Source organism: Hemiscyllium ocellatum, chromosome 3 (genome assembly GCF_020745735.1).
Source record: "Hemiscyllium ocellatum isolate sHemOce1 chromosome 3, sHemOce1.pat.X.cur, whole genome shotgun sequence".
Classification (NCBI taxonomy): Eukaryota; Metazoa; Chordata; class Chondrichthyes; order Orectolobiformes; family Hemiscylliidae; genus Hemiscyllium; species Hemiscyllium ocellatum.
The window spans coordinates 43,512,422-43,584,510 of NC_083403.1; the positions used below are offsets into that span (position 1 = coordinate 43,512,422).

General features: G+C 40.8%; 1 long non-coding RNA gene across 1 annotated transcript; it reads right to left on the reverse strand.

Moving 5' to 3' along the window:
* Positions 1 to 7,567: 7,567 nt before the first annotated feature.
* LOC132837118 (uncharacterized) lies at positions 7,568 to 60,130 on the reverse strand. The gene is made up of 3 exons (XR_009647433.1): positions 60,050 to 60,130; positions 52,862 to 52,934; positions 7,568 to 8,518 (listed from the first exon to the last, which is right to left on the reverse strand). It is a non-coding gene; the product is annotated as an uncharacterized LOC132837118 (long non-coding RNA).
* Between the last annotated feature and the right edge of the window lie 11,959 nt (positions 60,131 to 72,089).

A 72,089-nucleotide genomic window follows, 5' to 3' on the forward strand; every position in this document is an offset into this window, starting at 1 on the left:
GATTTCAAGACCAGAGGGCATCATTTTAAGGTGAAAGGAGGAAGCTTTAAAAAAGACATGAGGGGCAACTTTTTTTGTATAAACTCAGAATGGTTCTTACATGGAAGTGGTGGATACAGGCACAGTTACATTGTGTAAAAGACATTTAGGTAAGTACCTGAATACAAAATGTTTGGAAGCACAGGCAGGTGGGACGAGTTTAGTTGGGAACATGATTGACATGGGACTGGCTGGATCAAAAGGTTTGTTTCCAAGCTGCATGACTTGAACTCTCCAGGTGAAGAAATTTCTCCTCCTCTCAATACTAAATATTTTTACCTTGTATCGTTAGACTGTGGCCACAGGTCTGGACTGCCCTACTATCGGCGACATGCCTCCTGCACCTATCCTTTCTAATTATGTTAGAATTTTATAGGTTTCAAGGAGATCCTAGATACCCTGGCAGTGGCAAAAACTTCTTCCTACGGCAAGTAGAAAAGGTGGGTGCCATAGCAATGCGATGCATAGGTAATCAGGCAAGTTTGGGAAGATACTGTGAGAAAACTTACTCAGCCTCACAGAGAGGAACCTTTCTTGAAACTCATCAAAATTGACACTTACTGACTTCTGATAAAATTCAGCCCAGTGCTTTTGGATGAAATTGTCTATGGGCAGCATGTCGGTGAAAATTAGGGGGATCTCAGGATGCTTCAGACGTGATTAGACAGAAAACAATGGAAGCTGAAGGGTGCAGTCGTTGGATGAAAGGGAGTGGGTCAAATAATGCAGGCAGGTTGAGAAGGACATAAAATGTCACTTGTGACTATAAAAAGAGACATACCAACACTAACAGGGTTTGATGGATTCGAACAATTTAAACACTGAATGCCAAGGAAGGTGGGCATGGCTTCAACAGGCAACATGATAACTTGGCTGCATGTCAAATCTACCTTTCGTGTAATCTATTCAGAGATTGATTTTTAATATAAAAAAAAGGAAAATGATCTGCCAGGGACAGAGTTTACACCAGTCATAAGGATGTTAGTGCTCTCTTGTGAGCAGCAATAAAAAGAAAAGATACGTGTGCACATTAACAGGATCCATACGATGCTTGCTGCTGGCAAATGGATGCAGCCATGCCTCAATCTGGACATGGAAGAATTTTCAATAGTCATCTGTCATCAATTAGGAACAGTACTCTAAAGAGAAACAACTTTAACCTTACAATGTAGTCGGAATATGATAAATAGCTGTCCAAGGCCTGATGCATGACTGTGCAGAATGATATAGCTTAAGCACTCTTGAAGGAATATGTCTCAAGTGAGACGTATTGGAAAATTTGTGTCATGTATGGCAATGCCGTCCCATGAAAGTTTGAACAGAATGTAATTGTATTAGTGAGTGATCGCTGACAGAACAAAAATGAAAGGAGAGAGGCAGGCAGCCAGTTTAGGAAAAAACGCCAAACTTTGTAAAGCTAATATTCTGCATTGAAACTGTCAGTGTCTACGCGCCTGAAGATATTATAGTTCACAATCATAGATTTCAGCTGAAATGCTTTAGTCATTACTAATTTAGTTTCCAAAATCTAAAATTAGGGACACCAAATCTTGTTATGATCAAGCCTGAAGACATGTCTGTCATGGAGTATTTCTGGGTCAGGGAGTGAGAAGGACAGAGGCAATTGATAATTTCCTCATTAGTGACCCAGGGTTGAAACATGCTTGTCTTCTGGGAATAAATTCAATTTATCTGAATGGTATAGATCAGCAGTGCTGTCAAAAGCATTTGATTTTGTAAACTTGTACCTCACCGAGCCCTGTGTTATTTACATTTCACTCTGTGACATCTTCAACGTTGTGTCAAGCGATCCTCAGTATTTTCTGGAATTGACAACACAGGATATCATGATCAAAACTGTAGTTTAGTCAATTTAGTTAGAAAGGTTTTAAAATTTGCATAGCAACATGGACTGAATTCCTTCTACCATCGACTCAGTCAAATAAGATAACACAGCAAATGAGTTATGACAGCAGGTCAAGAAAGGGAAAAAAAAACTTAGTTTCATTACTTTAAAAAAACTGCAAATGCATAAAGTGTTGATTTTTTTTTGAAAAGCTAAACCTCTAAAGAAATGGTCTAAATAACTTTTTTTCACTAGTTTACGTTATTTCTCCGGATGTTCTGCCAATTTCCTACCAAACTTATGGCAAAAGATCAGGAGAGTTCAGGGCCAGTATCAATCTTACCTCAGTTAACCTTTGTAAATATTTCCTGTTCTTTTCCAAAATGATTTGAAATTAAGTGGCTTAAAAGGTGCCAAGAGATAAAGAAAAAAATAATCCATCAGTTCTGCTAATTGAGTGTCACCCACACTGTGGGGAAAGTTGCTCCCAATAAGTTTAAAAAATGGAAAGAGTGCTACAATAACATATGAATCTCTGTAGCAACCTCCACTGATGAGCCATTAAAAGCCTTTGGAATTGGCAATGTTTAATCCTGTTTATGAAATTTTGGTGGCTGTTCTGCTGAGGTTTAATGTTGTCAAGTGGGCGAATTTTCACGGAAATGGCATCCCTGGTGAGCTTTGATGTCGTTGCTAAAAATAATTTTTATCCTGGCGGGTATTACGTTGTTAAAAACGGAAAATGTTTAAATTACAACTTTTCTATATTTAAGAGAGGAAGTGACATGTTAATGTGTGGGTGAGACATATGAATTTTGCCTTTCAATGAGCTTTGTCCTCTTTCAGCAAAAAAAAAGCTTAAAATAGTTAACTCGGGATGGCCTATGTCCAGTTAAATCACCCCTGATTCTGGGGGGTATTGGAAAGTGAGACAAGAGCAAATGCAACAGAGCGTCAGTGCTATTTGATGAATATCAAAAACACTGCCAGATTTACAAGGCTTCAGTTTACAAACGATAGATTCTGATTTAGATTCCCAATGAAGGAAACTGGCAAGGGCAGCTCCTAATGTTTACCATTCGGGAACTGTGGGTTGTATTTTTGAATTTTACAAACGCACATACTGCTCACCCTCCCCCACTCAGGGAGGTAAGTTTGTCACTAACTAAAGGATTCTAAAACCGCTGCTTCACAGCCATAATAGGCTGAGGTAATATCGAGGTGATTGTGGGAGCTTTTTCCCCTCAGGGAAAGGAGGTCTCCTGCTTGAAAGCCATCGGCTGATCTGATTGACTGGCAGCAGAATAGTCCCAGCAGAGCCGATAGTGGACACTGCTGGTATTACAAGCAGTTGCAATGAGATGCTATAGGCTACTGGGCTAATGGGGAATTCTGGGATTCTTGGTTGGTTACCTTTGAGTTGGGAGGTCTAGTTAGTGTTTTAAAGACCGGTGGGGAAATTGCAAAATGTCGGGGAGGTGATAATTTTGTGTTTTCTTACATGATCCATCAGCATCACTGGCAAGGCATCCTTAATTATCCTTGAGCACTTCTTCTATTTGCCTAAGAATATGGACCTCAAGGGCTGGACTAGCATTTATTACTCATTCCTAACTGCCCTTAAACTAAGTGGCTTGCTGGGCCATCTTAGAGGGCAGAGTCAAAAAGTGTGGTGCTGGAAAAGCACAGCCGGTCAGGCAGCATCAGAGGAGCAGGAAGGTCGACGTATTGAGCATAAGCTCTTCATCATTCCTTTTTGACTCTGATCCCCAGCATCTTCAGTCCTCACTTTTTCCATTTAAAAGGGCAGTTAAGAGTCATCTGCATTGTCCTAATCCTAGGAACATATATAGGTCAGACCAGGTAATGCTGGCAGATTTCCCACCCTAAAAGAAACAAGTGGGTTTCTCAAACAATTGACAATGATTACACAGTTGTAATTACACTAGCTTTTAATTCCAGATTGTTATTGAATTCAAATTTCACCATCTGACCCTGTGGGATTCAAGACCATATCCCCAGATCTGGTTAGTCTGACACTCCGGATTACAAATTCAGTAAAATTACCATGATGTCACTGCAATAACTCCATGAAAGCTGGTATCCTGTTAACAAGTGACCCTTTATTTACATGTGCATAGTACATAACACTGATCCAGCTGGCTCAGATCTGGCTCCTAGAGTGAGCAGAACTCCTGACACTCTTGTATTTATCTGTCAGGCAGAACTCCCTGATTGGACCAGGTTAGCAGCTCCAGATAGGGAGCTCATATTCCATAGATCCACCTGGCTGACCTTGTTACAATCATTACAGTCACCATCTCCTCATTCAGTATTTCAGAGGGCAGTTAAGAGTCAAACACATTGCTATGAATTTAGGTTTAGACAGAGACTATCCTAGATAAAAGGGTGTTAAATGAATTCAGGCCTGTTTCCCCTAGATAGAGATCGGGACAGCCACAGAGTCTGGTGGGTGCAGAGGTGGTGTTGTAGAAAAGGCTGTCCTTGCTGCCTCAGGACTGTGTTCAAGTTGTTAATAAAAACAATAAAACAAACAGAAACATCCTTCCATCCCAACCATTCACACCCCACAGCTTATCCATGCCAATCATACCACCTCTTGCCTGGCAATTACCCCCACATGATGTCTCAAACCTCCATGATAGTCCTTTACAAACCCTCTACCAACTTGCTTCCAACTCCTGTCAATCCATGCCGCCCAGCTAGCAATCTGTTCCCAGAGATATTCCATGCCGCATCACACAACAACCACCATGAACGGATGTCAGGACTAATGTGGAGATGAAATAAAATAAATTTCTTAAGCCTCAATTTAGAAATGCACCAATTAAAATTGATCATTCTTATGGATAAAGAAACATTTAATTATCTTGAAGTATTCACTCCTGTATAAAACAAATTTTTGCATTCATAGCCCAACTTCAAAGCTCCTGAAATGATCAAACTGTGAAATAACAGGAACTATGATAACAATTGATTATGAAATCCATTATGTGGCACAAATCCTATCATGATAGCCCTCGGGCTTAGGTCAACAGACAAAGTGAAATAATGATCCCTGTTTTTCTTATAGTTGAAGACAAAAATCATTAAAGGTCAGCAGAGATAAATGAGAGCCTGACAGTTTCCTTGCCAGTTGACAATTTGAATGCAATACACAGCTCCAATTAGTTTATCTGTTAAATATACACATTGAAATTGTTAAAAGTAGATTCCAAAGGGCACCTTACCTCTTCCAAAGGTTTCTTGACCCTACCCAAAAATGATGTTCTCCATCACCAAAGAACTCCAGCACTTTGAGCCCTCCTCCTGAAGTTATGCTGGTTCTCTCAGAAGTGAAAATTGGATCTGTTTAAAGGTGGATAGGCATTAATCTATGCAACTGTCTTCATGAACTATTGGTGTACAATGTGCAACCAGCCATTTTCCCCTGTGAATATGGTGGCTTTGCACCTTCAAGGGCAGGACTTTGTGTTTTTTAAATGAAATTTCAGGAACAGGTGTCAACATCAAAATCTTCTGATGGACTAGCAATCATTGTGCTCTAAAACATAAACAAGTCAGTGTATTTATCTTCACATCCCATTCAACATTATTTCAAAACGTACTACTTCTTGTAAATTGTGGTTTATATCCTTTAGAGTGATTTCCTAGACAATTAAAATGATCCTAACACCAGAGAAAATTCCAACTGGAGTTATTGTGAAACTCTTCTGCCACTATCTATTCAAAGTAATCAGTTGACTGGGAATTTTTCTTTTGAGCTAATAGGGTTTAGCCTGCTTGGAGATTAACCACTGCAGGAATCTCCAGATCTTTCTGCTCCTTTCAGAAGGCTTCTGTTCAGGGTCAACTCTCAGGGAGACTCCTTTTGAACCTGCTTTCCAATCTGTCCTGGCTTTGTATTTCACCATTCAAATGAAGCGTGAGGAACAATGATCCTCATTTAGTTTCAACTCCTTGATTCCCAGCAAGCAATATGAGCCAGAAACAAATAGTGCCAACATTCAAAATAAGTTAAAATGACAGGCGCCCAATGCTGTAAAACATTGGATACTCTTTCAGGGATTGAAAATTAACCTTTCTGGATTTCTCTTCGGTATTTTAGAACTGAAACGTTGCCCCAAAAATGTCACTTCCCATTGTTGCCACATTAATCTTTCCAGATGTGCAACTGTCACACGTAATTTCTTAATGTTGGACGAAGGAATAGCCAAGGTCTTGTTCCTAGGCTGGGGGAATTTAAAACTAGGTGGTATAGGTTTAAGGGTAGAGGGGAAAGATCTAAAGGGGACTTGAGAGGTAACATTTTCTTGCAGAGGATGGTCTGTGTATGGAACAAGCTGCCAGAGGAAGTGGTGTTGGCTAGTACAATTACAAGATTTAAAAAGGCATCTGGATGGTTATATGAATAGGAAGAATTTAAAGGGATATGGGCCAAATGCTGGCAAATGGGACGATGTCAGGTTGGGATGGCTGGTTGGCACAGAGAAGTTGGACTGAAGGGTCTGTTTCCGTGCTGTATAACTATGATTCGATGAATAAAATGTAGTTCTGTTTATGATCATTCACTATTCTCGAGTCAGATCTTGTTCTCATAATCTGCAGATTGCTACACATTGTGGCTCTGGTCTAATTCAAGACTACAAAGCCTGACTGTGATCTCTCTCTGGTATCCCATGACCATCTATACATGGTGCCAAGATACTAAATATTATTGTTTTCTTAGGAAAATAAACAAACTTGCAAAAGTACATTTTCTGATGTTATACTCCGACCTGGCCCACTGAACATGCATATCAGGAATTCAGATGCAGGATATTATGGATGAATAAAGTTTTTCCACAGAATCATGAATTTTTACAATTACCCCTGTAATTTTTTATTTCCTGCAATCAGAGTAATAGACAGATTTATAATTTTGATCTTTATTCTCTCAGTTGGAATCACTGCCTGTTGACTGCATAGATCACTGTTGCAGTTATCCATCCTCTCGTATCATTTATTAAAATGCTCACATTTTATTTGTGTTGGGAGGGCGACCAGTATCTCTTTCAAACTCAGAAAAGACCAAGCTGGCTACCTTACAAAATGGAATATGTTTGTGTTAAACAAGGTAACTTGAAATCAGTATTTGAAAATTGTTTTGAAAATGAGCTTGGAGACAATGTGAAAACTTCTGTGTCAATGAACAGAATGTGGAAAATGTTGGGTGGTGGGAATGGACAGGAAGTTTCTCAATGGGAACATGTAGCTTTCAAGGATGAATGCAAAATATTATTGGGATTGGAACTGGGCAGTGTTAAACTCTGTGCAAATTTAATGATTTTTCTCCACTGTCCACCATCCCTAATTGGCTGGCTAGACTGACGGACACAGTGTGTTGAGGACAGTGTGTTTCCTCTGTACTCTATGATGGATGGAGAAAAGTTTATAATCATTTTGGTTGCATCCTGACAGAAGGAGTGGAGTATTGCATCTATGTCACTTTTTTCTTCTGGGAAACTGGTTGCATTTCATAGGTTTTATTTTCTGATCTAGAAGATTTGTTTCTTTTCGATATTCATTCTTTGGAATGTGGGAATCTAATGATTATTGTTCATCAACAGTTAAAAATCACACAACACCAGGCTATAGTCCAACAGGTTTAATTGGAAGCACACTAGCTTTCGGAGCGACGCTCCTTCATCAGGTGATAGTGGAGGGCTCGATCATAACACAGAATTTACAACAAAAATTTGCAGTGTGATGTAACTGAAATTATACATTGAAAAATTGATTGTCTGTTAAGTCTGTATCTGTTAGAATACAGTGATAGTTTCACTTCTTTCATGTGTACATCACAAAACCTTTTATTAAAAGTTGCATTCTCGGGTTAGCTGTTAACAATGGTGATAGCTAGACAATATGTTGAAGGTGTTAGCCCCCTGTGTTCTCTGTCTATGACCTGATGTTTACATTGATTCTAATCTAAAATGTGAGATAACAGAGTTTTACATAAATTCATGTAGTTTTTGAGCTCAGAGTTCTACATGAATGTATGCAGTTTTTCAGCAAAGTGCAATGTAACTCTGCAAGTACAAATTCACCCCACAAAATATATGTGTGCATGTGGGTCTTTGTCTGTCTGTGTGTGTGTCTGTCTGTCTGGGGTGGAGGTTGAGAGTGTGTGAATGTGAGAGTGTGTGAGTGTGTGTAGTGAGTTCAGAGTGTCTTAAGTCTGTGAAGGGGTGCCTGTGTGAGTGTGGGAGTGTGTATGTCTATAAGGGTGTGTGTGGGTGTCTGTGTGCGCGTCTGTGTGTACCTGTGTCCGTGTGTATGTGAGAGTGTGTGTGTGTAGTGCAATGGTGATCATCCGTAATGTGACATGAACCCAAGGTCCCAGTTGAGGCCCTCCCTATGGGTACCGAACTTAGCTATCAGCCTCTGCTCGGCAACTTTCCTCTGCTGCCTGTCCCGAAGTCCACCTTGGAGGATGGTCACCCGAAGGTCAGAGGCTGAATGTCCTGGACCACTGAAGTGTTCCCTAACTGGGTTGTGCGGTGCCCATTCATCCATTGTCGTAGCCTTTGCTCGATTTCCTCAATGTACCATGCCTCCGGGCATCCTTGCCTGCAAAGTATAAGATAGACAACGTTGGCTGAGTCACATGAGTACCTGCCATGTACAAGGTGGGAGGTGTTCCCAGGCGTAATAGTGGTATCTATATCCACAATCTGGCACATCTTGCAACGTCCACCATGACAGGGTTGTATGGAGTTGTCCTGAGAGCCAGGCAGTTTGCTACGAACAATGATCTGTTTGAGGTTTGGCGGTTGTTTAAAGGCAAGTAATGGAGGTGTGGGGAAGGTCTTGGTGAGGTGGTCATCCTCATGGATAATGTGTTGCAGGTCACTCATGACCCCCACACACACACAGACAGAAAAAGACTCACATGCACACACATATTTTGTGGGGTGAATTTGTACTTGCAGAGTTACATTGCACTTTGCTGAAAAACTGCATACATTCATGTAGAACTCTGAGCTCAAAAACTGCATGAATTTATGTAAAACTCTGTTATCTCACTTTTTAGATTAGAATCAATCTAAATATCAGGTCATAGACAGAGAACACAGGGGGCTAACACCTTCAACATATTGTCTAGCTATCACCATTGTTAACAGCTAACCCGAGAATGCAACTTTTAATAAAAGGTTTTGTGATTTACACATGAAAGAACTGAAACTATCACTGTATTCTAACAGATAAAAGACTTAACAGACAATCAATTTTTCAATGTTTAATTTCAGTTACATCACACTGCAAATTTTTGCTATAAATTCTGTGTTATGATCGAGCCCTCCACTATCACCTGATGAAGGAGCGTCGCTCCGAAAGCTAGTGTGCTTCCAATTGAACCTGTTGGACTATAACCTGGTGTTGTGTGTTTTTTAACTTTCTAGACCCCAGTCCAACACCGGCATCTCCAAATCATTTCATCAACAGTGGTGGTGTTGAATGCAGTTGATTGGCATGTTAGCCTCTTAAAAAGGATAAAGAAATTTGGTTTGGAATTAGGGAAAGCAGAAGCATGTGTACAGAGGGACAGTAATGGGGGAGTAGGGCTGGTGGTGAGGGCAAGCTTAAGGCACATGGGTAGTAGGCCAAACAACCTTAGAGGGCATGGGTGGCTATGTCAAGGGTTGGTATTGGCAGTACCAGCAACCATAGGAGCATGGACGACCAGGATGGGCATCAGTAACATGTAATGCCAGTGTTCAGGGGACAGAGAGGACAGTTCGAGGGAAAGTTTGATGTATTGGGTCTCTATGTCGAGCAGAAGAGTGCAAGTGGACTAGGAAATGTGAGGTAATAGGGTACAGGCAGAACCAGTGGTGACAGTAACCACTGCGAGCCCCTTTCCCTGCATGTAGATAACAGCAAAGGATGGCAAAGTGCAAGTGGAAACTGATCAGGATAAAACTTAGGGTGGGCAGAATCAGTGTCAGTTTTAGCCCAAAAATGTGGGATGAATGTCTGCTGGATGCTGGGACAGCGAAGAGGCAAATACATAAAGTATACATTTACAATAAAAGTAAATTGCAATCTTTTCGTCATCTCTTTACAACGCACACAGAGTGAATCTGCTTAGGGTTCAAATGCTGGTCAAAGAAGTGATTTTCAACATCAAAATTGGTTGCAAATTGAACATTGACCTCTGAAGTCAGCAGCAATGACTTCAAAAGGAGGTGTGCGCTGGCCAAAGGCGACCCATTACTTGTGCAATTACCCGTACTAAATTGGAACACATATAGCGGGTGAAGCTGAATGAATGATGGAAATATGACCCTTGTTATCAGGGTGCAAAATGCCTCACTGTCTGGAGGATTATGTGCAGGCTATGCCACCCCTGACTGGTGATTTGCATTTGTCTGCAGTTTTATAAGCATTTGATTTACATTGTGGGAGTAAACTACAGTGTCTGTTCCTATTGTTGGTGTTCACTTTTGCTGTTTGCAAGTAAAAAACCCATCCTCGGGTCTATCCATCTTATGGTCTGGAAGTGATTTTCTACTATTGGGCAATATTAATCTGCAGGTGTCCAGGCAGCAATGGAGACAAAGGAATAGTAACTACATGTGGGCATTTAGACAGGATTGAGTTAAGGATAGTCAAACTGTGTGACATGGTGGTTAAGTAGTGACTAATGAGAGATTGGTGTTATATGTGAGGGACTGTCAGTCATGAGCAGCATGACTTTGTACAAGCTCTGCCATTATATTACCAGTAAGGGGTAATATTGGATTGCCAATGCTTGTCTAGCTGCACACAGAGAGACCTAAGGGTGCAGGGACATAATTCCTTGGAAGTGGCACCCCAGGTTGATGAGATGGTGAAGAAAGTGTTTGGCCAGTTTGCCTTCATCTGTCACAGCACTGAGTAAAGTGATACATTGCGATGAGGAAAGATATCATTTCAACTGGGACAATGCATCCATCCCAGGACAAGCCAAATAGACACATACATGAAAATTCCTTGAAATATGGCATTCCAACCGGAACTCTTGTCAACAAACATATTGACTAGGACCCGATTAACTACCTCTGAGAAAAAGAGCAAGAAATGACATCACCACAGGAAATGACACCACCAACCCAAAGAAACTCAAATAAATAAGTAGAAAGCAGGAATCATCAGCAGTGTTGATATGGAGGCTAACTCAAGATGTTACCTAGTATGATGATGAAACGTCTGAAAATGAGCCTTCCAGCTCAGCGAGCAAACCTACACCCAGAACCTCAACCTGAGCTACAAACCTTCTCAAAACTCGCTAACTGATTACAGGAGTTGGGAAATCATTTTACAGTTGTACAAGACATTAGTAAGTTTGGAGTACTAAATACAGTTTTGTTTTTAAATGAGAAATACAATGTTATTAAATGAGAAAGAATGCAAAAAAGATTGACAAGACTTGAAGGTTTGAGTTAAGGAGAGTTTGGGACTTTCTGCCCTGCAGCTTTGGAGGCTGAGGGGTGACATTGGAGGTTTATAGAATCAGGAGGGGCATTGAAAAGGTGAATGGCCAAGGTCTTTTTCTCAGGTTAGGGGAGTCTAAAATTAGAAGGCATAGGTTTAAGGTGAGAGGAGAAAGATTTAAAGGGGACCTGAGGGGTCACACAGAGGGTGGTGCATATAAGAAAGATTTAGAGGAATATAGGCCAAACTCAGGCAAATGGGACTAGTACACTTTAAGAAACCTGGTCAGTATGGATGAGTTGGGCTGAAGGATCTGTTTCCATGCTATATGATTTGATGACTCCAAAAATGGTGAATCAGATTTAAGAAATGCCATGGTGGGGTGGGGATAGGGAGTTAATGAGGAGAGTTTGCTTAAAAACGGAGAGAAACCTCATTCAGCTTCATGGCGAGAAACCCGTCAAAAAACTCATTGCAAAAAACACACCACCAAAATATACCATAATATTTAGCCCCTACTCACATTTCTGAAGAAGGGCTTATGCCCGAAACATCGAATCTCCTGCTCCTTGGATGCTGCCTGACCTGCTGCGCTTTTCCAGCAACACATTTTCAGCTCTGATCTCCAGCATCTGCAGACCTCACTTTCTCCTACTCACATTTACCAATGTTACTTATTTCTGAATTTATATTAACAGAATTCAAATTATTGTGATTACTGTAATGTAATTCTATGGTTGTGTTCTCTGAATCTAACTTATTATTCCAGTGACATTGTCACAATGATACCACATCCCTCCTTCAAGGCACAATCATTAATCTAGATTCACACATTAGGATTTGATGTGTTGCATTGCTGGAGGCGCTATTTTTCAAAGGAAGCACTGCAACTTCCCACTCCAATTGGTACAAAACCTCTCACGAAACTCTGAACAAAAAAAGAGCTCTACGCTGCACTGGGAAATATGTTACCTGTCCCAGGAGATTTCATAGCAAGTAAAAAATGAGGTCTGCAGATGCTGGAGATCACAGCTGCAAATGTGTTGCTGGTCAAAGATTTCATAGCAAAGCTATTGAGGACTTCTCTTGTATCAATCACAAAATCTCATAAGATGTTAGGTGTCCTATACAAAGTGAAAACAAGCCTCTTTTGTCAATATTTAAAACAAATTTCAAAGGTTTATCAATATTTATCCTACAAAATTCAAATATCCCATTGATCTATTCTTTTAGGGCTTTGATAAAAGAAGAATAAATTTTTAACACGGTTTATATCTTCTTTGCCCTCAGCACTTCCAAGAATCTTTTACCTGTTTCATCAAAATCTAAACACTCCTCAGAATGCCCATGTTATCTTTTTATTAGCTATTGGCATGAGTTGTAAAAAAACTTATGTTTATTATTTAAAAAGTCTCCCTTTCTATCATGCAAAGATTCCTGTCAATATTCCTGTTCGGATGAAAGGAAAGGCTGGGAGGTATATGGAATGCTAGATGACTAAAGAAATTGAGGGTTTGGTTAAGAAAAAGAAGGAAGTATGTGTCAGGTGTAGACAGGATAGAGCGAGTGAATCCTTAGAAGAGTATAAAAGGCAGTAGGAGTATACTTAAGAGGGAAATCAGGAGGGCAAAACAGGGACATGAAATAGCTTTGGCAAATAGAATTAAGGAGAATCCAAAGGGGTTTTATAAATACATTAAGGACAAAAGGGTAACGAGGGAGAGAATAGGGCCCTTCAAAGATCAGAGCTGAAAAAGGTGTTGCTGGAAAAGCGCAGCAGGTCAGGCAGCATCAAAGGAGAAGGGTAATGCCCGAAACATCGATTCTCCTGCTCCTTTGATGCTGCCTGACCTGCTGCGCTTTTCCAGCAACACATTTTTCAGCTCGATCTCCAGCATCTGCAGTCCTCACTTTTTCCTTTCAAAGTTCAGCAAGGCGGCCTTTGTGTGGAGCCGCAGGAGATGGGAGAGATACCAAATGAGTATTTTGCATCAGTATTTACTATGGAAAAGGACATGAAAGATATAGAAAGTAGCGAAGTAGATGGCGACACTTTGCAAAATGTCCATATTACAGAGGACAGAGTGCTGGATGTCTTGAAACGTGTAAAGGTGGATATATTCCCAGGACCTGATCAGGTGTACCCTAGAACTCTGTGGGAAGCTAGAGAAGTGATTGCTGGGCCTCTTGCTGAGATATTTGTATCATCGATTGTCACAGGTGAGGTGCCAGAAGACTGGAGGTTGGCTGATGTGGTGCCACTATTTTAAAAAGTAGGTAAGGACAAGCCAGGGAACTATATACCAGTGAGCCTGACCTCAGTGGTGGGCAAGTTGTTGGAGGGAATCCTGAGGGACAGGATGTACATGTATTTGCAAAGGCAAGGACAGATTAGGGATAGTAAACATAGCTTTGTGCGTGGGAAATCATGTCTCACAAAATTGATTGAGTTTTTTGAAGAAGTAACAAAAATGATTGATGCAGGCAGAGCAGTAGATGTGATCTATATGGACTTCAGTAAGGCGTTCGACAAGGTTCCCCATGGGAGACTAATTAACAAGGTTAGATCTCACAGAATAAAGGGAGAATGAGCCATTTGGATACAGAACTGGTTCAAAGGTGGTGGCGGAGGGTTGTTTTTCAGACTGGAGGCCTGTGAGCAGTGGAGTGCCACAAGAATTGGTGTTGGTCCTCTACCTTTTGTCATTTACATAAATGATTTGTATGCGAGCATAAGAGGTACATTTAGTAAGTTTTAAATGACACCAAAATTGGAGGTGCAGTGGAGACCGAGGACGGTTACCTCAGATTACAACAGGACCTTGATCAGATGGGCCAATGGGCTAAGTGGCAGATGGAGTTTAATTCTGATAAATGCGAGGTGCTGCATTTTGGGAAATTAAATCTTAGCAGAACTTATACCCTTAATGGTAACGTCCTAGGGAGTGTTGTCGAACAAAGAAACTTTGGAATGCTGGTTCATAGCTCCTTGAAAATGGAGTCACAGGTAGATAGGATAGTGAAAAAAGCTATTGATATGCTTTATTTAATTAGTCAAAGTATTGAGTACAGGAGTTGGGACATCATGTTGTGGCTGTACAGGACATTGGCTAGGCCACTATTGGAATATTGCATGCAATTCTGGTCTCCTTCCTATTGGAAAGATGTTGTGAAACTTGAGAGTTCAGAAAAGATTTACAAGGATGTTGCCAGGGTTGGAGGACTTGAGCTGTAGGGAGAGGCTGAACATGCTGGGGCTGTTTTCTCTGGACCATCGGAGGCTGAGGGGTGAACTTCTAGAGGTTTACAAAATTATGAAGGGCATGGATAGGATAAATAGACAAAGTCTTTTCCCTTTGGTGGGGGAGTCCAGAACTATAGGCCATAGTGTTTAGGGTGAGAGGGGAAAGATATGAAATAGTTCTAAAGGGCAACATTTTCACGCAGAATGTGATGGCATGTACATGGAAAGAGCAGCCAGAGGATGTGGAGGAGGCTGGTACAATTGTAACATTTAAAAGGCATTTGGATGGGTATTTGAATTGGAAGGCTTTGGAGGGATATGGGCCGGGCGCTGGCAGGTGGGACTACATCGGGTTGGGATATCTGGTCGGCATGGATGGTTTGGACCGAAGAGTCTCTTTCCATGCTGTGCATATCTATGACTCTATGAAAAGAATAATATGGCTAATCATACTTACAGAAATTTAAATACCACAGCAGCTTCAGACAAACATGTTGGTGATGGAGTATAGAAATGGGGAAATTATTTTTTAGAGATATGTCAATAACCTTGCTGCTTCATTCACCATTTGAATGCAGAAAGAGCCTGGTGTGCCTGCACTTGCCCATTATATTTCTGATAAGTGCTAATCATTTGGGTCCTATAACCTCCCAACAGAATTTTTAGGACTCCCTTGCCAGGTCTTCAAAGTAAAAAGAAAAATGGCCCAAGGAGTTAATGGTGTTGCCAGATTCCATGCAACTGAGCATTACGCATTAGTTCAGATATTCCAATAGCAAGGTAGTCCTTGCTGAAGCCAGCAATTTAATTTAATGTCAGCACCATGCAGACACCCTTATACAGTTGCTTCTGCAGGTGCTGCCTGGGAAGTTAAAACTTCCATTGGGCAAATATCCAACATCTGGAATCCTCTGAAATAATCCCCAATTCTGAGTTAGAATTGGATACTTCTGAGACTTGTGTTTTGCTGGTCTAAGGCAGATCTTGCCTCAGATGTTTGGCCAGTAAATGTTTTCATCTGATCTGGGTTGGAAATGGGGATTCCAATCCAGCTCATAAAGTTCAGGCATATTTTTCACTGATGTGAGCTGCTTCCTCCTGGATGGTGTAAAGGTTCTTAAGTGCCTTTGGAGCAAGTGGGGAGTATTCTGTCACACTCCTGACTTGTGCCTTATGGATGATGGATGGACTTTGAGGAGTCAGGAGGGGAGTTATTATAGTATTGCTAGCCTCTGATCTGTTCTTGTCAACACTGTTTATATGGCAAATCCAGTTCAGTTTCCAGTCAATGGTAACTCCAAGTATGTTGATAATGGGGGATTTTGTGATGGTAATGTCATTGAAATTCATGGGGCAGCACGGTGGCACAGTGGTTAGCACTGCTGCCTCACAACGCCAGGGACCTGGGTTCAATTCCCGCTTCAGGCGACTGACTGTGAGGAGTTTGCACGTTCTCCGTGTCTGCGTGGATTTCCTCCGGGTGCTCCGGTTTCCTCCCACAGTCCAAAGATGTGCGGGTCAGGTGAATTGGCCATGCTAAATTGCCTGTAGTGTTAGGTAAGGGGTATATGTGGGGGTGTGGGTGGGTTGCGCTTCGGCGGGTCGGTATGGACTTGTTGGGCCGAAGGGCCTGTTTCCACACTGTAAGTAATCTAATCTAATCTAATAGCTAGACTGTCTTTTATTGGAGATGGTTATTGCATGTCATATGGGTGGCATGAATGTTGCTTGCCAATTGTCAGCCCGTTTGTCAGGATATTGTTTAGAGCTTGTTGCATTTGAACATAGACAACTTGAGTATCGGAAGAGTCATGAATGGTGCTGAACATTGTGTTATCGTCAGCGAATATCCCCATTTCTGACATAATGATGGAGGGAAAATCATTGATGAAGCAGCTGAAGATGATTGGACCAAGAAAACAGAATACCTTGGTTAGTAGTGGTGATGCTAAGCCATGCATTGTGGTGGGCATTTTCCAGCAACACATTTTCAGCCCTGCTGCGCTTTTCCAGCAACACATTTTCAGCTTTGATCTCCAGCATCTGCAGTCCTCACTTTCTCCATTAAAATCCCCCACCCAGGATATTCTCTGAACTCATGCCACTCTCAGTGCTTCCTTCAAATGTTCAACATGAAGGACTACTGATTTTATTAGTCAAGGAAGGATAGTGTGAGATAATCAGTAGGAGATTTCCTTGCCCATTTGTCATCTGACACCATAACACTTCATGTGCTCCAGAGCCAATGTTGAGGACTTCCAGGGCAATTTCTTCTCAACTGTGTATCACTGTGTTGCCACCTATATGGCTAGCACATACCCAGTGATGGAGATGGTGCTATCTGGGATAGTGTATGTAAGGTATGATTGCATGAGTAGGACTCTGTTAGGCTGTTGCTTGACTAGTCTGACAGAGCTCTCTCTATTTTGGCACTAATGCCCAGATGTTAGTAAGAAGGACATTGCAGGGTCAATTGCCATTGTCATTTCTGGTGCCTAGATTGATGTCAGATGATTTGTACAGTTTCTTTCATCTTTTGAGAGTTTCTGATGGTTAACTGTTGAATGCCTGACTGAATAGATTTCTAAGCCACTTCAGAGGGTAGTTAACCATCAATCATATTGCTGTGCGTCTGGAGTAGCAAGCAGACCAATCCAGGGAAGGTCAGCAGTTTCTTTCCTAAACAGCAAAAGAAAACCAGATTTTTTTAAAAACAAAATTCAACAATCGTTGTATGGCTATCACTGGACTTTCAACTCCAGATTTTACTGAATTCTGTCATGATCTGCTTCAAACCTAGCGTCCCAGGACATTAATGGAGTCTCCGGATAACTCGTCTGGCAACAATATGATTAGGATATTGCTTCCCCCTGTCGAGTGCACTGGTGCTGCACGGTGTCTGAATTACTCAGATTGTCACAATCATGAAATCTAATTATAAAGTAGGGAGAAGCTGGTTGAGGCTGGAGAAGGAAAGAAGGAAATTTGAAAGGCAAATTAACTAGTTTTCCATCGCTGCTCAATGTCTTTTCCATGCAAGGTGACACCAAAAGTTGTAATTATTCCCCCAAGGCATTAAGGGACTGTTCATACATGACAAATGTTACACAGTCGTTGTGATACATCAAAGGGAACTGGCAGCAGCTTGAGAGCAGGCTACACATCTTTCTTTTCATCAGCTGAGAGAATGGGTCTTTAAATACAAAAGGGGGAGGGGGGAAAGTAACTGAGGATGTGAAATGTTAAATTACCCAAACATTAAGCGAATGGTGGATTTTAAAAAGTTAAAACTCATTTTCGGATCTAACAATAACCCTTTAACAACTCTTAGAATTTGCAAGTACTGTCAAAGCTAATGATGAGTTTCAAATCAGACGGGTAAAGATAAATAACAACCCACACAGTGACAGACTGATTCATCAACTTCAAAACTAAAACTGCTCCTGTCCATTGCATTGCTACTCCAAGCACCCCATGCATAAGAAAACATACGCCATCACTAATCTCTCTTCACATTTTTATTTGCTTCCTTGGAGACCTTTTCAATGCTTAAGTGATCAGCTCAACTTCCTGTCAAGAATTAATCAAGTAAGTGCTAAATTACCTTTAAAGCAAACCACCAGCAGTTAGAATCTACTGTTGCCCATTACTCAAAACATAATTGAATTACTGAAAATTTCTGGAAGAATTTGCTTCTTCTCGGGGGAGCTAACAAAAGGTGTTTCTTTTTTCATGCTTCGGGGCATAGGATGTCCTCCCATAAAAGTGATGAAAGAAAGAGGTCGAGAGAATCTGTCAATTTCTGGGTGAATAAATTTAAAAGACTAAATTTAAAACAAGGGGCAAGTGTCTCCACCACTGGTTTGGGAAACCACGGAAACCCCTGTTCTACCTCTCACTGGAAAGCCTTTTTTAAAAAATCTTTTGTGGAATGTGGGCATTTGTTGTCTATCTCTAATGCGATCTGAAATGACTAGCAAGCACCCTGTTCAAGGGCAATTAAAGAGTCAACAACATTATTTTGGATCTGGAATCATAGATAGGCTAGACCAAGATAAAAATCACACAACACCAGGTTATAGTCTAACAGGTTTATTTGGAAGCACTAGCTTTCGGAGCGCTGAAAGCTAATGCTTTCAAATAAACTTGTTGGACTATAACCTGGTGTTGTGTGATTTTTAACTTTGTCCACCCCAGTTCAACACGGCATCTCCAAATCAAGGCGAGACCAAGGGTGACAGATTTCCTTCTCTAAAAGGATTGAACCAGATGAGTTTTATACAATAATCAATTATATTTGCCACAGTTGGTATTACCAAGACTGGCTTTATATTTCAATTCTACTCATCGAATTTAAATTAAAATAGCTTCTGTGGTTGGATTCAAAGCCATAACCTCAGAGCCGTATTCTGGGCCTTTGGTGACTAACCAAGTCATAACTAATCAAACCATTATCTCTCCAGTGGCTGCCATATCTTAGGCCAATCAGACACTTTTTTTTTAGATTAGATTGCTTACAGTGTTGAAACAGGCCCTTCGGCCCAACAGGTCCTCACCGACCCACCGAAGCTCAACCCACCCAGACCCATTCCCCTATGTTTACCCCTTCACCTAACACTACAGGCAATTTAGTATGGCCAATTCACCTAACCTGCACATTTTTGGACTGTGGGAGGAAACCGGAGCTCCCAGAGGAAACTCTCACAGACACGGGGAGAATGTGCAAACTCCACACAGTCAGTCTGAAGTGGGAATTGAACCCGGGTCTCTGGCGCTGTGAGGCAGCAGTGCTAACCACTGTGCCACCATGCCACCCCTGACATTTCTTCTGCATCCTTTAACAGGCCAGTGATGGGCCTCCCCCCAGGGTGAAAAACCCAAGGACCTGTCCATCAAGGGCCAGGGCAACATGGCGGCTCAGTGGTTAGCACTGTTACCTCACAGCGCCCAGGGACCCAGGTTTGATTCCACCCACGGATGACAGTTTGTGTGGAGCTTGCACATTCCTGCTATTTCTGCATGGGTTTCCCCAGGTGGTCCAATTTCCTCACACAGTCCAAAGGTGTGCAGATTAGGTGGATTGCCAGGCTAAATTGCCCATAGTATCCAGGGATGTGCAGGCTAGGTGGGTTAGCCATGGGAAATGCAGGGTTACAGGAATGGGGTGTGTCTGGAGGAGATGCTTTTCAGAGATTTGGTATGGACCAATTTCCACACTGTAGGGACTCAATGATTCTAAGTGCTACCAGCCAACCAGCAAGCCAATTAATAACTTTCAGCACTATCGACCATCCTGATTTTGGGTCGCTGAATCAGCACTGAGTGCCTTTGAATAAGAGACAACCATCCCCTCCCTCAATATAGAGTTTGACCAGAGTTTGACCAACTGGTCAGTTACTCTCCCTACATCGCACAATACTAGCCCATGATTGAATTATACCAGTGGAAGCAGGATGTGCTCCTCAAATGGATTTCAGTTGGCAGGACAGTGGGAGATGGTCCACAGGCCTCTCTGCTATCGGGCTTTATAGCGGTGGAGGCAGAAAGTTGACAGAATCCCCAATCACAATCCCGCAGCCTGATAAATATTCCCTCACCACCAAACTCACCATGGAGTACAGCACAAGTTTTCACCCAGAGTCATAGAGATCTACAGCACAGAAACAGAACCTTCAGTCCAACTTGTCCATACCCAGATATTCTAAATTAATAGTGTCCCATTTGCCAGCACTTGGCCCATATCCCTCTCAACCCTTCCTATTCATGTACCCATCCTGATGTCTTTTAAATGTTGTAATTATACCAGCCTCCACCACTTCCTCAGAAGCTCATTCCACACAGGCACCAAGTTGCCCTTAGCTCCCTTTTAAATCTTTCCCGTCTCACTCTAAACATATGCCCTCTATTCTGGGCTCCCCCAGCCTAGGGATGAATGATAAATGGATGTACAATACTAATAACCTTCCATTATTGACAATGATACATGAAAAATATAATTTGATTATTATTGGAAGAAGACAAATTAATCAGATGAGGCTTAATTTAAAACATAACAGAATGTTGAAAGACATGTTAAAATTTCTGTCAGAATGAATAAAATCAAAGTTAGAAGAAATGATGAGATGACCTAAGGAATGGGAGAATATCCAGAGAACTGAAACTGAGCACAGACAAGAAAGATTGGTTTAGAGAATGGACAGTAAACCAAAATATGTCTTAGGAAGATAATGAGCTAATCATTCTGGGCTTTGTCTTGTCTTGTACTTCAATTTCAAATTTTAAGTGATTCAAACTTTGATAGCAATTCATTATAGAATTAATGGTGCACAGCAGAAATGAACATATCTGGTCCAGGCAGTCATTCACAATCCCCAACAGAAAAGATACATTCTGAAAGATGACTGGACAGGAAAATACTCATTGTGTGGTTCAGCTTCTTTAACAAGATGTTTAACTCCAGACAGCATCCAGATCCAAAATATCTTCATTTTATTAGGTGTTCTGCTCTGATACTTGATTATTAAAATCCTTGTTTATCCCCAACTGGAGTAACTTAACACAAGATACCAGCTCAAAACGTGTGCCACTGAAGTGTGTTTCAAAGTTGACCTCACGTTTTACTTCTCAGTTGTAAAATTACCAAGGCTTTTGTCTTGCCCACGTCTGAATTGAACCACCATTGTTACAATTATCATTCTTTTACAAACACTATAATTGCTAATGGTTGCCCACCATTCTCAGTTATCAATTGCAGACATTTCCCTGAAGATCCCATCCAGTCTCAGTCGGAAGATTTGTGCAAAACATGCAGGCTTACATTTTCGACTTATTCAAATCAATGCACTGTTAAAACATTTAAGATCAGTGCTAGTAAAATTTACTCAGATTACCAAAGACAAATTCCTATCTTTATAACATGTCAATGAAGTTATTCTAAATTAATTAATCCCATGATCTCAACAAACATTTTAAGGAAAATACAACAGATTTCATACTGGTTAATACAAGGAAACATCTGTTCTCCAGCTCTGCTGCCTTCCCATACATCTATTAATGGTTCAATTCAATTTCAGACATCCTTTTACAATCCACATGACAGTCATAAGCCATAATTCATTCTTACACATATTACTGATTAAAAACTTAATAAAAGATTAAAGAAAAGCAAGTTTATTTAATTTTCTTAGAGCAAACACTTATGGACAGGGAACTTTTAACACCAAAAATGTAATAAATTGTAAAGCAAAGATTATATAGGTGCTGTTTGACCTAATGTTTTACAACTTGCTGCTTTTTCAGGTTTTGTTTTGATTGGGCGGAACAACTTGATATGGCAGCCAGTATTCCTCCTCAAGCTTGCTGCTTCCAGCAGCTCCCACCATTGTAACTATCTTTGCCAGGATGTGGAGGTGCCGGCGTTGGACTAGAGTGGACAAAGTTTCAAATATCAGCCAGGACCAGGTTATAGTCCAACAGGTTTATTTGAAAGCACTAGCTTTCGGAGTGCTGCTTCTTTGTCAGGTGGCTGTGGAGCAGCTACCTGATGAAGGAGCCATGCTCCTGTTGGACTATCACCTGGTGTTGTGCGATTTTTAACTTCATCTTTGTCAAGTAACAGACAGCTGCATGCACTCCAAAGGACATTTAATAAATTTGAGGAAGAAGCATTAGCTGTTGGTCAATAGTTGATTCAGACAAACCTGATAAATCACTGGGTGAATGTAAAAGTAAAATGTTGCAGTTAAAAATTTTTTATTTTGTTTAATTTAAACAAGTTCTGAGGGACTAAGCCACCTATAAATTTCTGTGGCTAGGTATGGAATCCTTAAATAATGGGGATTCTACCATCCTGCATGCAGAACGAGCCCTGACCCGGCATTCTGGATTAATGTTACTGCAGAGGTCAGACAGAATTTCTCTGCCACCTGTACAATACCAGCTGACAAGTCAGGTCAGAGTGTCTTATAACCCAGTGAAGTTAGCAGAATTCCTGTCAGTGCTGCAGGGCCTGGGGACCTTGACTCTTTGGGCTAGTTTATGAAAGGAACATGCTGTCTGTGTAGAATCGTCCACACAAGTCATTTGCATTGTCTTTTAAAGAATGTGAATGTGTACACTAGCTGAATCAGTACAGTCATGGGTGAAAGAACAGAAAAGATTTACTTTCTTGATTGGAATATCTAAAAGCATTTCACAGAGAAGGAAGCACTTTTGAAGTGCAGTCACTGCTATAATGTAGGGAAATGTGGTAGTCAATTTGCATTTTGTAAAGAAAGAATGATAATGATCAAATAATATGCTGTAGTGATGTTGGCTGATGGATAAATATTGGCAAGGAAAACCAGAAATCTGGTGGAGTTGGCAGCCCTGTCTAGCAATTGTTGCTGATTAGTGCAAAAAACATGACCCTTTTGCACAAAGCACCAATCTGTTCTTCTGTCATGTTTACAGATAGAAGAATGATTGATACAGCAAATAGCCACTGGCCTGTAAGCTTCTGGATTAAAAAAAAATAAGAACTCTACTGATCTCTTTTTTTCCAAATGTGCAGGCACCAGTTTTATATGCAAGATTATCTGTAGGTTCTTCTGCAGCAGATGGTACTATCCAACAGCTTTCGGAAGTTGTACTTTTCAGATATTGTCAAATCAGCCCCACTTGTAGACATAATGAGGTAAAATTTAACATCAGCACAGCACAGCAATTGGCACTGAATAAACCTGTTGACATACAAACATGCGAATTAGGAATAAAGGTAGGTCACTTGGCACTTTGAGCCTGCTCAAATATGGCCAAGTAGATCAGATAATTCCATATCCCAGCTTATCTCTCTCAATCATTTACCCCTCTGCTGATCAAGAATCTGTCTGCTGCTGTCTTAAAAAATATTCAACCTACTTCTGCCTGTTGATAGAAAGTGTTCCAAAATTCAGCTCACTGAGAGAAAAAAAACTACCATGTAGCATTGCCATTCTCCTTTCCATTGACATTAGTGGTTTATCACATCCACCAAGCTTTCCATACGTGCTGCTAGGGAATCAGCAGCCCTCGGGTATACGCATTCATAACATTACCCCTTGCATTTTTAATTGCAGTCATGGAAGGAAATGTAAAATCAAATTCCAATATTGTTTCATATAAGCTCAGGCCAGGTATCTATTAAACAATGTCCATTGTTACACTGCAGGGTGGTAAGGAAACTGAGCAGCATGCTTCAAGCTATACAGGTGTCAACATCATGGAAAAACATCAACACATCACCACAAACATCACACTTTCTGAGGCTCATCTACCCATTCATTAAAAACCTATTCCAACAAGAAAGCCTTTCATTTATATGATATTTCCATTGACCACTGGGTGCCAGAAATCACTTTTCATAATACAGGAAACAATCCCATAAACTAGTAACAATCTGAATAATCTATTTGTGGGATGTTGATTAAAGGATTTACTATTTGTCAGGATGCTCAGAATGATACCTTTGTTCAAGTCTTGGTGACATTTGTACCTGGATCCTTATGACGTACAGATACCAGTAGTAGCCATTTGTCAGATCTTCCCAATTAGAGTGTGACCCGCTATCCCATTCATGAGACCAGTATTGAAAGAAGACATTAGTAGTGATATAAAGTACACCTATTCTCCTGCTCAGCAAACGCTCTATGTTTTTAATCAACAGTAGTGGTAATTTACTATCCATCATTATTTTCTATTCAGAGATGCTGTTACACACGTCTGGAGCAGATGGAACATGAACCAACATCTCCTGGCTCAGAGGCAGAGATACTACCAGTGCACCACAAGAGCCCTGAGCAATGCTCTATAAGGGCTTTTGCAGGACCAACTGGTTACAGATCTCCTGTAGCTGGAGTCTATTAGCTCATTTCTACATTAGGACAATGATACCCTTGATGTCTTTACAGAGTTGGGCACCATAGGGGGTGCAGGGCTTTATTTCCCCTTCCAACTCCATTTTGATTTTGTCTCTTCCTGCTGTCCCTACCACGTCCTCACCCAGGATGGCTTTCAATACCTTTAATGGGCTTTGCATGTAAATTATTCAATTGGAAATTGAATTGGGGGCAATTTACTGGTGGCAGTTAATAGATGAAGATTTTACCAAGATGATTTGTTGAAGGAGAGAAATAAAACAATGTCCAGGAAAAGCACTTCAGGATATTAAAAAAAATTCGAACAGATATCCCTACCCTATTATTTGTTCTATTTGTTTTTATGATAGTCTGTACATGTATGTTGTGGAATTAGGGCTGTATTTTAATGTTTGTATGTTTTTTCTGAGTAAGTTTACAATAAAGCCAGCTCTTTGATTTTTATCTCCTCAGAAAAAATGAAGGCAGTGATTCCACTTCTTTTTGTAAAAAAAAATGACCTTCTGCATATTATGGCTGTCAAATGTTTTGGAGTAAAAAGTGAGGTCTGCAGATGCTGGAGATCACAACACGACGTTTGGAGGAAGAGCGCCTCATCTTCCGCCTGGAAACCCTCCAGCCACAAGGGATGAACTCAGATTTCTCCAGTTTCCTCATTTCCCCTCCCCCCACCTTGTCTCAGTCGAATCCCTTGAACTCAGCACCGCCCTCCTAACCTGCAATCTTCTTCCTGACCTCTCCGCCCCACCCCACTCCGGCCTATCACCCTCACCTTGGCCTCTTTCCACCTATCACATCTCCATCGCCCCTCCCACAAGTCCCTCCTCCCTACCTTTTATCTTAGCCTGCCTGACACCCTCTCCTCATTCCTGATGAAGGGCTCTGGCCCGAAACGTCGAATTTCCTGTTCCTTGGATGCTGCCTGACCTGCTGTGCTTTAACCAGCAACACATTTTCAGCTGTCAAATGTTTTGGTCATCTTGACATCATAGAGTCAGAGATGTATGGCACGGAAACAGACCGTTTGGTCCAACTTGTCCATGCCAACCAGATATCCCAACCCAATCTCGTCCCACCTACCGGCACCCGGCCCATATCCCTCCAAACCCTTCCTATTCATCATGCAACACAATATATAAGGCAAGTCTATTTTTCTCTCTTTCATTTCTTTCAAACATAAACGTAAGAATCTGTTAGAGAGGCGTTAGTGGTTAGTGTCGATATCAAGATTCCATTTGATCAAGTGTGGAACCTCAGAGTTCCACTGACTTAGATAAAAAGCCAAAGAACTGCGGATGATGGAAAATCAGAAACAAAAAGAGAAATTGCTGGCGAAAACTAAGAAGGTCTGACAGCATCTGTGGAGAGAAAACAGAGTTAATGTTTTGGATCTAGGGTTCTAGTGAAGGGTCACTGGACTCAAAACATCAACTCTGCTTTCTCTCCACAGATGCTGCCAGAACTGCTGAGTTTGTCCAGCAATTTCTGTTTTTGTGCCCACTGAAATCAATGTGGTCAGGTGGGGAGGGGAGGAAGCTCTCCATGCGGTCAAGTCATAATCGGCTGATAGAAAGATGGTCATGATCATTGGAGATTAATTATCTGAGGTTGCAGCAATTACAAGGGCAACATCCTATGCCTACTATTTTCAGCTGCTGCATCAATAATGCAGCATACTGGTCAGAAGTGGAGCTGGTTGCTGATGATCGCTCAGTCTCATTTCTATTGGCTAGACCTGAGACAGGTAACAAGTCCCTCATTACCATGCAGATCTCCATGGAACAGAAACTGGAATGGTCACCCAAATGCTGTGACTACTGAAGTTTGTGAAGGGTTGGGTATTTTTAGAGAGTGGATTACAACCCGATTCCCTGGATCCTGCCCATGATCTACACATCACATGTCAGGATTGTGCTGGGACGCTTCTCGTGGGTAGAGAGTGCAGTGTGACACTGAAGATTCCCACACCATCCAGGAGAATGCAATCTACTTGATTGGCAAGCCATATTTTTCAACTTTCCAATCTCTTTAGAACCTGAATATTATCATTTGTTTTGGATGTTGTACTACAAGCCCATACATAATAGAAGCTGGCTGACCAGTCCTCAAACTAACTTAGACAGGATACAGGTAGGAAAGAATTGGGGAATTCTACCATCCAGCAGGATATTATGAACAGAACATTACGAGTCACAGGCCTTTAACTTTGCAAGCCACATCTCCTGCAATGGCACCTCTGCTGTCTCCTTATTGCTCAGGGCTGGACTCAGGGGTGCTCTCACAGAATCTCTCACCAGTCAAATCTATACTCACTTGCATCACCAGCCTCATTAAGTTGGCAAATCAATTCAGATCCTGAATAAGGGTCTACTGCAAACAGTTCCCTTAAATGGAATGAATAAAGCTTTATTCTAAGATTGACTGTCAGGTACTACCATTCATTTACATGATTTTTTTTTTAAAAAGCATTATCTTGGATCAATTCAGTGTTATTTGTTGGCTTTTACTGCATTCTTACCTAGTACTGTAAAATAGATATGCAAAATAAAAGTCCTAACAGACTGTAAATGGGCTCACTCAGAGAGAGACAACTGGTGGTGGTTTAACCCAAAGGTTGCCATAGGCAAAAGTGAGGACTGCAGATGCTGGAAACCAGAGACTTTTGCCGAAACGTCGATTTTCCTGCTCCTCGGATACTACCTGACTTGCTGTGCATTTCCAGCACCACTCTAATGTAGACCCAAAGATTGCTATGCCTCATGTTGGGGAAACATTGGGAAGGAGAATCCTTCATGGTAATCTCAGCTGGTGCAGGAATTGAACTCATGCTGTTGGCTCTACTCTAGATCACAAACTACCTGTCTAGCTAACTGGAGCCCTTCCTTACATGTACAGACAATATCCTCCATACTATTTATGGTGTGACAACTGAGGTTGGATAGGTTTATTGTTTCATTTGAGTCCCTCCCCTCCAAATGCTCAAAAAAAGGATAAATGAAACCAGCTTAGTGATATGGCCAATAATTTAGGTCTCAGAATGTAGCAAGTTCAGGGCTAAGAGTAAATCAGTCAGATTTCTTTAGTCAAACAAATAACTATTACCAAAACAAATCTATTCAAACAAAGATGGAAATATTATCGACAAATCTGCCTTTAAAAACACCTGATGCATGTCTACAGAGCAAAAAAAGTGAACATTTTGCAGAATGTTAATTTTAAAATACTTTGTCAATATAATAATTAAACTGATGAGTAAAAGACGGTGTTCTCAAATGGCGCACTGATTTCAAAATTATTCTGAACACACACACACACAAGGGGCTGGCTCTAGTGTGACTTCCCAGAACAGTTGCAGTTGGCTGAATTGTCTTTAGATTCTGATGTAGATAAACATAAAATCAACTGTTCTTCTCTCTCTATTCGGGCTCTATCTCCACCTATCGTTTACTCCTTACTCCCTACCCCCATCCTATTTCCTGCACAAAAACCAACATTTTCCTAGCAACCATCAGTTCTAAGGAAGTCTCACTGAACACAAAACATTAACCGATTTCTCTGCAAGTATGGTAAGTTTCCTTCCCTGAAATCAACAATGGATTCATGGTCATAATTAGGCTCTTAATTCGAGTCTTTTTTTATTTTGAATTCAAATTCTACCATCTGTCATGGCTGGATTCAAACACAGGTCCTCAGAACATGATCTTCCCTCCATCAAAAAGATTAGAAGCATGGGAATGTTTGCTGATGACTGGACAATGTTTAGCACTATTCATAACTCTCAGATACGGATGCACACCTGTCCATATGCAGCACAATCTGGGCATTGTCCAGACTGGAGATGATAAGCAACAAGTAACATTTGCATCACACAAGTGCATAGAAATGCTAATTTCCAACAAGTAATGAAAAGAACGATTTCCCCATGAGGTTTGATGGCACTAGCATTGCTGAGAGCCCAACTATCAATCTCCTGGGATTTACAATTGACCAGAAACTTTACTGGACCATCCATTAAATTCTGTGGCTACAAGAGTAGAACAGAGAAAAAAAGTTGTGTTGAGTAACTAATCTCCTGTCTCCCAGTGACTGTATATGATCCACAAGACAGAATCAGGACAGCAACTGGATCAGTGCAGCTCCAAGAATTCTCAAAAATCTCAACACAATCAAAGGCAAAGTATTATGTTTGATTGGCTGCCCTTTCACCTCACCCACAAATGTTCACTCCCTTCACCACAGTATGTACCATCCAAAAGATGCACTGCAGCACTTTCAGAATCTGTGATGTTTACCATTGGGAAGGACAAGAGTTGCAGATGAATGGGATCACCACCATCTGCAAGTTACCCTCCTCAATGCCACACATTATCCTTACTTGGAAACATTTCACTGTACCTTCACTGTTGCTGGGTCAGTGTAGCAGACTTCCCTTCCTAATAGCACAGTTGGTTTAGCTACATGCCATGCAACGCATTCATTCAAGAAGGCAGCTCAGACTGTTTTCTCCAGGGCCATTGAGGATGGACCATCAATATGGGTCTAGCTAGCTTGGATTTGGTGAGCCAAAGGGCCTTTATCTGTGCTGTAGACCTCAAAGACTCTGTGAGAATGCCGATTTTTGAGTTTCTGACTGATCTTAGCTGGCAAGGGATATTACTATCCAACGTCTAGGGAAAAAAAATTGAAGTAAGATTCTGCTCCACTCCACCAGCCTATGGTTTGTGCTGGAAGTTGTCACTACATGGTTAGAGGGTGATAGGAGCATCAGCATCGGTTCTGATGCCTTTAGGGATAAAGAGTTGCTGTCATAAGCAAATGGACCATTGGAACGATACTAACAATATTTTTGAATACAGAAAGCATTCACGCTGCATAATTTCTGGACAGTTAACATTTCCAACAAGAGATAATCTATCCATCTCCCCTTGATGTTCACTAATTCCTCCACTAACAACTCTCTGAAACTTGCTGTTGTCCAGAAACTGAATTGGACCCAATATATAACTACTGTGGCTACAGGACAAGCTGGAGGCTAAGAATTGTCTGGCATTTAATTCACCTCCTGACTCCCGGATGTTTGTCCACCCATCAATAATGTCAGAGGATTGATAATCTATTCTTCATTAGCCTTGATAAGTCCAGCACCAAGAACACCAAGTACCTAAATGCCATCCAGAACACAGCAGTCCACTTGAATGATACCCCATTAACTTTCAACATTCAGAACTTTTTTTTAAATTCATTCATGGCATGAGAGTGGAATTTATTGCCTGATCTCTAATTACCCAGAGGCATTTAGGAGCTATCCACATTACTGTGGGTCTGGAGTCATATGTAGGCCAGACCACATAAGGACAGCTGTTTCTTTCCTAAAGGGTGTTAGTGAACCAGATGGGTTTTTCCAACAATTGACAATGGATTCATGGTCATTATTAGACTTTTAACTCCTGATTTTTATTGAATTAAAATTCCCCTAACTGCCATGTTGGATTTGTATCCAGGTCTCCAGAACATCTGGGTTAACAGTTCAGCGATAATACCATTAGCCCTTATGATAGAAGCATAGAAACACATTGCTACTTCCTTCACTACTGATGCAAAATAACAGCAGTGTGTACCATCTACTGGATGCAATGCAGTAAACCACCAAAGCTCCTCTGACAAAACCTTCCCAACTTGCAATCTTGACCACCTAAAAAAAAAAGGAACACCATTATCTGCACATCCCCCTCCAAGCAACATACCATCCAGAGTTGAAACTTTGTCACTGTACCTTCACTGCTGCTGCATCAATACTTCGTGACTACCTGGTCATGTCCACGCGCCCCTACGACCCACCCTCCCATCCTGGCACTTTCCCCTGCCACCACAGGAACTGTAAAACTTGTGCGCACAACACCTCCCTCACCTCTATCCAAGGCCCTAAAGGAGCCTTCCACATCCATCAAAGTTTTACCTGCACATCCACTAATATCATTTATTGTATCCGTTGCTCCCGATACAGTCTCCTCTACATTGGGGAGACTGGGCACCTCCTAGCAGAGCGCTTTAGGGAACATCTCTGAGACACCCGCACCAATCAACCACACCGCCCCGTGGTCCAACATTTCAACTCCCCCTCCCACTCTGCCGAGGACATGGAGGTCCTGGGCCTCCTTCACCGCCGCTTCCTCACCACCAGACACCTGGAGGAAGAACGCCTCATCTTCCGCCTCAGAACACTTCAACACCAGGGCATTAATGTAGACTTCAACAGCTTCCTCATTTCCCCTTCCCCCACCTCATCCTAGTTTCAAACTTCCAGCTCAGCACCGTCCCCATGACTTGTCCAGACCTGTCCTGCCTAGCTCCTTTTCCACCTATCCACTGCACCCTCTCCTCCCTGACCTATCACCTTCATCTCCTCCCCCACTCACCCATTGTACTCTATGCTACTTTCTCCGCACCCCCACCCTCCCCTAGCTTATCTCTCCATGCTTTCAGGCGCACTGCCTTTATTCCAGATGAAGGGCTTTTGCCCGAAACGTCGATTTCGCTGCACTTTGGATGCTGCCTGAACTGCTATGCTCTTCCAGCACCACTGATCCAGAATCTGGTTTCCAGCATCTGCAGTCATTGTTTTTACCCCTGGACCTCTCTACCCAACAGCATCGATAACAGTTTACCTACACATGATGGACTGCGTTCAATCAATATGATAGGTGCCCATTCTTCTCCAGGGCAATTGGCAATGGGCAATGAATGCTGGTCCAGCTAGCAATGCCCATATCCGATGAAAAAAAAGAAAAAAAAATGGCTATTCTGAAATCCCTGCGTGGATTTTGAGGTGAATATCTCATACTGCTGGCATCTAGTTTTGCTCTTCCCAACAAGAAGTAACAGTCTCTTTGTATCCATTGTACCAAATCTTTTATAATTTGAGTGAGTAACTCTATTAGGTCAGCCCTTTGCCTTTTTTTCAAGAGAAAAAAAGACCCAGCCTATTAATCTTTTTTCTGATGTGTGTACCCACATGTTTCTGGTATCCTCCTTATAAATCTTCCAGCTCTTCCCCTCCATCCCCATCCTCTCCAGTGTCTCTGCATCCTTCACAAAATACAGTGATCAGAAATGCAAGCAGAACTCCCCAAAAACAGTCTAATTAATGATCAATACAGGTTTAACATAATTTCCCCAGTTTTTAATTTTATCCCATGAGAAATAAAGCTATGAACTAGGTTTGCTTTATGAATTTGTTTAGCATTTTTGCGCAAATTTTAGCGATCAATGTATTTCTTGGTGTCTCTACCACACCTGGACTTGTACATTTCTCATAACAAATCACCTCTAAAATCTTCTGACCAAAATACACCACCTCATTTTTCTCTGTTACAAATGTATGAATTAGCAAGAGAAGTAGGCCATTCATCCCCTTGAGCATGCTTTACCATTCTACCTGCTCTACCCATTTATCTCTATTGCTGTACACTAACCAGTCCTACACCCATGTATATAAGCTGCCCCTCCACAGTGAGCTCTTATTTTATGTAGTAATCACTCTGTGAAATCTTGTCAAATGTCTTCCAAAAAACTAAGTGTGCTATTTTTTATGTATTCATTGCATTTTAGTTCCTGAAAATTCTAAAGTAAACTAGTCAAACATTTTCTTTATCATAAAGCCATGCTGATGCTGCCTGAATTCATTGAGATTCTATACTTGCCCTCCTGTAAAGTCCTGAATAATAAAATTCAGTATTTTCCTAATGACAGATGTGAAGCTGACTGGTTTGTAGTTTCCTGCTTTTTGACATCTTTATTTCTCAAAAAGAGGAGACACATCACACTAATTTTCACTTTTTTGCAGCTGAAAATTTTCCTAATCAGGGGAACTTTGGAAAATTAAAACACATGCATCTACTATCTTAATAACCACCTATTTAAAACCGTAGATAGTAGTGTATGTGGGAATGGGAACCAGAAAATCTTTAGTTCAAGTAAATTGCTCTGTACCCTTTCATTGGTGGTTATAATTCTATTAAGTTTGCTGCTTTTTTCACTTTTTGGTTTTATAATTATTTCTTGATGTTATTTGTACCCTCTGCACTCAGGAAAAATTCGAAATATCTTTCTGTTTAATTCATCTTTCATTTCCTTAATTTTCATCTTTAATTCCTCAAACTCACTCTCTAAATGATCATTTCTCACTTACAACTTTCTTTTTTTAACTACTTGTAGATACTCACTGTCTGCTTTTAATGTTTTACTTAATTTCCTCTTGTATTTTATAGTTCCCTCACTCAAGTGTTGAACTTCATTTGCCAATTGTTTGCCCACTCTGGAGGTTTCATAATACTCTCCTATATTTGTAATTTTTAATAGAAGCAACTGGCATTGCATGTGGAATGTAGTATGATTTGCAATAATGCAGGAAAGAAACTTTACTGCATGCTGTAAATTACAGCTGTGGGCCATGAGGTGCAAACTCCTCATTTTAAATGTAAAATGAACATCAGTGAAGCTTATGTTTTTATCTTCTAACTGAAATCAAGTAATTTAAGGGTGTACAGCAGCTAATGGTGTGGGCTGTATTGTCATGGAGGTATCATGTTCTGTCAATATCAAAGAAAGAATTCATGTTTTTGAGCATATATGCAGAATATCTGGAATCAGAATCTCAATTTATCATTTTAAAAATCGATCCTCATCTGATGTTAAAATGATACAAAGCAAAAACGTTAACAATTTTTTGTTCGCTAATGTTTGGTAATGAAACCATCTTAAAAGAAATAGTCTACGTTCCAAAGAGTGTCCAATAAAAATCTGGATCATAGTGAGTAATAGACCACTGCCCAATTAAATTTTCTGTTCATTGGGAAGTCAGGAAAGCAAAAAAAATGTAATTGTAACCTATACCTGTAAATGCTGATGATGGTTTCCCAAAACCAATTGTCACTTCACTTTCTCTCCCTTTGCCGTCTCGCTCATAATCCCCAATCCACACATGCACAAATCAATTCTGTGTTTGATGTGTACCACTCACTTTCATCAATGACCTTGAGAGTAAAGGCCTGACGTTGCATAAATTGCACACATGGGAATTGTAACTGATTGTGGCTGGGAATGGCAATTATACTTGGTCTTAGCATCTGAGATCTGGAGCTATTTGAACTCAAGAAACGCTCCATCCAGTGATTCCTGTCAGAAATTGTATACACATAGTTAGTGTGTGAAATGAGGAACAGTCTGGGCTATGGTATTTGCATCAAGAACACATTTGCCATGATAAGTAGATTTGCTATTAGATAGGATAATGCTACCTGATTGGATGAGATAGTTTTCATGCCACACACGTGTCTGGTCATATTCATAATCTTCCCTTGATCTTTAAAAGATGATCATTACTGAATAATCACTGTCAGGGTTTACCATTGTCCAGAAACTGAACTGGACCAGTCATATAATTACTACAGTCATGTAAACAGATCAGAGAATTGGATTTCTGTGGCAAGTAACTCACTCCCCAATTTCTCAAAAGTGTCCCCTATTAGGCACTCCACCTATCTGGATGAGTGAAGCTCTAACAAAACTCATGATGCTCAACAGCATCCACAACTAAGTATTCTGATTACCTCATGACCCATCTGCCATCTAAAACAATCAGCCCCTCCAATTTAAATGCTCAGTGCCAGCAATCTATAGGATCCACTTCGCACACAAAGGCTTCTTTGACAGCAACTTCCAAATTTAAGACATCTACCATCTACAAGGTCAAGGGTAGCAGATTTATAGGAACACCAACACCTACAAGTCCCCCACTTCAAAAAAGGCCACATTATCCGGACTTGGAAATACATCACCATTTCTTCATTGCGGCTGGGTAAAAGCTTTGTCCATTCCTCACTAACATCTTATCTCCCCATAGATTGCAACAGTTCAAAAAGCCATTCTTAGCGGCATTTAGGATAGACAATAAATAAAGGCCTAACCAATGAAGGCCAACTCCTGTTAATGAATAAAAGCAAAAGGGTATTTTCTAACCGTATCCCACTCTGAATCAGCTCTTTGAAAGTTAGCCCACATAAATCATAATAATAGGGAAAAAAAGAACATTATTAGAAGTCAGTCTATGATTCTTTCAGAAAGTGGATGGAAAAATTATTACTGCCTTAGTATTAAATATCACAGAATGACAACAACCTGTTTTTGAGAGATTTAAAAAGTCTTTATAATCACAATATTTCATTATTTAACAATTAAATCAGCAAATTTAAAGCTTTCTTTTCCCCCTTCATTCTATCCAGGGGCCTATCTGAAGTGTTGATCGCTGTGTATGAAGAATGACCTCTTGATAATCTAATAACCTCCCTTTGCATTAGCTCACAGAGGCTGTGATGCTTTTGGGGCTGCTGTCACTGCTTTAGTAATCCAGTGTTCCAGACTAACATTTCAAAGAGATGGGCTCAAATCCCACAATGACAGAATTTTGAATTTAATAAAAATTTGGAAAGGAACAGCTAAGGTAATAGTGACCATTCAAGCATTGTTGTTATTTGCAAATAACCATCTGGTTTGCTAATGTTTTTTAGAGAAGGAAATTTGCCTTCCTACATAGCCTGTCCTTGATGTAACTCCAGACCTACAGACATTCATACATGCCATGAATGTTATTTTTTTTAAATTGGAAGAAAGTTAATATTTGTCTCTGTTGCTTTGGGTTCAGCAAACAATTCTGGCCACTTTCTTCACAACCACAACGACTAAGAACAGTGTAGGATCATTCTCGGTTCTTGAAAGATGTTAATTTACATTTCATTTTCCTAACAAAACAGTTACTTTGAAACATGAGAGAGTGTGGTGCTGGAAAAGCACAGCACGTCAGGCAGCATCCGAGGGGCAGGGGAATCAATGTTTCGCGCATGTCCTTCATCAGAAATCTGAAACATCAATTCTCCTGCTCCTCAGATGCTGCCTGACCTGCTGTGCTTTTCCAGCACCATACTCTCGACTCTGATCTCCACCATCTGCAATCCTCACTTTCTCCACTTTGAAACATTAGTCATACATTCGAATTCTGCAACTGAAAATCGACTGAAGTTCAATGTCTTTTCAAATTGAATTTATTATTTGTTTTTTTTTCAAACAGCAGTGCAAACTACACAGCCATTACTAAAGTAACTATTCATTCGGTAATTCCAGTCCATATCTGTGTACAAAATAACTTACTGTCATGAAATCACTGGAACAACTAACTCTCCAATAAAATTATCTGAGCATTCTTGGGTAACATTATTAACAAGTCAAGCCATTTCAAATAGGAAAGAAAGCTGTATAATTTGCTGTATAGTTATAAGATGTACAATTTTTTATTGTTCCTATTAATTGGGTACTGGTCTTTATATTTAGTGAGCCATCCAACTGAATGAATTATTTTAGTGATAACAAGGGAAAGGTTGTTTTATTTTCATAAGAAAATTACACCGGCAACTTCAGATAAATGCAACCCTGATAAAAGGGGTAACCAACTAATGGCCTGAAATTTCCTCACAATATCAAACATTGAAATGATGTTAATTTTTATACTTGTCATAAACCAGAATAAAACCAATATACCTTCACGTCCCACTTCTTGTTTTCAAATGCAGAAGTGAAGATTAGAACTGGTGGGTTTTACAAGGGAGAAATTAGCAAAAGAATCAGGCCTGAATAGTCTTTATTTCCTCCTGGTAGCAAGTTTGTGTTGATTTAAGAATAAATGGAAGAATTCTTGAGTCATGTGATTCTCAGAGTTTAGGCAATTGCCAGGAGCCAATGAGCACATACTGCAAATCTAAACTGCGCATAATTATCCAACCATTTGAATCAATGGTCAGAAAACCTTCTGCATTACATGCTTTTTCACTAGGAAACAGCTACGATTGAGCTAACTTCATTTAATCAGTACAATGTTTTCCCTGGTTAATAATAAAAAGAATTCTAATGATAAATAATTCTGCTTGCTGCACTTCACCACATTGATGATTCATCCAGTGTCTTAAACATTAAACTTTGGAATATTACAGTTCTCTATTTAATAAACCTAGATGATGGCCAATTACTTGTGTTTTTGTAATTCTTTTAAAAGCATGTTAGTAATGTTTCGATTTTATTTCTCATTGTTGAGAGCACCTGTGCTAATGTCAGTACATGCTGTTTCTGCAACACATTGAATTAAAACAGAGCTTTGCAAGCAATTAACAAAAAGTTAGCTTTAAACTGCCAAACCTGCTATGTTTGCTGCACCGTGTTTGAAATCACCCATACACTGTATCCCCAAAATTGTAGCATACCTGGCTATGTAAGATTGAAACATTGGTAATATCCTGTGGTCCTAATAATCTGTTATCTGATTCTGATTGACTCAACAATCAGCCACATTGATGGGATCTGGAAGGGTAGACCTTTATTGGTTTCAAAACAAAAATGCGGGTCCACGCCTGAATAAATAAGGACATAGAACATCAAACAGTATAGCATAGGAACAGGCCCTTCATCCCACCATGGATTGTTGTGTGCAGTTCTGGTTAATACACTACACTATAGGAAGGTTATGGAAGCTATAGAGAAAGCATAAAAGGTTCACCAGGACGTTTCCTGAATTGGAATGAATTAACTATAAGGAGATGTTGGACAAACTTGAATTGTTTTTATGCGAGCTTTGGAGGCTGAAGGGTGATCTGATGGAAGTATATAAAATTATGACAGGCATGGATAGAGTGGATAGTTGAAGTCTTTTTCCCAGGGTAGAAATGTCAAATATTGGAGGATGTAGGTTTAAGGTGAGAGAGGAAATGTTTAATGGAGATATGTGAGGTAAGTTTTTTACACAGAAGATGGTAGGTGCTTGGATGGCATCATGGTTGGCACAGACATGGTGGAGTCAAGGGCCTGTACCTGTGCTATGCTGTTCTATGTCTTTATTTATTCAGGCATTGACTTGAAGTTTTGCTTGGCACCCGTCTGCATCAAAGATATAAAATGCCTTGGGATTCTCCTTCATCCTACTTGCCAAGGATATTTCTTTGGCCCCTTATAGTCCTTTTAACTTCTTGTTTTAGTTCTTTCCTGCTTCCAATATACTCCTGAAGGACCGTGTTTGATTTCCGTTTCCTAAACATACGCTTATTTTTTTCTTTTTGACTAAACCTTCACCATCTCTGGTCGACCAAGGTTCCCAAATCTTGCCATCCTTATCTTTCACCCTCGTGGAACATGCTGATCCTGAATTCTGATCAATAGCCTTTGAAATATTCCCATATGTCAGGTGTGGATTTACCTGCAAACAGTCTAAGCTGTCAGTCAGAAGTTCAACCTCGATTTGTGTGTAGTTTTTCCCGATTAATACCATCACCACCACCAAACACGTAACCATCTAGGAATCCCTAAAGCCTTGACTTTTGCCAACTTACACACAAGTTCTCTGTGTGGAAAGCTCTGGCAAGAATAACTGTGTACAAGATATCAGGCAACTTCCCCCTTAGGAATTGCTTATTAGTTTGACTTGGAGATGAAGTTTTTCAGAGACACAATTTCCTATTTGCCTTATACCTCAAATTTATAGGGGTAGAATTTCCATTGGGGTTCCTCAATTCCCCATTGTAACTTTCGCAGCTGAGTGAAACCTGGGAGATGTGGAGCTGGCAAGTCTTACCATTTTTCAGAGTTTAAACCCATTTCTGAGCAAGTTAAGGGCAAAAGTTCAGAACCCCTTGATGGTAATTACTGACACTAATTTTACATTTTCAGACAAAGCAAATTTGAGTAAAACATGCTTTAATTCAAAACTTCCACTGTATTTGTTTAGACAGAACTATTAAATGATTAAATGGACTGTATATTTTGTTTGCACTTTATAGAATCCAAGTATAACATTTCTTGGCAAATGATGTGACAGGATTTGACTCTATCACATATCTTATAAAATTCTGACATGGCTGCATGTGTCTATGGTGTAGGTCCAAAAGCTGACAAATGCCTGAATTCTCACACGCTTACTAATAAGTCAAAGAGTGGTAAGATATTCAAAAGTTCACTTAAAGAGGGTTGATGTACATTCTGGAGGAGTTCCATTGTCCAACTGTGCCAGAAACAAAGAGATTAACTATATGTCGACAGACTGAGACTCTAAAGAAATGGAATGTGCTTTAAAGTTGGATTAGCAAAGAAAGCAATATTTGTATTACTGACAGGCGAGGGAATTTCTCTGTTTCAGCACAGCAATGATGGCTGCGAATGTATTTTCCACATTGAGGCATGATGCCAAAGGCCTACATTTCAACCCAAAACCTATGCAATTTCCTGATTTTTTGCCAGGTCAGAGTTGAAGAGTTTACATTAGTTAATGCAAAATGGCTTTTTGTCTTCATTTTAAATGGCTTTGAACAGTGGAGGGGTTTTGTGGCTCGGTGTTTAACACTCCTGCCTCTGAACCTGAAAATCTCCATTCAAGTCCTGCTCCAGAATTTGTTGGTGACAGAAGGGTCATTGGTGGTATGGCCTAGCATATTGATAATCATTCCACAATACCCTTGGGAACTGGTAAAGGCAGGAGAGATTTCTGGTCAGCCATGCTTGATCGGAAGCTGTGTCTCTCTAGCTGTAGCCACGTATATCCATCTTGATAAGAGAGGCATGTCTATAGTCCCTCATGGACTGTGTATCAATGGAAGTTCAACAGGTGACATTTAATGGAGATGTCAGAGATTTTGCCTGTTGGCTTTCCCTGGGATCAAGTGGACCCCAGGAGCAGATGAGGCTTCCTGTTCCAAACTTCATCAGAGCAAAGACAGATAAACAGCAAACTTCCCACATTCCCATCCTAGGACTGAGGTAGAAGTGTAGGGATTAAATTCCACCCTATTTGAGTTTTGCAGTTCAATATAATACAACTCTAGTTCATTGGATTTAACCAGGACAGGAATCAATAAAACCCTTTGTCGCAAATTTGACTCAATAATACACATCCACCTACATAATAAAAGCCCATTGCTTATAAAATGACAGCCATATCATTTCTAGCCACTTATAATGGCATGTCATGGTTATAAAGTGCCATCATGGGCATGCAGTGAGTGTACCAGCAGCTTATAGAGTGGGCAGATTGTGCTTTCAAACAGTAACTCACATTGATTTCACACCCACTCTGCCAGTTAGACATCTCAGCTCCTGTTAATATGCTCCTTCACCAATCCCAGCTGAAAATGTGCACAGGGAAACCATCCAACTTGTACTAATTAAAATGGATCAGTGTAGGAATACTGAATTTTGTTTGTGGCTGCAGAGCGATAATGAATTATAAGTAAATTAGGTCAGGTTTCCTGTCACCAGAAACCCTGGGACAGTATACTTGCAGTCACTCTTGCATGTCAGGGAACTGGAGCATGTTTACATGCATGCTCATCACTGTTGTCCTGTTCACTGCCCCAATTTTCTCTTCTGAGATCCCTGCTGCAGAATTCATGTCTGGTATTGCCATCTAGAGAGCTGCGCAGACCATTAGCGCCCAGTGAGTATCCACATGCTCACCTGCCAATATATAACCTGGAAAGGTCCATGCAGTACAAAAACTGAATTGATTACCAGGTCCAGTACCAGACATAATCCCCACAAAATATATCAAGGAGATAGTTTAGACAAAATTTTTTATCTTAATTAGAGGCAAGTGTAAGAAACTGTGCTGATTGGATTGATCAAGTTACAAGATTTAAAGCAAAATTCACTTTATTCATACACTACAGTTAAAACACAAGCAAAATTTCACTCTATTGAAATACTTAACAAAATACTGTGTTATTTAACCACTACCCATACACTTTTCCAATATGGCAGTATGCCATAAGCAGCCCCTTGACAAAGGCAAATTCAGCAAAATGGAATTGCTCACTTGCTATCTCCACCAGTCCAGGAGGAAGAACACCAGCACAATGAATCTATTAGCAGAGAGAGACCACAAGCTTTTTGTAGCAGCAGAGAAAGAGCTGTATCCAGCAGCTTCAACTCCAAAGGTCCAACTTTAAGCATTGAAAGCAAAAACTAAAACCCTGGGTCTGTGTAAGCCTGACTCCAACCTCTCATGCTTCCTATGTCTAATTTAAAGTAAAAACCAAAGTTATTTACTTTGCCTTCTATGGTGCAGATACCTCGTCACCAGGTTGACTAGGACAGAACCAGGATGGAACAAATCCCTCTTAAAGGCACACATCGTCACAAATGTCTGCTGTTGCTTATGTCCTTCATGCACTGACTGACTATACAATAGTTCTTTGAACTGAAGGCAAAAATTCTATTTATGCCCACAGTGTTCATTTCTCCTGAAAGAGCAAGGCTCTCTTCACGTCTATCAATTTTCACCGAGGTCACTACATACATTAACTCAAAACCGCAGCCATCTCAAGCTGCCCAGAGAGATTAACATTCAGCTGAATTACTGAAACAGATGGCTTCCCATTTCATCTGAAGGGCACTGTTTTCAATCATGAAACCTCCCTCAAATGTGTACTGAAATATCTGCCTACGCATTGTGAAAGAAGGAATTAAGATTATTTCATAGAATCTCTACAGTGTGGAAACAGGCCATTGGCCCAACAAGCCCACACCAACACTCCAAAGAGTAACTCGCCCAGACCCATTCCCCTACAGTTCCTCTGACTAATGAATCAGGGGATGTTTTCAACTTCTAATATTTATGCATCATCTTATGACTTCTTGGAGATATCTTGAGAAGGTCTACTGCCAATTAAATGCTTTTAACATGTGGTTACTGTTGTAATATGGGAAAGGTAGCAACTAATTTGCACAATCAGATAATGACCAGATCATCTGATTCAATTATGTTAAATGAGGAATAAATATTAACACATGCACAGAAGAACATTCCTCCCATGTTTCAAAAAGGAATCCATAGCATCCACCCAAAAATACAGGCAGGATCTGTTTAAAGTCTCATCAGAGAAAATAACAACTCCAATAGTTTCATCGCTCTCTCTCTCTCTATGCACTGAAATGTATACAGATGAGCTTCAGTGCTGGTTTGAGTATTTAAACCGACTGTCCAGCGTTGTCATCCAAGCTGACACTAGCTAAAAGGCTTCCCCAATTCAATTATGGATAAAAACACTACTTAGCCCCATCATTGTAGTGCCAAGTCACACAAAGCAGTGACTCTCTTACGTTACTTTTTTCTAAGTTAGGACAACATTTGGAAAATCCTTCAATTAAAAGCCCCTAAGTTGAAGGAAGAAAATACATTTATAGTTTCAACTCCTAGTTATAATGCAGCGACCCTTGCTGGAACATGCATGTCTGGATTTCTGGTAAGGGCGAGATTGAGTGTACTCTTGTTGACCTCTGCAGGCAATTAGTCTGGAGCTCATGTTCTTCAGACTGACACGTGAAGTGTGATCACTGGAGAGCTGAGAGCTGCCAGAACTTGTGCAACAACATTACAAAAGGAAGTCAATGGCTTCAGCAAGACAAAATGAGAGAAAAAGGCAAGCTCATTGTGACCACTTAGTCTCACCCTTTAGAATGTGTTGTCTGAATATTATAAAGTAATGTAGCCACCCAGAAACTGTACAAATGAGGTGAGCAGTGTGATTCCAACAAAGTGGCTGTACTTTGGGGTGAAATACAGATCTATGGGGTTGATATCTCATCATCTTGTTAGTTCTTTGGCATTGGGATGAATCGCTTCCATTTTGGTTCAATGCATTCTCAGATGTCTAATAAGGTTGTGTAGGCATGGCTGAGTGGCTAAGGCGATGGATTAGCAATCCTGTGGGGATTCCCCACGCAGGTTCAAATCCTGTCATCTGCATTTGGGGCGGCACGCTGGCTCAGTGGTCAGCTCTACTACCTCACAGTGCCACAGTCCCAACTTCAATTCCAGCCTCAGGTGACTGTCTGCGTGGGTTTCCTCCCGCAGCCCTAAACATGCAGGCCAGATGAATTGGCTATGCTAAGTTGCACATAGGGGTAGGTGCATTAGTCAGAGGGAAGTGGGTCTGTGTGAGTTACTCCTCGGAGGGCTGGTTGGGCCAAAGGGCCTGTTTCCACACTGTAGGGGCTCTAATCTTTATAGGCGGCACAGTGGTTAGCACTGCAGCCTCACAGCGCCAGAGACTCGGGTTCAATTCCCCCTCAGGCGACTGACTGTGTGGAGTTTGTACATTCTCCCCGTGTCTGCGTGGGTTTCCTCCGGGTGCTCCGGTTTCCTCCCACAGTCCAAAAATGTGCAGGTCAGGTGAATTGGTCATGCTAAATTGCCCGTAGTGTTAGGTAAAGGGGTAAATGTAGGGGAATAGGTCTGGGTGGGTTGCACTTTGGCGGGTCGGTGAGGACTTGTTGGGCCGAAGGGCCGGTTTCCACACTGTAAGTAAGTAATCTTATCTAATCTAATAAGGATAACAGAGGACTTTGTGAAGACTCGATGAGTGATAAATCTCCAATGTTATTAGTTGCCTGATGTAGGCTTACTCCTGCTCCTGTTTGTGCATTCTTATATATTCTCCAAGTCTCTTCAGCATCTCGGCACAAGGGTAGCATTATTACCTCATAAACCATGACTTTAATCTCAGGTTTGAAATCTTGGGCCTCAAATATTCTTTTCCTAAGCCTCACCTCTGACCTAAATTGACAGGGATGGGTAGGTATTGCTTTGTGGGATCTGTTTGAAGGAGGACTTATGTTTCAGTTTGTTAAGCAAAAGGCCCACTTTCACATATGCTTTGAAGAAGGAGTTGATGGTGATTTGGACCTTATCTTCTGAGTGAGAAAGCACAGAATCACAGAATTGTTATGGCAACGACGGAGATCATTCGGCCCATTGCACTCTTCAAACAAGCATCACTACCCTGTACCAATCTCCTGCTTACTCCCCATGTCCTTGCACATTATTTCTATCCAAATAATCATTCACCTGAGCTACAAATCTTCAATCAGATTTTAATCATTCACCACCCACCTGAATGCCTCTCCCACCTTTCCAGACAGTGCTTTCCATATCCTAACTACTCACTGGGGAAAATGGTTTTTTTCTCACATATTCTACTTTTGCACATCACTTTAAATTTATGTTCTCTTCTTCTTGTTTACAAGTGGGAACAGCTTCTCCTTATCGACTTGTCCAGCAACCGCCCCCATGTTTTTTAAAACCTCTATGAAATCTCCTCTCAGCCTTCTCCTCTCCCAAGAGAGCAATCCCGACTCCTTCAATCGATCCTCATAATTGAAGTTTCTAATTTTTGGAATCACTCTTCTAAATCACTTCTGCACTCTCTCCAATGCACTCACGGATTTTAATTTAATGTGATGCCTACAACTGTACACGATACTCCAGTGGAGGTCTCAACAGAATCTTAGACAAGTCCAACATCACCTCATTGTTTTCATAGTCTACGGCCCTATTTATAAAGCAGAGGACACTGTCTGTTTTATTAACTGTTGTCTTCACTGGTCCTACCATATTCACTGATCTGTGCACATGTAAATCCTTGTCGTCCTGCTGCTACATCCCTATAGAATAGACAACATTTTGGACTGTTTTTCAATGCTCTTCCCGACAAGGGAAGTCCTAAATGAGTTCTTTGCTTCGGTTTTCACCAAGGAAAGGGAACTTGTTGTAAATGAAAACTTAGAGGAGATGGGATACAGTCTTGACCAGATCAAGACTGATGAAGTTGATGTGCTAGAAATTTTGGAAAACATTAAGATTGATAAGTCCCCAGGGCCAGACCAGATTTATCCTAGGCTGCTCCGGGAAGTGAGAAAGGAGGGTGCTAAGCCGCTGGTGAGAATATTTGCCTCCCCCCTCTCCACAGGAGTCGTACCGGAGGATTAGAAGGAGGTGAATGTTGTTCCTCTTTTCAAGAAGGGTAGTAGAGAAATCCCTGGCAATGACAGGCCAGTCAGTCTTATGTCTGTGGTCAGCAAAGTTTTGGAAAGAATTCTGAGGGATAGGATTTATGACTATTTGGCAAAGCGTAGTGTGATTAAATGCAGTCAGCATGGCTTTGTGAGGGGCAGGTCATGCCTCACAAAACTTATTGAATTCTTTGAGGAGGTGTCAAGACAGAGCTGGGCTGAGAAATGGCAGATGGAGTTCAACCTGGATAAATGCAAAGTGGTGCATTTTGGAAGATCGAACTCGAATGCTGAATATAGGATTAAAGACAGGATTCTTGGCAGTATGCAGGAACAGAGGGATCTGGGTGTGCAAGTACATAGAACCCTCAAAATTGCCACCCAGTTGGATAGGGTTGTTAAGAAAGCATATGGTGTTTTGACTTTCATTAACGGGGGCGGGAGGGGGGTGTCGAGTTTAAGAGCCGCGAGGTTTTGCTGCAGCTCTACAAGTCCCTGGTAAGACCACACTTGGAAGATTGTGTCCAGTTCTGGTTGCCCTACTATAGGAAAGATACTGAGGCTTTGGGAGACGGTGCAAAGAAGGATTACCAGGATGCTGCCTGGACTGGAGGGCTTGCCTTATGAAGAAAGGTTGAATAAGCTCGGAATTTTCTCTCTGGAGAGGAAAAGAGAGGAGACCTGATTGAGGTGTACAAAATAATGAGAGGAATAGATAGAGTCAATAGCCAGAGACTTTTCCCCAGGGCAGGATTGACTGGTATGAGAAGTTATAGTTTGAAGATATTTGGATGAAGGTATAAAGGAAACGTCAGAGGTAGGTTCTTTATGCAGAGAGTTGTGAATGCATGGAATGCGTTGCCAGCTGTGGTAGTGGAAGCAGAGTCATTGGGGACATTTAAATGATTGCTGGACATGCGCATGGATAGCAGTGAGTTGAGGAGTGTGTAGGTTAAGTTACTATATTTGACATTAGGATTAAATCTCGGCACAACATCATGGACCAAAGGGCCTGTTCTGTGTTGTACTTTTCTATGTTTTATGTTTTATGTGCACTACCTTACATTTTTCTGCATTGAACCTCAACTGTCATCTATCCACCTAATCCACCAACTTGACAGTGTCATTATGGAATTCTACACTCCTCACAGGTTACAATTCTTCCAAGTTTAGTGCCATCTTCAAACTTTGAAATTGTCCCCTGCACACCAAGATCCAGATCATTAACAGAAATCTGGAAAAGTAACGTCCCAATGTCACCTCCTGGGGAACTCCACTACAAACCTTCCTCCAATATAAAAGTATCTATTGGCCATTGTTTTCTGTTTCCTATCACACAGCCAATTTTGTAGCGACATTGCTACTACCCCTAATAAAGGAGGACTTATAACTTTTCCCACAAAGCTGTTGTGTTGCACTGAATTAAACACCTTTTGGACATCTATACATACCACATCAATAGCATGACCTTCATTAAGCCTTACCACTTCAAAACCTCCAGCAATTTAGTTAAACACCTTTAGAAAGGTGACTCATCCTAATCAGCAAACCCTTTTCTAAGTGACTACTAATTCTATCCTGAATAATGGTCGATAATTGCTGGGATTATCCTTCCAATCTTTCTGGAATAAAGCTGTAATATTTGCAATTCTTCTGCCTTCTAGCACCAGAGTACAAGGAAGACTGAAAATTATTGCCTAAGCCCTCATAACTTCCTTCCTTTACTCTCTTCAAAATCCTTTGATGCATCTCATCCAGTTCTGGTAGTTTGTTAAATTTAAATGCCAAGAGTTTATCCAGTTAAAAATCACACAACATCAGGTTATATCCAATAGGTTTAATTGGAAGCACTAGCTTTCAGAGCGTCACTCCTTCATCAGGTGACAGTGGAGGGCTCAATCCTAACACACAGAATTTATAGCAAAAAATTTACAGCGTGATGTAACTGAAATTATACATTGAAAAGTTGATTGTCTGTTTTTCAATGTATAATTTCAGTTACATCACACTGTAAATTTTTGCTATAAATTCTGTGTGTTGGGATTGAGCCCTCCACTATCACCCGATGAAGGAGCGATGCTCTGAAAGCTAGTGCTTCGAATTAAACCTGTTGGACTATAACCTGGTGTTGTGTGATTTTTAACTTTGTACACCCCAGTCCAACACCGGCATCTCCAAATCAAGAGTTTATCCAACACCTCTTCTTTATTAATATTGAACCCTTCTGGTAATAGAGCTTGCACCTCTGTCAGCATGAGAGAAAGTGAGGACTGCAGATGCTGGAGAGTCAGACTCGAAAAGTGTGGCACTGGAAAAGCACAACAGATCAGGCAGCATCCGAGGAGCAAAAGAGTCGATGTTTCGAGCATAAGCTCTTCATCAAGCTTGTGCCGAAAACATCAACTCTCCTGCTCCTCGACCTGCTGTGCTTTTCTAGCACCACACTTTTCACCTCTGTCACCATGGCCTAGGCAACCCTACAGAGTGGAAACAGACCATTTGGCCCAACAAATCCATACTGACCCTTTGAAGAGTAGCCCACCCAGACCAATTACCCTACATTTACCCCTAACCTAACACTATGGGCAATTTAGCCTGACCAATTCACCTAACCTGCTCATCTTTGGACTGTGGGAGGAAACCCACGCAGACATGGGGAGAATGTGCAAATTCCACACAGGCAGCCACCTGAGGCTAGAATCAAATCTAGGTCCTTGATGCTGTAAGGCAACAGTGTTAACCATTGAGCCACCATGCCACCCTGAACAGAGACCCTGCAAATGTGAACCCATCCCTTGCAAACCCCAAAACCACACCTGATCAGTGTTGGGATTGAACCTACAACCTTAGTGTCATTAACACCAAACTCTAACTATCTGAGCTAACTGACCCACACTGTCATTTGTAAAGACAGATGCAATGTATTCAGCAACCACCTCTGCCATGGTTCCTACCTCCAAGGGCGAATTCCCTTTTGAGTCTCTGATTGGCCCTACTCCTCCTTTGAGCACCCTTTTACTATTTATATGCCTTTAGAAAACTTCGGGATTTCCCTTTCTAGTCTTTAGTCATAATTCTTGCTTGCTTCTCTTATTTGTTATTTTCATCTCCCCCCTAAACCTTTAGTATTGCTCTTAGTTCTCAATTGCATTTTCTGCTTTATATCTGTCATAAGCACACTTTTTCTTTCTATTGTTAATTTTTACCTCCTTTGTCCTCAAGGGAACTCTGAATTTGTTTGTCCTAGCTTTCCTATTTAAGGGAATATACCTCAACTGCATCCGAACTATCTGTTCTTTCAAGGATGTCTATTGTTCAGTTGCTGACATTCCCACCCACCTCTTGTTCCAGTCAATCCAGCTCAGCTCTGCTCTGGCCCCACTGAAATCAGCTTCCTGCCAATTCAGTTTTCTTACTTTGGATTGTTGCATGTCATTTTTCACCACCATCTTATGATCCAATGATCAATGGAACTTAAATGATCCCCACTGACACTTGATCTACGTGGCCACCCTCATTTCTAAGGATCAGGTCCAACAATGCATCCTTTGCATTCACTTCCAGTCTCCCAGACTATAGTCGGGTAATGAAGTCCCTCATTATAACCACTGGATAAGTAATCTGTAATTTCCCTGCAGATTTGTTCCTCTATATCCTACCTACCAGTTAGTGGGCTGTAGACTACATCAAACAATGTTATTGTATCCTTTTTTATTCCTTAGCTCGAGCCAAATTGATTCTATTTGAATCCTCTGAAATATCCTCTTTCTCCAGCACTGCAATGTTTCCCTTAATCAATACTGCTACCCTTCCTCCTTTCCATCCTTTTCTTTTTTCTGAACAACTTATACCTTGAATATTTAACACCCAGTCTTGTCCTTCTTGAGAGAAGTCTCTGCTAATGCTACATTATGTTACTACATGGCAATCTGCTTTTGTAACTCACCAATGTTATTTAATATATTCTGCAAATTTATGTAGGGTTAGTTGTGTTTTAGAACGTTGTTTCTTTCTCACATCATCTGACCCCACTTATTAATTTGCTATTCTCTATGTTAGAGTTTTGCTGATATCATCCTCTACTATTCACACTTGGTTCTCACACCCCTACCAAGTTAATTTAAAGTCTTCCCAACAGCATTAACCAAAAAGCCTGGCAAAGAGCTCAGTCCCAGCACTGTTCAGGTGCAACCCGTCTGGCTTGTACAGATGTCATCTTCACCAGGGCTAAGTTAAAAAAATCACACAACACCAGGTTATGGTTCAACAGGTTTATTTGGAAGGACGAGCTTTCAGAACACTGCTCCTCTATCAGGTGGTTGTGGAGCAGAACTCCAAAAGCTTCCAAATAAACCTGTTGGCTATAACCTGGTGTTGTGTGATTTTTAACTTTGTCTAATCCAATTCAACACCGGCATCTCCAAATCATGATCACCAGAGCTAGTCCCTGTGGCCCAGGAATTTGAAGTCCTCTCTCCTGCACAATCTTTCCAGTCACACATTCATTGGCTTTATCCTCTGTTCTCACTTCCGTGTGGCACAGGGAGTAATCTGGAAATTGTAACATTTGTAGTGCCACTTACTATCTTTTGACCTTGCACGCTTAAGAATCATTTACACCACAAACCACAAATCCTATCCTCATGAAAATTGAGGTCACCAACTCTCTTCTCCCCTTTCCTTCTACAAACTGCACCTCACCTTGAGGAACTTACATTCCTGACCCTGTCTGACCCTGGCCCATCATGTGTCAAATAAGGCCAGAGACTTCCCAATGTATGAAGGAGTCTGAGCTTTTTATTAATTACTAGGGCATGTTGGGATGGTGCCACAGTGGTTAGCACTGCTGTATCAAATGGCCAGGGACCAGGGTTAATTCCTGCCTCAGGCGACAGTCTGTGTGCAGTTTGCACATTCTCCCCATGTTCGCATGGGTCCCTTCTGGGTGCTCTAGTTTCCTCCCACAATCTAAAGATATGCAGATCAGGGAATTAGCCATGCTAAATTGTCCATAGCATTAGGTGCATTAGTCAGGGGTAAATGTAGGGGAATGGGTCTGGGTGGGTTCATCTTCAGAGTGTCAGTGTGGACTTGTTGGGCTGAAGGGCCTGTTTCCGTACTGTAGGGAATCTAATCTAATCTAATAATGTACTGTTACAACCAAAAGAGGAGGAGTGGGGCATTCTCTCTCGCCCTTCTACTCATGGAATTATAGAGCCATATAGAATGGAAACAGACCTTTCAGACACAACGCCAACCATGTTCACAAACCAAACTAGACCTACTTGTCTGCATTTGATCTATATCTCGCCAAACCTTACCTATTCATGTGCTTATCCAAATGTCTTTCAAATTTTGTAATTGTACTTGCATTCATCACTTCCTCTGGCAGTTCATTCCATGTGGAAAATCACTCTCTGTGTAAAAGAGCTTGCCCCCATGTCCTTTTTAAAATTGTCTTCACAAACCTTAAAAATATTCCCCCTAGTTTTGAACTCCCTCACTCTAGAGAAAAGATCATTGCTTGTCACCTTATCTAAGTCCCTCATGATTTTATCAACCTCCATAAGGTCATCTCTCAACCTCCTACACTCCAGTGAAAAAAAATCTCAGACTATCCAGCCTATCTTTGTAACTTAAACATTTCTTTCCCAGCAACATCCTGGTAAATTTTCTCTGAATCCTCTCCAATTTAATAATATCCTTCATATAGCAGGGTGACTAGAACGGCACACAGTACTCCAGAACAGACCTCACCAACATCCTGCACAGCCTCAACATGACGCCCCAACTCCTCTGCTCAAAGGTCTGAGGAGTGAAGATAATCGTGCCGAACATCATCTTAACCACTTTGTCTCCATCTGGTACAAATTTCAAAGAATTATGTACCTGAACCCATTGGTTTCTCTGTTCTACAGCACTACCCAATACCCTATCATTAATTGTAAAGAGTTTGTCTTACCAAAGTGAAATACTTGACATTTATACAAATTAAACCCAATCTGGCACTTTTCAGCCTATTGACCCAATTGATCAAGATCTCTTTGTAATCTGAGACAACTTTCTTCACTGTCCACTATACCACCAATCTTGGCATAGTGCATATATTTATGGGCGATGTCTCCTAAATTCTTATCTAAATAATTTATTTAAATGACAAACAAAAGTGGACCCAACACTGGTCCCTGTGGAACTGCTGGTCACAGGTCTTCAGTCCAAATAACTACTATACATCACCACCTCTGTCTCCTATCATCACGCCAATTTTGAATCCACTTGGCAAGATCACTCTGAATCACATGTGATCTAACATTCTGAATTATTCTACCATGCAGAACCTTGTCAAAGACTGTACTGAAGTCCATGTAAACAACATCTACCACTCTGGCCTTGTCAAACGTTTGGTTACTTCCTCAAAAAGCTCAATCAAGTTTGCAAAACTCAATTTACCTTGCACAAAACCATGCTGATTATCTCTAATCATTCCTTGCCTCCCCAAATTCATGCAAATCAGGTGTCAGACTCACAGATTTGTAGTTGTCAAGCTTCTTACAGCCTTTCTAAATGAAGGCATAGCATTAGCCATCCTCCAGTCCTCTGGTACCTCACCAGTAGGTATAGATAGTACAAACATCTCTGCCAGGGGCCCTGCAATTTCTTCTCAATTTTCCCAAAACATCCTGGGATACAATTCGGTTCCTGGCGTTTGATCCACCTTTATACCTTTATACCAGCGCTTCCTCTTCAGTAATGTGAACTGCTTTTAAAACATTAAATTCATTATTTCATGGCTCACAACATAAATTTTACGCAGTTCCTGATCTGGCCAGTTTTATGATTGTAGACCTAGAATAAAAAGATTCATCAGTCAGGTTTCTTTTATAAACCCAAAATTGTTATAAAGCAAACATTTTTTAATGACGAGGCAAAAATAGTTACCTCACTCAGTTTGCAATATGAAAATATAAATGTTGTCTTGCTAAGTAACCCAAATCACGCAAACAAACACATACACAATCAGCAAAGGGGAAATAAAAGAAAAACAGATTCCTGTCTGCAAAGACTTTCAAAAACTAAACATAGTTTTGGCCATAAGTTTTCATTCTTGAAGATAAAAAGGGTAATGTTTGAGATGTTCAGATTGCTGCTGATCTCACTTCTAGCAGAGAAAGACAGATGTCATTGAACACCTGCCATTGTCACTGGGAAACTTTTGCAGATGCAGTCATTCAGAAAGTATCATCAAATGCTTAGAGGCCTCTTGTCTGAAAATAACTGGACCTTGGGTTTAAGTGTCACACAAGACCCACACCAAGAGTATACCTCTGGAAACAGAAGAGCTGAGCTAGGAAGCTTCTTTCTTTCAGCAGTTTAATTCTGACAGTCCAAACAATCTTTAAGGAAAACTAGCTCTCCCCCAGTCAAATGTTTTCCCTAAAGTAAGTTCAGACAAACAAGGCTAGCAATTATTTGAAACCATGTGATTTCCATGAAATGATTTTTAAGTAAAAGTTTCAATATATGTTTGTATTAACACTTAAAAAGAAAATCCAGACAACTCCAGAATCTCTAAAAGCCAAGTCCGCAAAAATGGTTAAATATGAATCCTTCTTAACAGTACAACAAATTTACAATAACTTTCAGCATTTAAGCAAATAGTTTCAAGCCGAACATTTTGACCTTCACTGTTCCATCTCATTCTCTTTATATAAAAAAAACTGGTTTTGTGAATATACTTGCTTTCACTCGTGGTTACATTAGTAACAGAGCAAATTTTCTGAGGGAAATAAAAGGCTGAGTTACATCAGGTTGGATTTTAAAAATAGATTGAGTGCTAAATCAGGCTGACAGCAAAGGAAAAAAATGCCACATATTTAAAAAACATCTCTCATGTCTACCTAACCTTTCAAAATGTTTTACATCCAAGGAAGTTTTTGTGAAGCATAGTAACTGTTGAAAACTAGGAAACAGAGCAGCCAACTTGCATATATTTGTAGATGGACCAAATGATTAACTATTCTTCAATAGATTATTGAAGGATAAATATAAGCCAATATTGCAGAAATAACTCAAATATGAAGAAGCATTTTAGGATCTTTTATATTATCAGAGAAGATCTCTGATTAACATTTCCCCTGAGAGACCTTTGATACTCTAATACTTCCTAAGTAGCACAATGGAGTTTCAGTAATGATGTTTTTGTACTTCAATCCTGGATGGGATTTGATACTAAAACTTGCTGAGTTCACCACTGAGGTATAACTGACAAACTACTTGGAAGTGTTAGAAAGCCAGATGGTGTTCAGTAAGGATGGCTGGCTCTAAAATTGTATGGGTTATAAATCTCAACAGCGTTTGTAAAATCAAGAGTGTGGTGCTCGAAAAGCACAGCAGGTCAGGCAGCATCTGAGGAGCAGGAAAATCGACATTTTGGGCAAAAGCCCTTCATCAGGTTTGTAAAATGGCTGTTCAACATAAACTCACCTCATTCCTGGTTATGATGCTGTTCAGTTTTAGTTTGGACCACATTTCTATCTTCAAGAAAAGCAGGAACTAGCTAGAAAAAAATAAACAAAGGTACATGGAACCTGCTATTTCAGGTAGTTGAGCAGAATTGATAAAACAAGTTGCAATTCCTGGCACATAGTAAAGTAAGAAGGAAATATGTTCCTCCCAGACCCAATGATATTACTAACAATTATTAATTGATAGCTTTCTTCACTTGCTCATTCATTTCTTTAGTCACTCAAGCTAACCAGGTGTTCATGGCTGCACCAACACCATGTCATGCATGTAACTCCTCGAAGGACTTATAGTAAGATATGAAGATTTATCATAAAGACAGGAATAAACTATCAAAGCATCTGAGTGTTACTTCAGGAAACAGAGGCAGCAGCAAAAGCACAGACTGTTGTTGAATACATCATTATTGATTTGTGATGTTGCCAAACATATATATTAAGTCATCATTCAGGAAGCAATCAAGAGACAATTAGTTGAAAAATCTGAAATGAGTCCATCAAACATATTAGAATGTCAAGAGACAATGTTTGGGCATTGCAAAATTTAGCATCAAGTCAAACAATAGGACAGTAGTAATGATATTGTGCTAGTAACCCAAAGGTCTGAACTAATGTTCTGGAGACATGAAATTAAAGTGCACTAAATAAATTTGGAATTAAAAATGAAACCTCAGTAATAGTGACCATGAAAACAACTGACTGTAAACATAAACCCATTTTGCTTTATCTAGGCTGGCTGACATATGATCCAAATTCATAGCAAAATAGTTGACTCCAAACTGCCCTCCAAAATGGACAAGCAAGTCACTCAGTTGGACCAAAGTAACAAAATGCTAAATAAGAATTAAACCAGAAGAACTGCCCAGCATCAACATCGGCATCAGAAATGTTAATGCCACATGCAACACTTTTGTACCTGCAAAAAGATCCTAACCAACATCTGGGAAACAAAATTGGGAAAGCTGTCTCACAGAGTGATGTGATGAAAGTTTTGTTCTTTATGTACATTGAATTAATAAATATAATTAATTAGTTTTGGATTTTTACATTGTGACCTAGGGTCATATGAGGTTAATGATTAACTTGTAAGTATTTCTGTAGCCATGGTGACTTTTTTTTAACACAGTATTAGAGAGAGACTTCTTGAAGGTTAATGGGATTTTGTTTAAGACAAAAATAGAAATTGCTGGAAAAGCTCAGCAGGTCTGTGGAGAGAAATCAGAGTTAATGTTTCAAGTGACTCTTCCTCAGAACAGAGGTTTTGTTTATGTTGGAAGAGTTACAAGAGAACAAGATAAATTACATAACGTATTACGTTTTTAGACAGAAGATTCCGTAACTTTTGGGAGTTTAGGGGAAACAATCACAGCTTGGGAAAAAGCAGTTTTAGTTTCAGTTTGGGTCAGTCTGCAGAAATCCTGGCTGAAACCAGATGTGCAAAACAAGTGTTCCTGAGGAAGAAGGCTGTTTCGGGAATGTCAAGGAAGAATTTACCTCAGTTTAAGAAGTTTAATTTAAAAGTTCCAGTCCAATCTGGCTAAAACCCTGAAGGGGCAATTTATAGAGTCATAGTCATAGAGCTGTACAGCATGAAAATAGGCCCTTTTGGTTCAACTCATTCACACCGCCCAAATATCTTAAACTGATCTAGTCCCATTTGCCAGCAATTGGCCAATATCACTCTAAACCCCTCCTATTTATTGACCATCCAGTTCCCTTTTAAATGCTGTAATTATACCAGCCTCCACCACTTTCTCTAGCAGCTCGTTCCATACATGCACCACCCTCCTGCAAAAAAGTTACCCATTAAGTCCCTTTTAAACCTTTCCCCTCCCACCTTAAACCTATGTCCTCTCGTTTTGGATTCCCCTATCATGGGAAAAAGACCTTGGCTATTCACTCTATTCATGCCTGGGCCTTCCTTGCTCCAGGAAGAAAAGCCCCAGCCCATTCAGCCTCTCCCTATTGTTCAAACCTTCCAATTCGAAGCTGAAAAAGTCTAAACTCCCTTGCATGAACACTACAGGAAAAAGCTATCAGATTTATTTTTTCCTTAACTCTCCTTGGGCACCCCTACCCTCTCACTCCTTGACTTGATTCAGGAGGGCACACCTTTCCCAGTGGAGCCATTAAATACTGTGCAACAACTGGCCTTCTGATTGCAGCTATATCCTGTTCTTCCTTAATGCATGCCAAGCTGCTGGCATAAAATTAAAGACCACCTCTCGCAAAATTTCTGAATCAGTTAACCTGTTGTCAAGTTATGGTTTTGAGCTTTCTCTTGGTCCACAATTCTGGGTCTGGAAGCCTGTTGTGAAATCCTACCTAATATTTCATATTGATGACCTTTTAGCAGAACTGGAACTAAATGTGAAGGATATTAGATAAAGGAGAGGCCATGGACATGATGTATTTGAACTTCCAGAAGATTTTTGTTAAAGTGCTGCTAAATAAGATAAAAATCCATGGTGTTAGGGGCAAAGTCCTGGCATAGACTAGGATTGGCTGGCTGGCAGTTGTCAAGAGATTGGGGATAGTGGGTCTTTTTCAGGATGACAGCTGGTGACTAGTGGAATTCCACATGGGTCAGTAATGGGACCACAGCTATTCATGTTATGCATTAATGATCTGGACAAAGGAACTGAAGGCATTCAATTTTGCAGATGACACAAAGGCGGATAGAGGTAGTGTTGAGGAAGTGAGGAGACTGCAGAAGGATGTGGATAAGCTAGGAGACTGGGCAAAGAAGTAGCATGTGGATAATAATGTAGGAAAGCATCGGGTTATGATGGGAAGAATAGAAGTGTAGACTATTTTCTAAATGGGGAAAGGTTTCTGAAATCTTAAGCACAAGGGGACTTCAGAGTCCCAGTTTAGGAATCTCTTAAAGTAAACATGCAGGTTCAGTTGGCAGTTCGGAAGGCAAATTCAATGTTCACATTCATTATTAGAGTGTTAGAATACACGAGCAGAGATGTAAAACTGAGCCTGTACAAGACTCATGTCAAACCACATCTGGAACATTGTGAGCAGTTTTGGGCCCCGTATCTAAGGAAGAAAATTCTGACCTTGGAGAGGGTCCAGAGGAGGTTTACAAGAATGATCACAGTCACAGTCTGTTTATCATTACCCATATTAATATCTTTCTGTTTGGCCTTGTCTCTACTTTTTTGATTTACCACATCTTCTCAAATTTGATCTCTTACCCCAACTATTCAGCTTAAAATGCTTTTCACTTTCTGAGTTATGTAGTTGGCAAGACTATCGGCCTCAGCACGATTCAGTTAGAGACCATCTCATCAGTACAGATCCCACTTTGCTCCTGTGTAGCGATGCCAGTGCCCCACGAACTGAAACCTACCCTGCCTACATCCATTTCTGAGCCACAAGTTTATGTCTTTAATCTGATTACTCTATTCCAGTATGCATGTGATTCAGGCAATAATGAAGAGATTATGACCTTTGAGATTCCACATTTTAACTTGGTGAATAGCTTTTCACACTGACTATGCAGAACCTCCTTATTTGTCCTGCCCACGTCATTGGTACCTACAACAACTGGATCTTCCTTTGACTCTAAGGTCCTCTCCAGTCATAAGCAAATGAATCAAACCCTGGCACTTGGTAGACAACATAACCATCTGGACTCACACTCTTTGTTGCAGAGAGAGTGTCAATCTTCCTCACTATACTGTCCTGTCTGCCATAGCATTCCTTTTCACTCCTCCCTCTCTGATTATCTTCCTATACCAGCATGTGATGATTTCTGAGCTGACCCCTTGCAGCCTTCACTCTCATCCTGACAAGCCAAAGAAACATAACCTGTTGGTCAATTGCAAAGGTTAAGGGTTTGTACTTTAGCTCTCTGAGTTCCCATAGCTGCCTCAATCACTGTCACACACCCCATTCCTGAACACTAACCAACTCAGACCTAACCAAACTTAAGATGTGTGACTGCCTCCTGGTACAAATGATCCAAGTTACGTTCCCCCTCCCTGATGGGCCGCAGTGTTTGTAGCTCAGCCTTCTTGCAGACATGTTTGCTCTGGACCAAACTGATAGTCAGGAACTCCCACCTGCTGCAGCTGTGATACATCCCTTGTTTTGCTAACTTTAATTTGTTATAAAGAATCACTAAATTATTGCATTTAAATTTATATTTAGTTACCTTTTTGTATATTTTATTAATTTTGCCACCACCTACTATACCATTTTTAAACTGAGTAATTAACTATCATCTTATCCTGCAAGAGAGAAAGATTAAACTCTGAGAAGCTGAGAAAGCGTAGACAAAAGCAAAGGAATACCTCTTCTCCTTCTTCCCTAAACGTGCTCAATCACTTCATTGAAGCACTCTGTTTTAACATGCAACCACATGCTAGATCACACTGAACTGGCTAGTTCATATGATCCTAACAGAATCAGCCTAGCTGACTCATTTAATAAGGATCCAGTTTCAGTTGGTTCTTAATTAACCTGTTATTTCAATGGGAAGAGCTCTCGAAAACTCCCTGCTTCAGATTGGCAATGACAGACAGCAGGTTTCAATTCAATATTATTCAATTTATATAAAATAAAACTGGAGACTTTCTTAGTCAATAACGACAAGCACTCATTCCAATTATTCTCGTCAAGGTATAGATCAGGGCGAGTAATGGAGAATGTGTCGTATGGTAGGTAATTGGATGGGTGCTGGGTGGGTATGGGGCAGTGATCCTGGGTGGAGAATTGGGGTGTGGTGCTGTGTGGGGTGTGGTACAATCTGACACAGCCTTGACCCTGTAGGTGACAGATCTGAGGTACTGATCCTGTGCCAACTTTTCTATTAACCCAGCCCATCTCACTGTCAAATTTCAATCTTTACAAACCTGAAATACATGTGTAAAATGTATATTACCAGAGAATACATATGCTGTCCATTTAAGAGCTCAAAATGAGACACATACTAAACATAGGGGCTGAACATCTGTTCAAACCATAGCAGACAGACATGAATCATGAACATTTGTTTGATTTCTTTTGTGGACACCCTTGGGTTTTCAAAACCAAGGTATGATTCAGCCATCAGAAACATCCATGATTCATTCAAAATTGTGCAGCAGGAAGAAAAACAGAGAAAGAGAAAAGGTAAAAAGATATATGTGCTCCAATGTCAACACATACTTTCAGTCATGAGCTTGAAAGCCCACATAGCTCAAATTCTGGTTTAGGTGCCGATACAGACAGAACAATTGGGAAGTTGCTTAATTTAAATATAGCAATCACATCATGGGCACCTATCTGCTCCAGGTAAGGGCAAAAATGGGCAAGTGCAGCTGGGACTCAGGCGCATTACTGAGCCACCCCAGAAAGAAGATGTCTGTAAATTCCTATTCCCCGAACCCCCTTGGAGTTCCAATCTGCAACAGGACTGAACATAAAGATTGGCTTACCACAGCTGTTGATAGGCTGATATGTAACCTTTCACTCATGATTTCAGCCCAGACTTGCCTAGCCTGACTAGGAAGCAAGATTTCCAAGTCCAGAAGCACCTCCCATCCCTGCAGCCACTAATACTACCGTTTGGCTGGCAGAGGACTTGTCCCCTAGAAGCTAAGGGAGATTGGGTCCAGAATATGCTGAATTCAGGCCTCATCTGTTCCACCAGACTCAACTGGAATTATAAAAGGATTATGCCAGAACAGCCAATGATTTTCAGTCCAATCTAATGAAATACTTTCCAAACCCACAACCTCTACCAGCTGGAAGAACAAGGGTAGCAGATGCGTGGGAACACCACCAAGCCATACAGCATCCTCATCTGGATCTGGGTCACCATGCCTCACTGGGTCAAAATCCTGGAACTCCCATCCTGACAACCCAGTGAGAATGCCTGTGCCACATGGACTGCAGCGGTTCAAGCAGATGGTTCACTAGCACCTTGAAGAAATTAGGGATGGTCAATAAATAAATAGTCTTGCCAATGATTCCAGGAATCATGCCTGACAGAGTAATGATGGGCATGATAGGAAATAAAATCTATGTCTATTGATGGCTTTCAGTTACATTGTTAAAAATTATAAATCTCTCGTCCTGCTGCACCCCACCTCCATCACTGGTATAAGGACTTCATAACGCAACCGCTTTCCTGAGTCAATGGAAAACTGGACACTCTTCATTTGTCACCTTTGGGGATTTTCAATTTCTAACATCAACCCTTCTTCCAATCCCTGACAGTATTTTAATCAGTAAAAGTGTTGAAAAGATATTTTCAACTATGCACACTAGCTTTTGTCTTGATCATTTTTCAAATAGCCTGCAGCATTCCCTCAAAGCGCTTCATCAGTGGGGCAATGGTAACCTGATGGTGGTGTTAGCATGCAGTATACCTTTAAGAGACATTCCCATAGTATCGTCTCTGTGTCACATCATGTGACCTGAGGGTATAAAGGGCTCAGGTTCCATCTGAGCTGAGGCTACTTGAAGCATGGCATGCTGGTCAAAGTAAGCTACATCTTGCAACTGAATTATTTAACATTAGCTCGGACTCATGTGCCTGTGGCTTTCGGACCCTATCAGGAGCCATAATAAGTATCTATTGAATCTTTCAGTATCTCATTACTCATGTACAATTTGCATGTTACAGGACATAATTGTATAAGCATTACTGCATCATGCACAAATAACGCACAACCCACCTGCAGTTTACTGACTCACATCAACACCAACTGTGGATCAATGTGACTATTCCGATATTACCAATGTTAACCAAAGTGAATCACGTAACAGATGGTGTTCCCAGCTGAAGCAGTTGAAGACGAAAGAAGGTATTTTACTGGTCAAAGCTAACCTGCCATGTCAGAAGCCTGTAGCTCCAAATTTCAGAGCTCAATTCACATGAATCCCCTTTATACATACCTTAGTTTGCCTGGCATGTTTCAGCCACCAGTGCTAATGTAGTGTAATAGCACAAGGTTTGCCAGAAATGTCAACAAACAGAAAGAAGTATTCATTTTACTTTTGACACTTTATGAAGTGGCAATATCAAAAGATAAAGAAAGAGGAGTCTTTCCATGTGCAATTAGAGATAAGCTACCGACTTTCACTCTTACTGCAACATCAAAACCTTCAGTAAAGATTGATAATTGAGGTTTAAATAAGAATACCATACCATATAAGGACCAGTATTTGCTCAATAAAATTGTATCGGATTTGCTCCAAAGCCCCTCTAGGCTGTAATGAGCCACAATCTTTCACTGGCTGCTGCAGTGGATCAAGTTAACAGTAGCATTGTTACTCTCCCTCAAGACATAGCATGTTGCTGTTACAAAGAGCCCTAGATGACTCATTAAAATGTCAAAGGTCACAGTCTGCACTTTCAAGTTTCTGCTGTGAATGCGAGCCACGATACGTCATCTGTTCTTTGGAACAGTGATTAGAAAATTAATGGAATCCAGCTGGGATTAGGCTAATCAAAAGTTGGATGTTTCACTGCAATGAGACCAATTTATAAAGACAAAAATTAAATGTAGCAGCTATCTTGGCATATTATTAGGTAAAATAGTCTCAGGTTTAATAGGTTCTGCATTGATGCAAAAGAATATTTCATTATTTTATATATCATATTCTTACACACCAACTAAACCTTCCTGGGCTTTGGAAAAAAACCAAAAAGAATGCTGGAAGCCTGCTTTTCACCATACACAGCATGTCCTCAACACTTGGCTTTGTTTTTACTCATGAATAATTCCGATCATACTCAGTCAATACAGCCCGAGCCTTAAGTCTGTATGTAACTCACTTACTTCTTTGTAGCCCTGTCATTTTAGTAATAATTAAAGTTGCCACAGGCAATTTGCCTTTCACCTTGTGCTGTAACATGGCACAATGCTTCAAATACTGAGAATTGTTACATACAGACCTGGGGTAGCATGGTGGCTCAGTGGTTAGCACTGCTTCCTCATAGCACCAGGGTCCGGGGTTTGATCCCAGCCTCAGGTTACTGATCCTATCTGCATGTTCTCTTTGTTTCTGCTGGATGCTCTGGTTTCCTCCCAGTGTTATGCAAATTAGGTGGATTGGCAATGCTAACAGCTATTAGGCGCATTAGCTATAGGGGTCGGGGTGGGATGCTGTTCAGACGATTGTTGCTGACTTGTTGGGCTGAATGGCCTGTTTCCACACTGTGAGGCTTCTATACAAATATATAAAGGTTCCTGAAGTTATTATAGTCCCAGATGGGATAACACAAATTTTCAAGATCTTGGCTGAGAAGGGATGAACTGTTTCTTCTTCTTCATGCACCCATCTCCTCAATTGGACACAGTAAGCTTCATTCATAAAGAAATGTCCTTATCCCAGGCCAAATAAAGAAGGTGATGGCGGAGGGGTCCTTTTTGGACTGAAGGCCTGTGACCAGTGATGTGACACAAGGAGCAGTGCTGGGTCCACTGTTTTTCTGACACCTCTAAACATGATTTGGATGTGAATATAGGAGATATGGTTAGTAAGTTTGCAGATGACACCAAAATTGAAGGTGTTGTGGACAGCAAAGAAAGTTACCTCAGAGTACATCAGGATCTTGATCAGATGGGCCGAAGGGGTGAGGACTGGTAGATGGTGTTTAATTTAGATAAATGTGAGGTGCTGCATTTTGGAGCCAATCAGGGCAGGACTTGTATATTTAATGGTAAGGTCTTGGGGAGTGTTGCTGAACAGAGAGACATTGGAGTACAGGTTCTTGTTCCTAGAAAGTGGACTTGTAGGTAGACAGGTTAGTGAAGAGTTTTTTGGTATGCTTTCCTTTATTAGTCAGAGCATTGTGTTTAGGAGTTGGGAAGTCATGTTGCAGCTGTACTGGACATTGGTGAGATCACTTTTGGAATATTATGTGCAATTCTGGTCTCCTTCCTATCTGAAGGCTGTAATGAAACTTAAAAGGGTTCAGAAAAGAGTTACAAGGATGTTGCCAGGGTTGGAGGATTTGAGTTATAGGAAGAGGCTGAATAGGATGAGGCTGTTTTTCCCTGGAGCGTCAGAGGCTGAGGGTTTATAAACTCGAGGGGCATGGACAGGGTAAATAGACAAGGTATTTTCCCCAGAGTGGGATCATCCAGAACTAGTTAGGATGGTTCAGGGTGAGAAGGGAAAGATTTAAAAGGGACCTAAGAGGCAACCTTTTCACGCAGAGGGTGGTGTGTGTATGGAATGAGCTGCCAGAGGAAGTGATGGAAGCTGGTACAATTACAACATTTAAATGGCATCTAGCTGGGTACATGAATCGGAAGGGTATAGAGGGATATGGGCCAAGTGCTGGCAAATGGGACTAGATTACGATATCTGGTCAGCATGAACAAGTTGGACTGAAGGGCCTGTTTCCATGCTGTACTTCTCTATGACTCTAATAGATATTTTAGAAGGTGCCAATTTAACTAGGTTTTCTTCAGTTAACAAAAGACTGAAACAGTTGTTTGCTAGATATAAGAAGAAATAATAACACAGCACAACGCACGTAGTCACAGGTTATAATTAATAAGTAAATTCAAAATCATATTAATTAAAATGTTTGAAAAATAAAAATTTTAATTCTTCTATTCTTTGATGCAGACACCTAGCTGTAACATCACTGACCTTTGCACAAGTGATGAGTGTGCCCCCTATTTTTGAGTTAGCAAAACATTCGAGAGGACAAGATCATTGAACATCAGTTTCAAAGTAACATTGAAATTACACAGATTTAAAATATCTTTGAAGTCATAAGATGAATCAACAGAATAAGCAGAAATGGATAAACACCTTCTAATAGATTCACAATCAGAGATGGACTTAACAGAATGCAAGTCTAACAATTTCTCAGATTCTAAATCAGTTCAAAGCTAAATACAAAATCAGAATCAAAATAAGTCAATATGCTACTATATTCAGTAGATTCACAGTTGATGATGTTACAAATTGACAAAAAAGGTTATATATGCTTTTCAAATAATTTCAAATTGAAAGTAAATACAATTCTTAAAGTAGAAAGTGAAGACTGCAGATGCTTGAAACCAGAGTTGAAAAATGTGGTGTTGGAAAAGCGCAGCAGGCCAGGCAGCATCCGAGGAGCAGGAGAATCGATGTTTCGGGCATAAGCCCTTCTTCCTGATTTGATTCTCCTGCTCCTCGGATACTGCCTGGCTGCTGTGTTTTTTCAGCACCACATTTTTAAACACAATTCTGAAAGGGGCAAAATATCACGGAATCCACAGAGAATTTTGTTAATGACCACCACAGATATAGTTGCATGTTGTGATTACGGAGTGCTGTAATTAGGATCCATAAGAGGCAGAAGCTTTGCAGACATTTGATCTATCTCTGTCAGAACTATTACTATCCAAGGAGCTCCTTCTAAAGAGGAAGATTTTAAATCATGTTGGAAGCAGACAGCAGGAAGAATCACAGACAGATCCTGAGAGGAGAAGAGCAGGAGAACCTGTTGACTTCATAACGTACATACACTTGAAAGAGGCACATGACAAGCCAACATAAAGAGTTTTAAAATCACCAGATATGGAGATCAATGTGGATGCTGTGGAAAAAAGGAAACCTCACAGGCAACTATCCCAAAAGGATATTGTATCTGGAATAAAAGGGTCACTTCCAATGGATGTGGCCAAGTCAGAAACAGAGTGCACACATAAAGTACTGTGCAGTAGATCGTTTACCTTCAGCAAAAGAGATATCTATATTTGACACTATACCCGTATTGAATGAGACAACTGGGCCATTTAACATACATAGAACATAGAAAAAAGAACAAAGAACATTTCAGTGCAGTACAGGCCCTTTGGCCCGCGATGTTGCACCATCCTGTGAAGCCAATCCGAAGCCCATCTAACCTAAACTATTCCATTCTTGTCCATATGCCTATCTAATGACTACTTAAATGCTCGTAAAGTTAGCGAATCTCGTGCTAGCCATTACCATCTTAGGAAAAAGGTCCTTTAGTTATCTTGTACGTCACAATTAAATCTCTTCTCAACCTTTTTTTCTCAAATGAAAACAGCTTCAAGTCCCTCAGCCTTCTCTTGTAAGATGGCAACATCCTAGTAGATCTCCTCTGAACCCATTCCAAAGCTTCCACATCCTTCCTATAATGCAATGACCAGAACTGCACGCAATACTCCAAGTGTGGCCACACCAGGCTTTTGTACAGCTGCAGCATGACCTCATGGTTCTGAAACTCAATCTCTCTACTAATAAAAGCTAACACACCGTGTGCCTTCTTAACAGCCCTATCAACCTGGGTGGCAACATTGAAGGATCTTTCTGCTTACCTGCACTATCAAGAATCTTACCATTCCTGTTACTCCTTCCAAAGTGAATGACCTCACACTTTTCTGCATTAAATTCTATTTGCCAGGTCTTATCTCAGCTCTGCAGCTTATCCATGTCCCTCTGTAACCTACAACATCCTTCGGCACTATCCACAACTGTACAAACCTTAGTGCCGTCCGCAAATTTACTAACTCATTCTTCCACGCCCTCATCCATAACGTTTATAAAAATGACAAAACAGATCCTTATTTCACCACAAGTAACTGAACTCCAGGATGAACATTTCCCATCGACCACCACCATTTCCCATCTTCTTTTAACTAGCCAATTTCTGATCCAAATTGCTAAATTGCCCTCAATCTCATCCTTCCGTATTTTGTGCAGTAGCCTACCATGGGGAACCTTTTCAAACACCTTACTGAAATCCATATGCACCACATCAACCGCTTCACCCTCATCCACCTTCTCAAAGAACTCAATAAGGTTTGTGAGGCATGACCTACTTTTCACAAAACCGTGCTGACTATCCCTAATCAACTTATTCCTATCGAGATGATTATAAATTCTATCTCTTATAACCTTTTCCAACACCTTTGGCACAACCAAAGTAAGTCTCACAGGTCTTTAATTACCAGGGTCGTCTCTACTCCCCTTCTTGAACAAGGAGGCAACATTTGCTATCTTCCAGTGTTCTGGTACATTTCCAAGAGACAATGATGACATAACGAGCAAAGCCAAAGGCTCTGCAATTTCCTCCCTGGCTTCCCAGAGAATCCTAGATTAATTCACATCCAGCCCAGGGAATTTATCTTATTTACTTTCACACTTTCCAGAATTTCGAACACCTCCTCCTGTGAACCTCAATCTATCTACTCTTGTAGCCTGTTTCTCAGTATTATCCTCAACATAGTCTTTTTCCAGTGCGAATACTGACAAAAAATATTCATTTAGCACTTCCCTTATCTCCTCTGACTCCACACACTACTTCCCACTACTGTCCTTGATTGGCCCTAATCTTACTCTAGTCATCCTTTTATCCCTTATGTACCTATAGAAAGCTTTAGGGTTTTCCCTGATCCAACCTGGCTACCTTTCCTGGCTACCATGTAACTCTCAATCACCCTAACAGAGCCTTGACAGCTCATCCTAACATAAGCCTTCTTCTTCCTCTTGACAAGAGATTCAACTTCCTTAGTAAACCATGGTTCCTGCTCGACAACTTTGCCCCTGCCTTACAGGTACATACTTATCAAGGACACGCAGTAGCTGTTCCTAAAATAAGCTCCACATTTCAATTTCCCATCCCCAGCAATTTCCTTCCCCACCCAGTGCATCCAAAATCTTGTCTAATTGCATCGTAATTGCCTTTCCTCCAGCTGTAGCTCTTGCCCGCCGCTGTATACCTATCGCTTTTCATCACTAAAGTAAACATAACTGCGATCACTATCACCAAAGTAATCACCTACTTCCAAATCTAACACCTAGCCAGGTTCATAACCCAGTACCAAATCCAGTGTGGCCTAGCCCCCTTGCTGGCCTTTGTAGGGAAAATTGCAGATCCATTTGAACTGAACTTGACAGAACTTATTGATATCAATAAACATCTTATTCAAATTAAGCTTGAGACAGAAACAAGAGTTACTGCCCTGTCGCATCAAACATTATGGCTGAGGGATGAGAAGTTGTAGCGTACACAGATAAAACTAACATAACCAAGCCTATGCTTTGACTTCCTATATATGCTTTGACTTCCTTGTTCAACAGACAGATTTCATTAACTGCTCTTGACCAGTAGGAAGGAAACCATTAGAAGACTTCATAGGTCTTCCAAGATTAATGACTGAACCGAAAATGAAGATTGAACCTACAACATTCAATGACGGCTGTTATGGAAAATCTGTTTCAGTAAACAAAGAAAGTTTCAGATGAGATCACTTGTATTGGCATATGTGAACTATTTCAGATCATCAAAAGAATGGAGGTCTCAGATTTTGCTGCACTAGTGGAAATGTTTTCCATTCCTATCATCATTTTTAAAAAAGTGTTTAGATAGCAACCACCAGCAGATTTTGCACAATACTCAAATCCTGAGAATAAGAATAAGCAGTGCAATATGCTTGGGTTCATTGACCACCTTTCAACTGAAGTTGTCCAGACAGCACAGCAGTCTGTTCAACAAACAGAACAGTCAACTCCAGTAATAGAATTAAAGCTATGTCAACACCCAATTATTATGCATTATAGTTGGTGTATGTTATATGGGAACAGTTTCCCTTTAAGAGGTAAGTCACTTGACTTTGGAGTATATCAGGAGACAGAGAGGTCTGCAGATGCTGGAGATCAGAACTGACAGAATGTTGCTGGAAAAGCACAGCAGGTCAGGCAGCATCTTGGAGTATATCAACAAGTGCTCATGCTTGTTCAGACTTGTTTTGAGTTTTACATAGTGCACAACTTCAGAATAAAACTTCCCTTTTAAGTTGCAACAAATGATGAGTTTGTATGTTCTTTACTTCTGACTAAATCTGAGTAACTGCCTAGTACAGAATACAATTTTTTAGTGAAACAACTGAAAGTTTGAAAAACATTTCTCCACTCGCCAAATAGTAACGAAGGAGTGGTCTTCAACATAATCAATGGCTCAAGGGGAATAAACTGTATACTGGACATAGTCCAGAAGAAAGAAAATGCCATAATCTAACCTCTTCTGGCCAAAAACAGCCTGCCTGATTCAGAAACCCAGGATATTTTTAAGAAGAAAGTATTTGTTTCACCAGTGTAGCTATCTCCCATACGGACATTCACAAAATCAAAGGTCCTCCAGATAAGGTCAGCATCAAAATCTACAAAGAGAATCTACATTCTCTGTGAAGGACGTCTACGAACTAAAAATCCTCTGGCAATAAAGTGACATTTAGATCAGAATCAAGAACAACAATCATCAAACTTAAGAGAAAATGAGAACTGCAGATGCTGGAGACCAGAGTCGAGGGTGTGGTATTGGAAAAGCACAGCAAGTCAGGCAGCATCCGAGGAGGAGGAGAATCGACATTTCGGGCCTGATGAAGGGCTTCTGCCTGAAACATCGATTCTCCTGCTTCTCGGATGCTGTCTGTCCTGCCGTGCTTTTCTAGCACCACACTCTCGACAAACATCCACCTCTTGCATTTCCTGTACAAAAATAAACGTGCTCTGGAAGAATTATGAAACCTCCAGATTGCTTAAATTTGAGAAATGAGAAGGGGAAATGGTCAATATGATTTAGTGGTGCAGTTTTTGGATATTTGGTTAACTAAAGGAAAAATAGCTTGGGCAAGATACTATAGAAGGTAACAGTTATCATAGAGACATAGAGAAAAATACACTGCAGTCCATCATGTCTATGCCATTGTTCTAATCCCATTTCCAGCACTTCAGCTCATAGCCTCGTATGGCTGGCCATCTCAAGTGCACTTCTAAATACAAGAGGTTTCTGTCTCCCCGACCCTAACAGGCAGTGAGTTTCAGATTCCCAGCACCCTTGAGGTGAAAAAGGCTTTCCTCACATCTCCTCTACTCCTTACCTTAAATCCCTCATCACTGATCCGTCCAACAAGGGGAAAGGTTTCTTCCTGTCTACCCCCCCCCTTCATAATTTTATACATTTCAATCATGTCCTCTGTCATTCATGAAAACAGCCCTAATCTGTCCAATCCATCTTCATAATTAAAACTCTCCAGCCCAGGCAGCATCCTGATGAATCTTCTCTGCAATCTCTCTAATGTTTCACATTCCTCCTGTAATGTAGGTTCCAGAATTGCATACAATACTTTTTGACTTTGGCCTATTCAATGTTTAATGCAGCTCCAGCATAATCTCCCTGTTCTTAAACGTTGTGCCTCAGCCAATAAAGGCACATATAACCGTATGCCTCCTTAACTACTTTATCCATATGCCCTGATACCTTAAGAGGCAAGTGTCTATGCACAACAAGGTCCCTCTGATCCTTGGTACATTCCAGGGTCCGACTATTCAGTATCTGCTTGCATCCTACCCAAGTACATCACCTCACATTTGAAAGAATTAATGTTTCAGCAATGCTTAGCTCCACCCAGTCTGATAACATCTCATAGCCTTAGGGCAGTGAATGAGTTTTCAATCTGGCACATCCTCCTCATGGATATATGCATCTTCTCTAACCTTTGTTAAAAATAATCAATTTGTCTAAGAGCTCATGTAACTTGTATTTGGTTACTGTCATGTAATAAACTGCATCTTGTTTTCTAAGACAAGAACACCTTCGACTGAGATGATGAAGGGCTTATGCTCGAAACGTCGAATTCTCTATTCCTGAGATGCTGCCTGGCCTGCTGTGCTTTGACCAGCAACACATTTGCAGTTAAAATGCATCCCTCCACCATTGACTACTGGGGCAGCATTCTAATCCAATCACAAGTCACCTGTAGCTGGTATCCAGGCATCATGCTTAATACAACATGGCATCACTGGTGGGCATCAAGCTTTAGTATCCTAACAAATAGAGTTAAAACCATACTAATTGCATGTCTCTCTCACGGCAAAGATCAAACCCTCCCTGAAGAGAAAATTATGTACAGTGGAAAAATAATTACCACTTTATGATTATCTGTTTTTCTGCTGCCATCAAAGATGTATTTGGATCCTAATAAATCCAGTTAAGAAACAAAGGAAATAAAATCACTGTTGTGACAGATTGTCTTCCAACTATTATTTTTGATCGTGAGCAGAGAACTCAAGTCGCCAAATCCTGCAAATTTCAGGTGTTTGGAAAGCAAACAAAAATCTGTCAAACGTCTGCCACAAACACAATCTGTCCACCACATTCAACCACAAGCTTCTATTATTTGACAACTTCACAGCAATGCAGACACACAGATTGTCAGCACATTATTACTGCTGAGCTGTTGGCATTTGTCAGCATGTTGCAACACACTTGCCTCTCACTGAGAGAATGGCGATCAAATCACCAATTATCCCTGGTGAAACAATGCATTAAAGACATACTTGTGTTAAGATCCCATGATATGTTTTTAGTAACAGGCTCATGAACACGTTTATGTACACATCATGGTTGGCCAGATTTTCTAATTGTTAGCAATCACATGGAGATTGCCACTCCCCTCTTTGCTTTCAGATCGAGGAAGAACTTTGAATTTCTGACAGAAGATTCTGAACAAGACTTCTTCAGAAGTGCAGAGCAGTACGTTCGGTCTGACAGGACCCTCATAGTGCTGGATATTCAGGGGTAGGCAAACTACTCCCTCTTTTTACAACACTCAGGTGCCAGTTTGTGTGATTTAAAGACAGCTACCTTGACATTTCCTGCAATATGATAACAATTTAAGGGAAAGCGATGGCCCAGTGGTATTATCATTGGATTATTAATCCAGGTAATGCTCTGGGGACTTGAATTTGAATCCTGCGATAGCAGATGGTGGAACTTGAATTCAATTTAAAAAAAGAATCTGGAATTAAGAATATAATTACCATGAATCAATTGTCAATACCAAAAGCCGGCCTGATTCATTAATGCTCTTCAGGGAAGGAAATCTGTCATTCTTACTCGGTCTGGTCTCCATGTGACTCCAGACCCACAGCAATGTGGTTTATTCGTAACTGCCCTTTGGGCAATTGGGAATGGTCAATAAATGGTGGCCGAGTCAATGATGTTCTCATCTAGTGAATGAATGACAAAAAGAAGTGTTGGTTAAGGTGCCAGGAGGGTAGGATACCAAGTTTCCAGTGGACAAGAGGTACAGGTCGTTCTGCCAAAACTCACATTCCATAAACGTGAGATTGACGAATTGGGGACACGGTTTCTAAAGAACTTTTAAAACGGGTGTTGGCTGTAACACAATTACTGTTTCTAAAACATGATTTTTCTATAACGTGGGGTTGCACAAGAACGCAGCTGTCGCATTATAGAAGAACTAGGTGTAATTGATTAGGTGAGTAGAAGGAAGATAAGTAAAGTGTTAGGTGGATAGGCAACCATGTAGGTGATAGAGTGTTGGGGGTAAGTTAGGGTGATGCATTGGGTGGAGGGAAGTGCAAGGAAGGGTATTAGATGCTGTGGAAAGAAGGATGGTGTCAGGTGCTGGGATTGGGTCTGGGGTGGAGGGTCTCATGTGTGGTGGATGCGTCAAGGGAAATTTTGGTTCTGGTGGCAAACTGACTGGGGGAGGGGACTTGTCTGATCCCATAATGCTGGGGCCAGGTAGGGATTGGGCATTTGTTCCCAGTGGGACAGAGGACTGGACCCTGGCTCTGAAGAAGGGTCACTGGACTCAAGATGCTAACTCTGTCCCAGGTGAGATGGGGTTGCCGGTCAGGCTATTGTAGCTGTAAGGGATCTGAGGGAGGTGTAATTGGGGAGCATCTGAGGTCAGTTCGAAGAGGGTTCAATGAGTAGTTCAGAATCAGTGAGTATTCCAGGAGTTAGAATAGGCATTTAATAATCTTAACTTTTCCTGAGTAACTATTTATTTGACAGCTGCAGAACCCTCTGAATGCATCGACTTAATGGGTACTTTCACTGGATTCCAACCGTAGGGGAATTGCCAATCAACATTTTCCATTTTCCAGGTAATTCCCTCAGAATCTGCTACATTGGGAATTCCATAGGGTCCCCATCCACAATCCCCGTGCCTCCTGCAGAAACAATTGTCCAGGCTATCAAACACTTTCTGGTGTAAGGGTTGAGCACTCTTCAGGTTGAACATAAATATCCTGTCAGTCTTAGTACTGTGAAAGCCCTTCTACAGCTGAGTTAGGAGCTTGTGGGCATAGGTTCCATTGTGGAGACTTTAACAGATCATCTATACTGATAATTCAGTGTACTGTTGTATTTTTGAAGGTCCTTTTTTTTGAAAACGAGGCACTAAATTGAATCTCTGTCTTTTCCCTTGGCTGTTTCCTTTGGTAGACAATTTCATTGCACCATTAATTATTGTACCATAAATTAATACTGACCCCACCCCAATCAACAGGGTTAACAACATATTTTCTGGTTGTTACCTCATTATTGTTTATAGCACCTTTCTTCACACAATTTGACTATTATATTTCTTATATTACAACAGTTACCATATTTCAAGGAATATTTCATTGACTGTAAAGTGCATTGAGATAACCCAAAGTGTGAAAGATGTTTTATAAGCACCGACTCTTTCTATCTTTAACAACATCATTTTCAATGCCCCATAGCACAATTTCAATGCTCAAACTGATGAACCATGCGGGTAATTTATCATCACTTTAGGCCCTATATATAAGACCATTGTTTATGTATAATTTCCGAGGAATTTTAATACAATGAATTGTCAGGCACCAGTCACAGGTTTGCTGGGATTTCTGGATGGATACCGTGGTGAGTTGGACTCTCACTCACTGCTCCTGATCAAGCCCAGATGTTTTATTTGCTCAATATCACTGTTATGGTGATGTTGATCCACTTTGTGCCCTTGTAACAGGGCAAGTCAGCAAGAAGCAACAGACAGCCTCCAGGAGGCTACTTAAAACAGATTGTGCTCCATGGATATCCTATGTCTTACATCTGGGAAGGAGATTCATGAAATGCAGGCCAGGGTAAGGTATTATGGGCAGAACTGAATTTTTCCTTGTCTGGATTAGGGAACATTGTTGTTCCTACTGCACCCACTTAAGGACAGAAAATCTCTTGCTCACGTTGGCCTGTTCGGGAGCCTATCCTGAGTTGACGTACAGAGAAAACTGCTGCCATTTCCTTTTAGTCAGATCTGAGTTCAAATTGAAGCTGGGTCTCAACCAGGTCACTTTCGGTCAGTGTCCTTGTTGCATCTGCTCAGGAGAGCTAAATAAAATCACAGCTGAAAATGTGTTGCTGGAAAAGCGCAGCA